At 40.6% G+C, this 72,089-nt stretch overlaps 3 protein-coding genes, 1 non-coding gene and 1 pseudogene across 4 annotated transcripts; 3 read left to right on the plus strand and 2 right to left on the minus strand.

Moving 5' to 3' along the window:
• The first annotated feature begins 5,373 nt into the window (after nucleotides 1–5,373).
• Nucleotides 5,374–7,235, plus strand: LOC115692166 (berberine bridge enzyme-like 13). The gene has a single exon (XM_030618930.2). The coding sequence runs from the start codon at nucleotides 5,427–5,429 to the stop codon at nucleotides 7,041–7,043; it is 1,617 nt and encodes a 538-aa protein (XP_030474790.1). The 5' UTR covers nucleotides 5,374–5,426; the 3' UTR covers nucleotides 7,044–7,235.
• A 9,395-nt stretch (nucleotides 7,236–16,630) lies between these two features.
• On the minus strand, nucleotides 16,631–21,115 carry LOC115692150 (dihydroceramide fatty acyl 2-hydroxylase FAH1-like). Its single transcript, XM_030618912.2, has 7 exons — nucleotides 20,978–21,115; nucleotides 19,473–19,544; nucleotides 19,027–19,119; nucleotides 18,737–18,933; nucleotides 18,483–18,588; nucleotides 17,322–17,468; nucleotides 16,631–17,024 (listed from the first exon to the last, which is right to left on the minus strand). The coding sequence occupies exons 2-7, from the start codon at nucleotides 19,521–19,523 to the stop codon at nucleotides 16,905–16,907; spliced, it is 714 nt and encodes a 237-aa protein (XP_030474772.2). The 5' UTR covers nucleotides 19,524–19,544; nucleotides 20,978–21,115; the 3' UTR covers nucleotides 16,631–16,904.
• A 25,830-nt stretch (nucleotides 21,116–46,945) lies between these two features.
• Nucleotides 46,946–49,759, plus strand: LOC115692148 (tubulin beta chain). Its single transcript, XM_030618911.2, has 3 exons — nucleotides 46,946–47,399; nucleotides 48,353–48,622; nucleotides 48,876–49,759. Exons 1-3 carry the CDS (start codon nucleotides 47,006–47,008, stop codon nucleotides 49,550–49,552), a joined length of 1,341 nt encoding a protein of 446 aa, XP_030474771.1. The 5' UTR covers nucleotides 46,946–47,005; the 3' UTR covers nucleotides 49,553–49,759.
• An 8,328-nt stretch (nucleotides 49,760–58,087) lies between these two features.
• Nucleotides 58,088–60,292, plus strand: LOC115692149 (proton pump-interactor BIP131-like; annotated as a pseudogene).
• A 327-nt stretch (nucleotides 60,293–60,619) lies between these two features.
• On the minus strand, nucleotides 60,620–60,714 carry LOC115692169 (small nucleolar RNA R32/R81/Z41). The gene has a single exon (XR_004007094.1). It is a non-coding gene; the product is annotated as a small nucleolar RNA R32/R81/Z41 (small nucleolar RNA).
• Nucleotides 60,715–72,089: the final 11,375 nt, after the last annotated feature.

Genomic DNA, 72,089 nt, shown 5'->3' on the forward strand with positions numbered 1-72,089 from the left:
AGTCACGAATTATGGATCCGCTAATAACTGTTTAGCACTATCTAGAGTTATTGATTAGCAGTTAAAGCTTTCCGAGATTGTGAACACGATCCTCTATTATCTAATAGTGATTATTCACAAAAATTTACAGATTATGGGATTATAGGCATATTTGCTGGCAATTTTTGTATTCATGTCTGACCAAATTTTCTTTGTCTTCGATTGATATGTTGATAAATCTCTATTTTTTTCATAAATGACACTGCTCAACACGTAGCGAAATCTGCAATAATTTACCGTCAATGACTTTATCAGTGACTTGTGGATTTCATGCAAGTTGTCAACAGGTGAATAATTTCATCAATATTTTCTGCACCAATCTTTTTTTTTTTTTGGTCAGAACTTCTGCACTAATCTCACCATCTTGTTGTGTCGACATCTTGCATTATCGATGAGCTTATAGGTCATGTATTGGCTTATTTATTAATGACTTCTGCTCTGACCATACTTTGCTCTAGTCGACTGAATTTAGTACTCAATGATATAAATTAAGAGTTGGTCATTTTTTTTTAGTCATCATATGTCCCCTTTCAAAAGAATCAATGGTGCATGATCTTGTTTTTTAATATCCATAAATCATCATTCGCTTTGGAATTTGAAGGGATATGCATTTAATGTTTGCACCGATTTATCCTTGATCTTAGCAACCATTATCCAATTTTTATTTTTTTTTGCCCTTTCCTCTAACAAACCAACCCGTCTCATCAGTAGCACGTTTCGCAGATAGAACAGTATGTAAGCAAGGATAACTCCGCGTTATCTTCACTTTTTGCTAATTCTCTAGTTTTCAACCCTCACTCCCGAGCTTTTCTTCTTCGCTTCATTTATTTCGCGAAAAATAAATAATTTACTAAATATATTTTTTTAAAATGATCGCTTGTACTAAATATTTATTTCCGGACTCTACAACCGATAACCCAGTTCACCTTGTACATAACTTAGAAACATGCACTTTCTTGCCCTTCTATCGAGCTTACCATCACTAATTCTAACATAACATGGGCAACCAAATATTCTAAGAACAGAATAATCAGCAACGTTACCTGACCATAGTTCTTCGAGAGTCCAATATCTAATCGCAGTTGATGGGGATCTATTCATCAGCTAGCTCGCTATAATAAGCACATCCGCCGAGAATATCCTAGACAAACCAACACTAGAAAGCATTTTATGGGTCTTCTCTAGTAATGTTCTACTAATCAACTCTGTAACATGATGTAGTTCATTGGCACTAGCACGTGTTTCACTATGCCTTTCTTCATGCAGAATTCGTTTAACAGCTTCAAGCAAAACTCAATTCTACTATCAGTCCGCGCATGCTTGATCGTTTTACTAATCTCCTTTTTTATCAAAGGTCTCAACTACTTGATCCTAACAATAGTATCAAAAACACTCAAGTCTTTCTCGAGTAGTAGTTCATAGCTATTAGCATAAATCCGGCACTCTTCCAAGGAAATCGTGACAACCTACGAACATTCAAGTGAACTAACTCTGCAATCTCCATGATTATCTTTAACAGTCATACTGAACTTCACTTTTCGCCATTTACCTAAGTCACAACACATGCATACATTCAGTTCACCACCAACATAACCACATAGCAAATTCCTTTCACTTGAAAACTTTGGGCTTTTCTCACTAATGTACCCCAAACGCATATATCACAATTCAAACTCTCGAACATATGCATTTGACGTCTTCACGGCGAAAGTCGTCACTGTCATCTTGAAGCTCATACAGGCCACTGTGCATTATTTCTCTTATTATCACAAAGACACCTTGAACAACCTTATGAATTCCACTTCTGAAATATACCGACACCCAGTCGAATCCATAACACTTAAGAAAATCAAGTTCTTTTTCAATTCTTGAACATGTCTCCCTCTAGTCAATGTTATCACAATACCATCATGCATTTTGATTCTAAGATTGTTAACACCTATAACATCGCACTCAGCGTTGTTCCTCGACTACACTTTACTACTATCCATATACTGATAAATAGTAAACTAGTTCCTATTTGGTGTAACATGAAACGAACAATCCTAATCCATAATCCATCCATCAAACGATGAAACATCAATGACAAATATGTAATCAGCACTATCCGAATTACAGTAAGTTACAATTGAATCAATTCTAATACCCTTACCCTTGTTATATTTTAGCTTAAAGCTATCACTTTTAAGATGACCCCTCTTGCCACAACTCCAACAGACATCACCATCAGTCATAGACTGATTACGTTTATTTGGGTTTCTACTACTTTTGCTAACACAATTACCAATTCTTTCTCAACTTTCACCTACTAAAGCAACAAATTCAGGTTCACCAAATTCATTCTTATGGATATCCTCACTCATAATCACATCATGAACTCCATCAAATGTCAAGCTTGTTGACCCAAAGGATTACTTACAGTAATAACAGTAGTATTCCAATTATTAGGCAATGGGGATAATAGAATCAAAGCACGTACCTTATATTCAAAGGCAATCTCCACTAAACTCTATTTACTAATGATCACATTGAATTCATTGATATCATCAGCAATTAATGCACATTTGCTCATCTTTAAGTTAGACAAATGTTTCATTAAATATACCTTGTTAATCGTAGAGGGCTCCATCAATCCCATAGTGGTTTTCTTTTTCACAATGCTAAACGCGACATTACAAGCCAACGCCAGCCGAATAACACCCAACGCTTGTCTAATTAGCAATTCCTATTCGGCTTGCTTCATCGACTTTGGTTTCTACCTAGATAGGGCTGAGTGCAAATTCCTCCGATATAAATAATCCCCAATTTGCATCTTTCGGAAACCAAAATCATTCGCATGAAATTTGTCGATTTTCACCTTTCCCTCTTCCATTCCCATTGATTCGCTTCAACTTAGCCAAGTATGGCTCTAATACCAATTGTTTCGAAAATAAGCAATTGAACAATAAAAGAAACAGAACAAGAAAACAAATGAATATCGGATTTACATGGTTCGGTCGTAATGACTTATGTCCACCGGGAGAGCAGTGATGAATTCCACTATAGATCAAGCTATACAACGGACATTACAATCACATTCGAGTCACTTAAACAAGTTCAGTGCTTTCCAACTCCCGATTACACCCAATAACTCATAAGCGTTTAGCCCTTACAATTCCTCATGAAATAATCTCTCATCTCACAAAGAAATTAAAAAATCTTACCACAAGATGTAATTGATTTCAACACTAGAAGCTCTTAGTTTTTTGGATGCAATTCACAAACAAAGCTTCACTGCACAAAGACCCACTGCCAAGCACCCAGCACCTACAGATGGCGCTCACAAATTAAGCACCCACAACACTCACTTATAAAATGGCGCTTCAACAATTCCAAAGAGACATAAAAATACATCCCAGAATATATATATATATATATATATATATATATATATATGTATGTATGTATGTATGTATATATGTATGTATATATGTATGTATGTATATGCCGAGACATGAAACCAAGTCTAACTCCAATGAGGCAATATCAAACTGGCTCTACCAAGGAAAGATATCCGTATCTTTTATTTCTTTCTTGCACCGATGTTGACCGAGTCAAAGAAGAAAGCTTACATGGACATTCCTTTTTTTTTTTGTTATCTTGACCGAAGTCAATATGGAAACAATTTCCGTAAGATCCACATTGAACTTCGGCTTTGGACTTTTACGTACTGGATAATTTAATTCAAGTCGGGTTCATTCAACGAGTTTAAATTTGAGATATATTTTAACAAGGAACTCATAAGGTGTGATCTGATATTGGGACGAGAAATCTCCATGAAAAGTTTCAATTTGGGAAGAAACTTTTGTTCCGGTCTAACCCCAAAGCCCAAGTCGGACCATTGTGAGATGCTTTTCCATTTAGTTTTGCTGACAAAAGGAATAGTTTAAGAAGCTTCGTATTAACTGCTGAAAACTAAACTTGTAAACGCTGACTGTATTGATATATAACCCCGAGACTACATGGGACTTAATTAGTCGATCAACTTTAAGCCAAAACTCAGTTATTGAAGTAAACTATGACCTACTTTCATATGCCCAATTAAAAAAATTAAAACTAGTAATGGTAGGACGAATGATTGAGAGGGACTCTCAGCGGTTGAGTAGAAGCTAGGGAGATATAATGCTGGATGGGTGGCGGTGAAGGCGCTAGCAGTGTCACCGGCGGTTGTGTTCGCGGCAACAACCATGTTGGGAGCATTGTTATTGCAGAAGAACGGAGATGGTAATGAACAAGATGTAAAACCTCTTATGAGAAAATGTCAAATAAATGACACAGAAATTTAGACAATTAGTAATTAAAAAGAAAGTTAAAGATTGTTTAAGGAAAAGCACAAGTCGCAAAAGGCTAAAGCATAAGTCGTCAATTTTATGGAAAAGCACGAGTCGTAAAGCATGTTAACACAAACTAGTAACTAATTTAAAGAAAAAGCACAAGTCCTAGAGGCTTTTTATGCACACATTTTGTTCATGGTCATTAAAGCGAGTACCAGTAACTAAAGATTTCTTCGGAAGAGACTTTTATTCATGACCATCTTGAAGAATATAATAAATATTCATGTATAAATGGTTTTTTAATTCAATTTTTCTCCTATAAAGACATTACTTGATCTAGATGCTACCATTCCGACAAGGCAAACATATTCACGTGATTCAAATAGAGCTGGGAAACGACCGATTCCGGGCCGGTTTTTCACTATAACAAGTTTACTTCCTGCTTCCAATATTCCAGAACCATCAATTCAGATACCTATACGCGTGCTTGCTAGCTGCGGCATAAGATTATAGGAAAATGAGATTACTACCGTTTTATTAGGTTTACGCGGCATAACCTTTGCCCTCTCAATTTCAGCTTCACCAACATTTCTTCCTGTCGTTTTCTCTTAGCATTGATTTCGCAACATGCTCAGACCGATGTGGGGCAGAGCGGGGATCGAACCCGCGTCTTCTCCTGGGCAAAGAGAGATTTTACCATTCTACTATATCCGCATTTTTTTTTTGTTCTTGATACATTGATACGGGGTGTCTGGATAATATGTATCCCTAGCTAGGCCAGATACTCTGTTCAGGTATGGAAAACGTGTTTCTTCATCTCGACGTGGAGGTAATACGCGGAACTTGGGAGGCCCGTTATCTTGTACTGGTTCATTTTCACCAGAAGTTATTGCAATAATTACATTAAAAAACCCCACGCTAAAATAATGGAAGACCTTGCATACCCAAAGTGACGTTCGCATTAGATCATCCACACGTTGCATGGGCCATGAAAATCCACTATATATACACGATCCACCAAGCGGTTGGTCAATTGAACTGATTGAAGAGAGCAAAACAAAATCGACCCAAAAGATGGCGTTTCCTAGCTCTCTGCTACTTTCACAGATTCTCTTGCTTTTCTTGGTCTCGTCGTTTTCATGGACATCTGCGACTTACCCCATTCAGCAGACCTTCTTTCGTTGCCTTTCGACCAATTCCATGGACCCTGTTCCTCTTTCCTCGTATTACACCCCGAATAATGTCTCTTCCTTCACATCCGTCCTCAATTCAACGGCGAACAACCTCCGGTACTTGCTCCCAACGGTACCGAAGCCCTTGATCATCTTCACCGCACTTTCTGAGGTCCATGTCCAAGCTGCTGTCGTCTGCTCGAAGCGGCTCGGGCTCGCCCTCCGCATCCGGAGCGGGGGCCACGACTATGAGGCGGTGTCCTACGTGTCCCAGATTGAGTCCCCCTTCGTTGTGCTCGACCTGGCCCCACTCCGTGCCATCGAGGTGGACATCCCCCAGGGCATGGCGTGGGCCCAGGCAGGGGCCACGGTCGGGGAGGTCTATTACCGGATCGCCGAGAAGAGCAAGGTTCACGGGTTCCCGATGGGCCTGTGCACGAGCCTGGGCGTCGGGGGCCACATCACCGGCGGGGCCTACGGGTCAATGATGAGGAAGTTTGGGCTTGGGGCTGACAACGTGCTCGACGTCCGGATGGTCGACGCCAAGGGGAAGATTCTTGACAGGAAGGCGATGGGGGAGGACCTGTTCTGGGCTCTCAGGGGAGGAGGCGGAGGCAGTTTTGGCATAATCCTGGCCTGGAAGCTGAAATTGGTCAATGTGCCTGAGACTGTGACTGTGTTCACAGTCACCAAGACCCTCGAACAAGGCGCAACGAAGCTCCTGTACAAATGGCAAAAAGTAGCACCAAAGCTCGACGACAGGCTCTTCATCAGAGTCATCATCCAGGCCTCGAGCGCCAATCTAACGGCGAACCGGACGGTGATGACCTCCTACAACGCCCTCTTCCTAGGAGACCCGGACACCCTCCTCGGAATCATGGGCAAGGGCTTCCCGGAGCTGGGCCTGACGCGGGCCAACTGTGTCGAGACAAGCTGGATTCAGTCAGTCCTGTACATCCAAGGGTACCCGAACACGACCGCCCCAGAGGTCCTCCTACAGGGGAAGCCACTGTTCCGGAACTATTTCAAGGCCAAGTCCGACTTCGTGAGGACCCCGATCTCCGAGGAGGGACTCTTGGGCCTGTGGAAGATATACTTCGAGGAGGAGGTCCCATTCATGATATGGAACCCGTACGGTGGGGCGATGGCCCGGGTCCCTGAGTCGGCGACACCGTTCCCGCACCGGTGGGGAACACTGTTCAAGATTCAGTATGTGGCGACCTGGCAGGATGGGACCGAGAGCATGGCCAGGCACATGAGCTGGATCGGGAAGTTGTATGACTACATGGGAGCTTATGTGTCCAAGAATCCCAGAGAGGCCTATGTGAATTACAGGGATCTCGATTTGGGCATGAACAAGAAAGGTTACAACAGCTTGATGGAGGCGAGCTCTTGGGGTCTGAGGTATTTCAAGGGCAATTTCAACAGGTTGGTTCAGGTCAAGAGCAGGGTCGACCCTGATAACTTCTTTAGGCATGAGCAGAGCATTCCTCCTCTTCCTGTGAATAAAGGGAAATAGAGAGTATTGATTGATTAGTGTAAGATTTGCTTGGACCACTACAGAGTTTGATGGCTAGTGGCTTTTCTTCTTTTTCTTTTTCTTTTCCTTTCTTTTTACTCTTTTGGTTTTGGCCTTTTTCCCCCCTCTTTGGAGTAACTGCATGGCAGTGTGCACTGTGAGCTTAATCATAGACAAACATCAGTTTCCATCTCTCTCTCTCTCTCTCTCTCTCTCTCTCTCTCTCTCTCTCTCTCAATACTTTTATTTTCTTATGTTGATCTCATATCTTCCTGCCTAAGCTGTAAAAGACAAACTCTATACTTTTTTAGAAAAAGCTAAGCATCGAATGAGCTGCGCTTCCAAATGCCTTAGGGATGTGATGGCCAAAGAGGGTGGCTGTCATTGTCGAACATGAACCAGCATTACGTATGTTTCCCAAGATTGATTACACAATCTGTTTATAAAGCGACGTCAGCATCCTGTTTAATGTTTCCACTTGTCCCACTAATCCACTAATTTTTGCCGCTCCCTTTATTGTTGATGGGTTAATTATCGAGCTTTGCTTTTATTGGACCTGAAGTTGGTCAAGGTGCCGTTACGGGCCAAGCTATAGAAAGTATTGCAAGACAGCATGAGGTGGAGCAAAAAAACGAGGCACTTTGTTACTTAGCCTGCTTTCATGGAAGCGTTAACAATTTATGGATTGGTTGTAGCCTTAGCGCATTTATTTGCGAATCCTTTTGCGTAATTTGATAAATATAAAAAGTACATATTTTTTTTCCTTTTTTTTTATGGCCGGGGCTTGCTCCTTGTTATTTCGAAGGGTTCGACGCATGGGGAAATTTCGTGAATCAACTTTTGCGGGTTAGATTACGCCATCAATCAACTTCTATGGATTGACCAAGACGTATGGCAATCTTTTGCTAAGGACGTATGTGGGGGAAGTAAATTTGTCCATCATGTCATGGGAAATAATTTAGTCGAATCACATCAAGGGCACTATTCTATTGACCCACGTCATAATGAGGGGAGTTTTGTAATTTACTCTCACAAGCATTATCTTTCATTTGGATTTCTTACCGTTTTTATATCCCATGAAATCACGGGAACGTGGGAGGTGGTCAGTCCATTTCAGTTCACTATTACCACGTGAGTGTCAGGAGTGAGGAAACCTTGTGACCTTCTTTTTGTTAAAATCATTCGATGCTTCCATGAGTGCATATATCATGCCCATTTTTTCTACCAGTCTAATGTTGGTTCTCCTACTCCTAGGGATCACCAACTTTTTGATGAGTCATATCAGTACTTTTTGTTTTCATTTCAAGAAAATAAGGATCGATTATCCGAATCTTTGACAATTCTAGTCTCTGAATGCACGCAAACTGCGTCATGTACTTCATTCACAAGCCCTAGCATGATATAAATTGAGGGTTTGTCAGATTCGAATAAAATGTTTGACCACTCAATTTACTCCTGGGATTTGACCAAAAAAGATTTACTCCTTGGAGATTACATTAGTACTCCGGCACTCATATTATGAATTTCCGGATGATGGCTTCTAAGACAGTCATTTTTAATTCTTTCCTAGGTCAAGTACACTTGTTTTATTTTTGCATTTCTGGGTACACTTTCGGTCCCCAACTATTTTTTTGTGTAGTCCTCTATCTTCTTTTCATTCATCCAATAGAGTATTTTAACTATTACCAAATACAAAATCCAATACCTTAAATCAGCAATTCGGATAATTATGTTAGGGAAAAGTATCAAAAAAGTCATAAACCTATTGTATTGATATCAATTCAGTCCTAAACATTTCAATTGGTCCAATTTAGTTCTAAACCTTTTGCATTTGTGTCAATTTGTTCCATCCTACCAATTTAGGTCGGAAATCATTGATGTGAATGCCAATAGTCCTACATAATACGGCTAACACTGACATGCACATTTTTTATAATTTTTTGATAAATTTTTATTTTTTAATAATTTTTTTTATTTCCCTTTCTGGCCACTACCAAAAAGAAAAGGGAAAGAAAAGAAGAGAGCAAAAAAAAATTATAAAAAAATCAAAAATTTTATAAAAGAATTATTACAAAAAAAGTCTACGTCAATGTTGTCCGTGCCAAGTAGGACCGTTCACATCCACATCAGTGATTTCTTGCCTAAATTTGGTCAAATGAATTGAATTGGCACAAATGCAAAAGGATTAGGAATAAATTAGTCCAATTGAAAGGTTTAGGATTGAATTGGTACAAATACAATAGATTTAGGACTTTTTTGGTGCTTTTTCCCAATTATGTTACCATGACAGTACCAATGCTAGGAGAATTGTAATGTGGAACTGATGTGGCACACCGCATCTGTATTATAAAAAAGCTTTAAGATGGTGGAGAGAAAGAGGGAGGGAGGCTGGCACTTGCGAGGGTTGATGACCCTCACTAGAGACCAGGCGAGGTTGCTCGACCATTGCTTGTTTGTGGCTACTAACCAGACATAGTTGTGCTTACCTAGTTATGATAGCGAAGGCCTTGCCCAGGTCTAACGAAGTCCCATTCACTCTCACCTTGCCATGGCGAGTGCTAGCGGTCGGGCCCTCTTCAGCAGTAGGCGAGACCCAGCCTCCCCCCTCTCATGGAAACTTTGTCACATCAGCCAGTTGAGGGACATGAACGCATTAGATGTCCCTTGATTTGCCCATAAGATGTCTCTTGCCACATCAAGGAATGAAGGAATGAAGGGCATCTAACACTTGGTTTCTGTATCCCTTCATATCCTTCCAACCTTATCTTAGTATCATATGACGCATTCGAAATGCCAAATTGAGGGCAACGCATCACTAAGTTTAGTGTTACTAGATGAAGAGAGGCATGATGTCTTGCATGAAGTCACTTTACGAATCAATTAGGAGCGTACGCATGACGACCGGAGCAGTTGTGAAACAACAATTAGAGACAATTAAAGCATGGGAAGGAATATTTTATTGACTAAAGTATGCCTGGCAATTGATAGGGATTGCATAACCTGAGGCCCCTCTCTCTGACCAATCCATGCCTATCATTAGCGTTCCAAAAATGAAAGTGATTTTGTTAACATATATCTAAACAACGAAAGTTTGCCATTTTCAAAACACTACCTTTCTCGTGTTATGCGCAATCACCACATCGACAATGAAAAAACTTTGTTTATTAAGGCTCCGTTCGTTTCGCAAAAAATGACGTTTTTGAAAAATGTTTTCCAGAAAGTAATAACAATATTTTCCGATATTCGGCTGAGACCTGAAAATGAACCGAAAATTATTTTCATCGTTCGATACAGAAAATCTTATTTGATTTTCCTCCTTCCACTCATTTCAATAATTTTTTTATTTTATTTTACTATTTAAAAAAATTCAAATGTTTAATTATTTTTTTATTTTTGAGTTTTTGAATAAATTTTTATATTTCTTTTCTTTTCTTTTCTTTCTCTTCTATTTTTTCTTTTCTTTCTTCCTCTGCTAGTTGCTAGCCACAGCGACGGCCGGCAACCGACCATAGGTGAGGCTTGGCCTCGCCCGAGGCCTCGCCTCGTCGGCCATGGGCAAGCTCGTCCCTCGCCTTGCCCATGGCCAATCGCTGGCCGTCGCCGTGGCCAGCAACCAACAAAGAAAAAAGAAAAGAAAAGAAAATTAAAATTATAAAATAAAAAATAAATTGATAAAAGAAAAGAAAAAAATAATTAAAAAGAAAATGAATGTGAAGGAGTGTAGAGAGGAAAGAGAAAAGAGGAAATCATTTTCCCCAGTTTTGAAGTTATTTTTTCATTGAAGGAAAACTGTTTTTCTTAACTAATTTATTTTTCATGAATAGAACACCCGAAAATCCAAAAAATCCAGAAATTGTTTTGTGCAAAACAAACGAAACCTAAGAATATCTAACACGTGTCCTGTATGCACCCGTTACCAAGACTTCAATTACAAAATGGCGAAAGCAAGATTAGTACAAAATTGGGTAGGTGGGAACAATCACCAAAAAGTATCCCGACAGGGATCATTAATAAACCCTAAGCTCCACTGTGCCAGGCTAATCTCCATGAGGGGGTGGCAGTTAAAGTCCTTTGATTGAGCAATAATTCGGGAAGTAGGAGCGGATTCAGTGTAATTATAGCAAAAGGGCAAGAGGAACCCCTCGGTGAGGATTCCACGACAGGTCAGGTCAGGCATAGCAGGACAAACTCATGGCTGGTTGGTGGTTGAGGCAACGACAAAGTCCCAAGTAATTGTCTGGTTTCACGTGTATGGTGAACGTGAATAATGTCTATTGGCATTTGCTGCTGCAGTTGGACTTTGGGAATGGAATATGTCGTTCGCACAAAGGGCACATCTCAGAGAGTTGGTGAAAAGGGTCGAGCCAAAAGGGAGAGGACAAGGAGCGTTTGGCTGAACCGGCAAGGAGATGTTGATGATGCATTTCATAATCTTCTCACCGGATTAAAGAATAGACGTCGACTTTTGACCCTCGAACCTTAGCTGCGATACTCTACTAACTAACCTTTAAGATTTTTGTGTTTTTTTCTAACTAGCCTTTATCCTTCAGAGGCAAGCCTATTAAAGTAAATTTTTTATCTAAAAGATGGTGGTTGGGTACCATTTCGGGAAAAGTACCGAAAAAGTCTTAAACATAGTGTATGGGTACCAATTCAGTTATAAACATTTCAATTTGATCAATTTAGTTATAAACCTTTTCATATTGATATCAATTCAGTCCATCTGGCCAATTTAGGCCGGAAATCGCTGACATAGACGCCGGCCGTCCTATGTGGCACGGCCGGCGGACAGTTGGCACTGACGTGGAATTTTTAAATATTTTTTTTCCAAATTTTTAATGGTTTTTTTCCTTTTTTTTTCCATTCTTTTTTTCTTTTTTTTCCTTCCCTCTCCTTCCTTGGGCCTATGGCCGGCGGACAGTTGGCACTGACGTGGAATTTTTAAATAATTTTTTCCAAATTTTTAATGTTTTTTTTTCTATTCTTTTTTTCTTTTTTTTCCTTCCCTCTCCTTCCTTGGGCCTGTGGCAGGTACTCGGCCATGGCCGGTGACCAACCACAAACAACGACCGACGAGGGCATCACAACCCTTGCAAGCCATAGATGAGGGTGGCCCTCGCCAGCAAGTGCAACCCTCCCCTATGGCCGACGAGGGCTGCGACGCCCTCACCGGTCCTCGTCGGTAGCTGGTCACCAGCCATGGCCAAGTACCAGCCACAAGCAAAGGAGAAGGAAGGAAAAACAAAGGAAAAAAAGAGAGGAAAAAATATTAAAAAATGTCAACGTCAATGCCAGCCATCCACATCAGTGAGTTTCGGCCTAAATTGACCGGATGGATTGAATTGATACCAATGTGAAAAGGTTTAGGACTAAATTGATCAAATTGAAAGGTTTAGGACTGAATTGGTACCAATGCAATAGATTTAAAACTTTTTTTGTACTTTTCCCATACCATTTCCCACTTCGCCTAACGATCCCTGCCCTCCCGATCTGGCCAAAGCATTGTGCACACTCCGACCCCTCTCCCTCACTAGTCACTATTTCCTTTTGTCTTTGTTATAGCACGAGCATAAACGTGCGCGATGTTGCTCCTATGGTTATGAATTATATGATGTTTCACTACCAACCAAATAAATGCAATTCTAACATGTCTAAAATATATATTTGAAAAATTTTATGAAATCACTTACAAATTTTTAAAACCGTTTATAACCTCTTCGAAATCTGATTCTCTTTGCCATGTCAATGCAATCTTTACAACTTAAAATGATTTATTCGATTTCAAGTTCTGAAAAAATTAATTATTGCTCAAATAAGCAACAACAATCGAGTCAAGATGAATGCATGGTTCAATACTTAAACATTTTAATATTCCGCCCACACATGGGCTTGAATTTGGCCTAAAGCTTAAACGTGAAAATCTATAATTAAGGTGGTAAATAAGGATTCTAGAAGATTTAAATACGAAGCTCATGCTCTCCTATTATGATGAACTTTGTAAAATCATGGTCAATTGTTTTGAAAAAAGTTAACTGCTATGTGCAGGCACGATTTTACATTTAGATGCTCTAACTCTATATGTGGATGTATATCATATGTCTTGACTTGCAGAAAAGAAAAAAATAAAATCTCTCTAATTTCGTATTAGATTAAGAGCGACTCTATTGCCACTCTCAATATGGTTAAAACGCTTTCTTTATTATTATTATTTTGGGTCGAAACTTTCTTTATTAATTGAAAAGTCTAAAATACCATCAATTTAAGTTGGCAACAAAGTTGGCAAGAAAATGCAAGTAAATTGGGATCGAAACACCACCTTTCTTGAAGCCAAAAAAAAATAGAAAAATGCAGACACAACCCAACTAAAAATCCCATGAAGAGAAGCTGCAATACTCGAAAATAAGCAGTCCACTGAAGATAACCTGCAAAGCAAAAAATGAAGATATTGCCAGCCGACAAACGGATTCAAACTTCCATAGCAAGAAGATGGAGTTGGGCTGTGTGTTTAGATCCCAGTTTACGTACCTGATAATTTAATTCGGGTTCTTATGATGTCATTGAACTTCGGCATTGGGCTTTTATGTACCTGATAATTTAATTCGGATCAATTCGTTCAACGGGTTTAAACTTGAAATATATTTTAACAAGGATAAAAGGCCATGATAATTAAGCGTGTCGGCGTGTTGACTATTGTCATAACACTGTTACACTCGAGCTACTTGCAGCTTCACTTGAACTTGGTTGAGGCGAGTTCGAATTGGCCGGTCGAACTCAATGAGCTCACGAGTAGCTCGCCTTGCTTGTGCCTCCGAGCGAGTGGCTTCCCCGGTCATGAAATTCTCTGAAACAGAAGCCCTAGTACATTACTGACGCAAATATATTCATGTTGTTTCATTTTCTCAAGGTGTACAAACGATTCTAATTTCACAGGGAGGTGGTGGCGAAGCAACGGGATGCTACGACATGACTTGTCCAGGTTTCGTGCAGATCAGTCCCAGCCTTCCCGTTGGATTTGTGCTGCGAAATGTTAGTGTTTATGGTCAAGGTCCATACGATATAATTGTTCGAAAATTTCGGCGGCGAGGCGTCAAGGATAAGTTTCAGAGGACAAGCGGACCACGCCCCTGGCTGCCCAAGCCCTCCGATGGCGAGCGGTCACTTCCCGGACCACAATTTCATCCTCTCCGGCTATGTCCGACTAATCCGCTACATGAGCAAGGACAAACGATTGGTGGATCTGAGCCCGGGCGGTGTGGCAACTCACGTGGACGTCCCGCTCTGCTACAACGCGACCGATGAAGGGAACTTGGGAGGCATTACGGGATACGCCACGACATTCAGTGGACCGGGCAGAAATCGCGATTGAATAATGTTTTTAACGTGGTGGACAAGAAAAAATAAAATAACCATCTTTTCATCTGTGGACAATTTTCCAGTGTACGTGCTAAATGAGCCGTGTTTACGATTGGTTATGATGCATGTAATAATGTGGAAAATGATAATGTTAGGAACAAGAACTTTAGACGCATGCACAAAACAATCACCTGCAGCAAAACCGCAAAGAGTTGGGCAAGCATGAGCCTACACATCTTTGCACGGACCCCTTACCACTTACTCCATAGTCTTTTTAACTCATCCACTCTCTCGCTCTCTCTCTCTCTCTCCTTGACCGGCCACCAGGAGAGCTGCCGCGGCTGCTGCCGCCTCCCTCACCACCGCGACAGGAGCGTTGAACTCTGTAGCCGCCAGAGTCAAAACTCCGTAGCCGCCGGCACCGGTGGCTGTCGACCACCAAAGGCCATCGTGTCTAGTCTTTCCCTCGCTCTGTCCCTCTCTTCAATCAAAACCAGATCGTGCCCCTAGTCATGGCCACGGTTCAGGAACCGTCGGTTCCGGTTCGTGGCCATGTATGAACCACGGGCCGGTTCGGGCGTCCGGGTTCCACGGTTCGAACCTAGAGTGTCCATTGCTCGGGAGCCGATTGTACGGGTGCATCGAATCCGGCGCGGGACGGCACGTCGGATCTTCTTCTTCTTCTTCTTCTTTGCTCCTCCCTCCTCGCGCTCTCTTTCCCGCTCGCCGGATCGTCACATCGCCGGCGGAGTTGCCGTGGATTCTCTCGCTCGCGCGCTCCCGGGATTTCGATGCTTCGTTCGGTTCGTTGTGGTTTGGACTGCGGAGAGAGAGAGAGAGGGAGGGAGGGAAGGACTTCCGGACAGGCGTCGTCTCGATCTCGAAGGCTCCTCGCATCCGCGCATCGCGACGGTGATCGACTGGCCGGCGCTCGCAGCTCCTCCGTCGCCGCCGCCGCCGGGGATTAGCTCCATCGGCGCCGCATCCGCGCCACATCAATCACAGTAGAGAGAGGGAGAGAGCGGGAGAAGTTCCGGTGGGTTATCTTTTTATTTTATTTTTTTATTTTATTTTTGCCCGTTTCCAAGGCAGCCTTTGCAGTGCTGCCTTGGAAACGGGCAATAGAGGGCTCCGCACCGCCTGCAGGTTTTTTTTTTTTTTTTAAATTTTTAAATTTTTTTTTGGAACCGGGCCCGGAACCGCCGGTTCCAAAATTGCTGGAACCGGAACCGGAACCGGGCCCGTAGGCCACGGGCCGGTTCCGAACCGCGGGCCCGATCAACGGGCCGGGTCCAGGTTTGACCGGGCCGGTTCCGGGCCGAAACCGGCCCGTGGCCATGACTACGTGCCCCCTTCTGTCGCGGAGGGTTGATCTTGTGTCAGAGTTTAGGGAGCCCAAAGGCCCAACAGGAAAAGCCTGCCCAATCTCTCTCTCTAAAGTTGAGCGCTATAGAAATTCTGAGACTTACATCAGAAATGCATGTAATTCCGTCACTTCTATTTATTAAGGTGACTGGATGATTCTACATGATACGTTTTTTCCCTTTTTCTCCCTACGTGGCTATATTAGATTGTAATTGGCTTCAAACGCGTCAAAATAGGGCATGCACGAACGAAGCATGCACATCGTCTAAACAAATGACTCGAGAGTCGGGCGAGGCAAAGCGGGAGGAATTACTGCAGAGGACATGGCAGCTCTATTCTCGTCCTTCACCGCCGGCACGAGCAAAGGCATCATCTCCTCTCACAAAAACCTAGTCAGGTGAGGACTTTGCAAGGCCTTGGAATGACCGAGATGAAGGACATTTGGGTTTCTAAGGTAACGATGAATTGACATTAGGAAAAGATAAAGGTCCTGCGATGCCAACTTGTACATGATTGGTTCGGTTATATCACATATAGATGCATGATGTATGTGTGCCCTCTGGCCGGGAGCAGCAACGTTGTTGCCCTACTACAAGAAAAACATTCCCAAAACACGTGCTTATGGGCTATATCTAACACAAGGGTCAAAGACCAGGGCGAGGTGAACTATTTTTACCCAAACAAGTTTAAGGGATGGCATTGAACATCAGATGAAAATTAAAAGACTGGCGTAGCCTAAAGTTAAACATATTAGGTCGGGGCACATCAGTAAACAGAGTTTACTTAAATAAAAATCCATTCTTGAATAATTGCAATGACAAGGTTACACCAAACATGCAAAACCAAGCCAATGTTGTGCAGAAGCTCTGTGATAAACAAGACTGCATCTGGATAAATACTGGAAACTTCCTCGTTCGAAAATGATAGAGCAGAGACATATACACAGAACTCTTCACCACAACACTGAAAGGACAAACTTGACACGCCCATGATGATTGAAAGCACGACGAGATAAGTTAGGGCAATATCTTACCAAATGAATGGATAGAAGAAGAAAGAATGTTTTTTTGGCTAAAATATATCTTGCAGCCACCCTAAACTTGCTAGATATTAATTAACAAATAACGAATGGCGTTAGTGGCTTTATCTTTTTTTCTCTGCCAATTTTGGTTCAGGAAGCGTTCCAAAGATTCTGTCCCACAGTGCTGAAGTGATCCCGAAGCCTTTGTCTTGTACGCGGAAATGATGGTTCAAGTGATATTTCTGCATTAGAAATGCCACTTACATAGCTTTGGTTAGCTGTGAGAAGAATTGCCCAAAACATAAAGATTTACCAGTAGAGAATCAGCGCATGCTACGTGGGTTTTCGAATTCAATCACATCCGAAGGAATCAGATCCTGAATAACCCACAACCCAAAACCCAGATTCCCTCCACCAACTCTCGAAAAAAAAAAACGAAAAGAAATGAAAGCCAAGCCATGGAAATAGAGGGAAGAAAATAAGGACGATCAATGCATTAAGGATTGAGGCAAAAAGAGCAGCATATCCACAAGTATTACCTTGAGATTTCGCGGCACTTCAACGGATGGCTGTCCATGATGCAAGTAGTAATGGGTGCAGTCATATATCACATAACCCAGCAAACCACCCCCAAACAATGCTGGAGTGGTAGAAGGCGTAGACATGAGCTTGACCAGGTTCCAGAACTGGCAAGAACATATCGCAAGAGTCACAACTTCAGCAGATTTAGTGCAAACAAATACATGATATAAGTTTGACGCAGCAACTTAGATGTGTGTACTCTTAAAAAAAAAAGACAAAGCTGAAGCAGTGCCTCTGTTAACTGAAGCAGCAGCAACGTCGCTCTAAAACACCCAATAAAATTTCTTGAAACTACCATTGAAGCTGGATAATCCACTACATCTTCCAATTTAAAGATAATAATTCTTCCCCAGCTAATTCAAGCCTCTTTCATCCACATTATATTCACTCATTACAATGCGAAACAAGTCCAGAAGGCGCCCCAATGGATTACAGTACTGCAAATTAATACTCGATGGAGCAACACACAATAAAGATAAATTATGTCCAATGGCCGGAAAATGTTAAATCTTCACTATGCCGTCGTTAAGTCCTGATTTTGATTAAGACTTCGTACCTCGTGAGAGCCTTCAACTAATTGCGGTCTCAACTTAAAATCCCCTTACTGTAACTTGCAGCAAAACACCGACCCTAGTTTATGAACTTTTATATCCCACCATCCTCACAATCCAGCTAATGCTAGTTTTCTCATATATTTCATCCTATTTCATGACATCTATGGCATATTCTGTAGTTCTCTACTAACGAATGTCGGAAGATCGGACTTTAAATTCACTAGCTAAATCATTTGCTAAAGATATATCGCTAGCTTCAAGAGTTATTTACTAGCCTCTGTAATCCAATGGGGATGTATTGCAGGTCAAGTAATTGACCAGAACGAAACTCCGATTAATATTTTAACAGACATGCAGAATGTTTTAGTCACACTCCATCCTCGATTATTTTTAGCTATGATCCATGAGTACTCAGTTCAGTAAGAAAGTTTATACGCTGTCTCCTGGGAGTAAGTAGGATATACTTCATTATATGCTAAGAATCCTAGCAGAACTCAATTAGCGGAAAACATAAAGCAAGCTAACAACATTGGATGATGGTAAGGACAAAGGAAATACTCATACAGGAATGCAGAGAACAGCTGTTCCAGCTGGTGGAAAGACGAGCCGCAGGCCATCCATAGGATGTTTGTGATGGCATCCATGGATAAGATAGTGTACAGTGTTCCACCTAAGTCATTCTCAGAGATGTCAAAAACTATGTGTGGTTAAGGAGAAAGAAAAGTCAGAATAGACATCCACAAACATTCAGAAAAACATAACTCCTAGATGAGAGAGAGAGAGAGAGAGAGAGAGAGAGAGAGAGAGAGAGCGCTCACCAATAACTGTTCGTGTTTATATGGAAAATGAAACGGTGCAGAGAGTACTCCAGGAATGTCCAGACAAAGATGCCCATAATCACCAGTAAACCTATCTCAAGAGCTGTGTGGCCCATACGCACAGACATAGAGATGCACCAGCATACTACAGGAAGCCAAATGATAGGAACTGCATACCATCGGGTACGGGTCAAGAACTGTTTCAAAGAAGGCAAAGATTTGTTAGTAGATCTAACAGCACTTAGCAGCTTGTTTTTTAAAGATAGGCCATATGCTATTTCATGGAGTACCTCCCAAAAGTCACTTTCAAAAAATCTAGGCCCTGTCTTGCTCACAATGGGTTGATGGACCCACTCCTGATAAGATTCACCTAAATGACCAACCTGTCAAAGAAACCATATGTACAAAATAAATCAATATTAAGAGAATACAGTGGCAGGGGGAGTGTCACAACAGTAAGAAATAAATTTCTAAATAATGGAAAAAGAGAAGAAATGGAGAGAATCAAAGAGACGAGACAGAAATTTATGATAATTAGAGCTCAATGGTCCGTCAAGCGCTACATCCGAGAACATGACACTACAGTTAATTCTCATTCAGTCATGCTACTGCATACCTACACGACTGACCTAAGTGATTTAAAATGTATGGACAGAGAAATTCAATACCTTTCTGAAATCCAAAAAAAAAAAAAAAAAGAAGAGATCAGAAGAAAGCTGGGTATGAAATTAAATACCTGGAAGACGAGGGGCTTATTCAGATCAACAGTGAACTCCTGAGCAACCATCTTGGAGAACTTGCAAGAAAGCTGCAGATGAATGGAAGGATCAGAACAAACGAAAGCAAACGGCAACCTAAGAATTTCTCTAAGCATCAATACAGTCATGGCATTCTCACTTTCCTTGGTACCAAATGTTTCACAACAAGTGAAGCCATCATAAGGTGAACTACACCATACACCATGAACCAAGGCAAAAGACAACAGGGAAGTAGCACCAAGAAATCCGAAGACAACCCATTAGATTTATTTTGTAAACATTGCGCACCAATTACTTCAGAAAATAGTCTATTTGGCAGGGCATTGTATTATAGATTACTCAGCAAATGTCTTCACGGATCAATCTTTCGATATGGCTTTGCAAATCATTCCCAACTCCCCTTAAGCTTAGCATTATCACAAATATAAGACTTGGACAATTTCCTGATGCTTCAACGTGAAGAAAGCAACACTGCCGATATTACACTGCGATTGGAGAATGTATAAAATCTTGTTACCAAACAAAGGGTGACATTGAGTTATGGATGGATACTCTGAACTCGGCAACGTTATCTGTTATCCGACGGGAAAGGAATCAAACAAGGTAGCGATAAAGGAATACTAGCAAGCTTGTTTCTCATGGATCATCCACTAGCACAACTAGAAAAACATAAACCTTTCAGCAAAAACTTGTTAAAGGCTGAACCACCAAGAACATCTTGTAGGTGAAGGAAGCCACTTCTCATGAAGAAACTTCATGTATTGACATTAGCTTAAGACATTATATCCATCTCTTGAACGTGCATCATCAAGTCCACCCAAAAAAGCAACAGAATAAAACATTGTTTTCTTCCGCAGCTGGACCCACACTGGAAAAAGGTGATCCGCCCGACCGCAATTTAAAATGCGAGAAAAAGAAACGCACCTTTTCCCCAAGATTTCAAATCCAACACTCCCACTTCACCCTCAGAAAAAGTCAGCATCGGACGTAAGAAGCCTTACATGCTACGGAAACGAAATCGGTACCGTTCAAATAAGAAAAGGGAGAACCCCTAGACGAGCTAAGCTACCACCTTCGCATCCGCAAACACTCGGAACACCACACATCGGATCTGAACGCAAACGAAGCACCAAATCAAGAACGACAACACCCGGTCAGACGAAGACCAAGAAACGGACGCGGCCACCCAAATTCGACCCCCACCAACGCAAATGCCCAAGCACCAAATCAAGAACGACAACACCCGGTCAGACTAAAGCCAAGAAACGGACGCGGCCACCCAAATTCGACCTCCACCAACGCAATGCGCCGTCGCCGAACACCACCCCGAAACCAAGAATCCCAGCAACCCAACTCCCCAATCCCCACAAGTTCCAGCCACGAAACACCAATTCAGAGAAAACCCAGATCTACAAAAGCCCACAATGCCGCAGAAAAGCAAGAGAAGAAACAAGCAAGCGAACGAACAAACGCGAACGCTAACCAAGACGAAATGGGGGTCGGATCTAAATCTGCAAACGACAAGAACAGCACCGCCACCGCACGGCGTCGCCCCCCCACGCTTCCTCCTCGTCGCGCTGCGTCGGGTGATGATGGTGAGAACGACGGACGGACGGGACGGGGCGGGGTGGGGCTCTCGTCCTCGGCTTTTTCTCGTTGGGGGGAGCCCGAGAAATGCTTGCGAAACGGATGGACGATGGCGGGCGTGACAGGGTGGAGACGGGAGGGAGGGGAGGGAGGGGCGAGATTTTTGGGGGGATATTTAAGGTGGGGGCGAGCCGGAATGAAATCTGGGCCGTCCGTTTCGAGTGCGGAAGGGGGGAGCATCTGGGGATTTTTTTTTTTTTTTTCGGGCTTGGGCCCCCCCTCGTCGTTTCGGCGCACAGGCTGGCGGAGGAGGAGGAGGCCCCAGCTCGTGCACAGCTCAGCCCACTGGAGAGAAGAAAAACAGGCGAAAGCACTTACCCCCTCCTCCTCCCCAAAAGCGGTGTGCGTTCGGAATTTGATTTGGTTGGATGGACAGAAGGGCGATTTGGCAATATCCTAGGATGTAAAGGAAGATGTCCGAGAGGTGATTTGGTCGGGACGGGCGGGGCCCGCCCCCGGGGGAGATTCTTGCCCGGACCCGAGCCCATCGATCTCGAAACGATAAACCGACCCTTGTTGTTCGTGCGAAGTTCAGGTGTATAGTATATTACGTGATAAGAGGGTTGCGATGAATCCGGTCCATGTGAGTCGTCGGAAAAACTTTTGTTTCGCCCGTGTTTTTGTAGCTTGCGCGATGGCTCGTAACACTTATTAAGGCAATCGACTGAAGAAGATTTTGTTATATTTTGATGCGTTGATTTCTGTGTAAGGAATGCTCTGGAAATCGAAACTTTGTGCTAAATGATATGCTAAATGAGTTGACATAGCTTGGCTAGACAACAATTGACTTGGCATGCTCCAAGAGAATGCTTAGCATCTAAGGAAGCAAGTAACAACTATAATTTGGCAACGGTATACCACAATCACTTGTTTGGAAACCAATATTACAAATCAGATATATTATAATCAGATTAATCATGTTGGCAACGGTATCTAAGGAATGCTCTGGAGATCGAAATTTTGTTTTTTTTTTGTTGTAGTTGAAATGAAATAATGATAGTTGTGGTTCGTTTAAAAAGTATCATGTGTTTGTTTCACGGAAAACGTAACGTTTTTGAAAAATGTTTTTCTGGAAATCATTTTTTAGGAAAACAGTTAGTTTTCCTCTGTTTGGTAAATATGATCGAAAATGTTTTCTAGGGTTTGGATATTATGTGAAAAATAATTTTAATCTCATGACTTTATCTTGGACAAAAAAATTAGAATTTTCATTTTAAAAAAATTCGAGTTTTATATTAATTTTCTTTTTTAAAAAAATTCGAATTTTTAATTATTTTTATTTTTCTTTTCTTTTTTTAAAAAATCGAATTTTTAATTATTTTTCTCTTTTCTCTTTTCTCTTTTCTTTTTTCTTTTCATTCCTTTTTTTTTCCTCTTCCTCTGCCACGATCGGCTGGCGACGGCCACATGTGAGCTTAAGGCTCGGCGATGGCCATAGGTGGTCCAGCTTGCCGGCCTCGGCTAAGCCCAAGCTCGCCTAGATCCCGACGAGCCACAACCTTGTGCCGGCCCTGCCTGTGGCCGGTTACCGGGCGAAGGGAAGAAAAAAGAAAAAGAACAGGAAAGAAAAAAAATAAAAGCAAAAAAATAAAAAAGAAAAGAAATGAATAAAATATTAAAAAAGTTAAAATGGGTAATTCCGGAAAGAGTTTTCACCTCCTTAGATTAAGAAATTCACTTTCTTAATATTATACATAAATATTTTTCTTGATCGGAAAGTATTTTTCGTTAACTTATCATTTTCGGCGAACCAAATGGGTGAAAGTCTGGAAAACGAATTCCCGGAAAACATTTTCCCTCAAATAAACGCACCTAAGGCACTTGTTAAGGAGATGCTAATATATGTGATGCATGAGAGAGCGAAGTTTGATTCGCTGAGATCGATTGTAAAAGATATGCTAAATGAGTTGACATAGCTTGGCTAAAATACAATTGACTTGGCATGCTCCAAGAGAATGCTTAGTATCTAAGTAAGCAAGTAACAACTATAATTTGGTAACGGTTTACCGCATCAATTGTAGGATACCAATGTAATGAAATCATTCACCGTTTACCGTTCGTCACGAAATCATTCACGGTCCTTTCAAAGTAATCCCGAATATATTGATCGTGTACCGGGCTCCACAAATTGATGGCCCGACGATCTTGCCCACTTCACTCAAATTTCTCTCGAATAACACCATATATTCAGTCGAAACTTGTGATTATGAGAAAAAATATCGGTTAATTTGATGTATAGTGCAGATTAAAAAGGAAAAAAGAAATCAGGGTTTGAGATTTGGAAGCAGAACCATGTTCTAGGACCAGTTGTTCTGCATGGGCATTAATATAATAGGACCAGGAACATGGGACTATTCAAATGCAACAGCAAACCTCCGAGTCAGCGCCGCCAGTTACGTCCAAACAGCCTTTCTCCAAGCAAGGGAGACTACCCAACTACTTCTGTTCGGACAACCCTTCGGTTTATGTGTATTAGGGTTCTTTCTTTGTCTGGTTTTATATGCGATGCAGTCCACTGGATCACGTGGAGGATGGTTGTTTATTGCAGTCTGAGGAATGAGCAATTGATCTTGTGCTTGCCTGGCTTTTTTACTAGACTTCTCACACACTTGTACTAAGAAAAGAAGAGAAAATCGCGCTCCCAAACCCACCCGGGTTCGCTAAATCGTGTCCCAGGAGTAGATTGATACGTTTCGCTAACCTTCTTTCAAAAGCGAGCTAAAGTGTCTGGTTAAACATGGTGACTAGTCCTTTTATGTGCGATATTGTTATCGAATAGTTCACGAAACAAAGAGCGACGCATAGGCCAATCGTGGTGTGTGTACAAATATATATAGATGTAGAGCAACAGATAGGCCCGCTATTATAAACCTCGAACAAATACTAAAGTACGTATACGAAGGAGGCGACACATAGGCTTGATACTCAAAACATACATCGACAAGCATATATACCAAGGCGTCACATAGGCCCCATACGGTCTTGAATTCATTGTACAGATTTAAGTTCAATAAAAAATGTTTCAAATTTAATCAATGTAGTCATAACCCTTTACGTGAAAATGCAATCAAGTCCTTCCGGCCAATCACGATGAAGTGTCGCCTGAAATTTCCGACGTTACGGGGGTTAAAGCTGAAAGACAACCACTGGCACCGAAGGGAAAAGGAAAGGTCGAGAAGAAGTTTTTGCCATGTTCTATCCATGATGTATGCTTTTTCCTCTATTACATCTACTCGCTGATGAAAAAAATGGAGAGAAGGTTCGCTGTCAATCAATACAGACATTTGTAACAGATGAAATTGATAGGATTTTTCGGCAGAAGGATCAACATTCACGTCTCTTTACAAGAAAAATCGATCACTATCAGTAAAAAGTACTTAATCTCCTTCGCATTATACGCAAATCATTGCATCTCATGCCAATGCATTAGTTTACTGATACAAAAACAGCTTGTTCTCTTGTAAGTGATGCACGTCAAGAAGTTATTAAGAACGGGATTTTGTTCCAGTAGACGTTCTACGGTTCTACTGAGGCTGTTAGAGTTCATGTAACTCACAGAATGTCGGTCGATCTTGCGTTAGGAGGACAAGCCTCGGTTCTGTCTAAGGTTAGAGGTACCGGAAGAAGATCAACGCATGCAAAAAGGTCAACGATCACAATGGAATTGGAGGGATACCGAGTGGTAGAGAGCGAGCAGATGGAAGCAAAGAGTTCTCGTCACAGGTCTAGAAGAACCAACCGTGAACCAGTAGAAGTTTCACACTCTAACGGCGTTTTACGGCCGCTAAAAAGATGTTGCAATCCATCGGAGTCGGCTATGGAGAAGATCAAAGCAGTTTTGACATTATTTGGTAGAACTGAAGGAGTGTCAGCACGTAATGGTAGAGGTTTGCTCTTTTTCTGGGACCGAACAGGCAGAACCAAACGACTACTCCTCTAGGTAAAGACTCAGATGGTCAAAAGGGACTTAAAAAGTTCTTAAATACAAATCAAAGAGGTGGTTGGGAGGTTGGACGAACAGTAAGAACACTTCTCTCTTGCTGCATGAATCTTTCTCTGCTAAAAGTGTGCAAATATCTGTCGTGCTGTGCTTATGATTCTCATTAGAGGCGTCATCTGATTCTATTGTAGCTTTTTACCTGTAGAAGTAAATAGCTACGAGTAGAAGAAAGCACACTCGAGCAACCAACCTTCTCGAAATTGCATAAATGAATTTCAGTGGAGCAGGTAAGTGGATAGGTTGAACCACTGGACGTCGGATGCTCGATTCTTCTCCTATTCCTTCCTTTCTTACTTTATAGTAGAAGAATCCGCTTGTTTAATCACGCAACTTTTACTACACATAGGCAAAAACGCGTCCAAACGTTTCAATGAACAATCAATTCGCCCCATCTTAGTTATTAGTCCATATCAAATAAATCTTGGATCTCATTATATTGTATCTTTTCCTCTCACAATGGCTCCTATTACTTGCTTTTTAACCTTCAAGTTCTTGCATGTTATCAAACAACCAATTTGCTCCTCATGTCAGCTATTGTTTGCATCAGCATCTGGTTTTATACTATCTATAGTATTGTATAAAGAGAAGAGAGGCCCCCACTTAAGAAATGCCCTTTATTCTTCCTTAAACACATTTAATATCTTACTCTAGTTGTATACAATTTGAGGACAAAAATGTAAAATTCAGACTCTTGGTTGGTTTTGTTACTTTATCTCTCAGTTCATTTTTCTCATTATCGTTTCGTCTTAATATATTCACATTTATTTTACTTGGTTTAGACCTTCACAAACATATTAGGTTGTAAACACGCAATTTAGCGTGTGCAGGAGGAAATCTAGTCAGATGAATTATGTAATGTAATCAATGTACTGCACCACACGAAAGTTGGTCATGAATTCTTATGGTTGAGTGATGTTGCAAGAAAGACATGCACATCAATCATGATGTGACACATCTCCATTAATCTCCGATTATGGGCGGTTTTGGGCGGTTTCAGCGGAACCGGTCTAGTTCTTGATTCCTAAAATTTGGAACCGATGATTGTCAATCTGGTTCCCAGTTCCAGGTGTGGAACCGGACCGATACTTTATTTTATTAGCAAGTTAATGATATAGGATCATATTTTATCACACATGTAAAGTCTTTCCATCAAGATTTTCATTGATTAAAGATCCAAAACACTAAAAAATAAGAGTTTAGACTATGCAACAACACTTGTAATTTTGCAAAAAATAAGAAAAAAGAAGAAATATATCATCGCCGGTTCCTAGACCCACCGTAGAGCCGGACTGAACTAACCGGTTCAGTTCCAGGACCAGGTGAGCCAGTTCTCGGTTCCACAAGATATTACATGTGTTAAATTTGCTTTTTCAAGTGAATTAAATTAAAGTTATATTGGGTGATTGATCATGGTATGAGAATTAGCATATCTAGATTATTTCGTTTTAACTGATTTCAATCAGAATATAATTTTTTAACTAATTTGGATCACGATAAGTTTGGTAACCGAATGTCACATGTGGGCAGCCCAGAGCCCCTTTTTTGTTTTATCAAAGAGGATTAGCTTAATTAATCATTTACCTTCACCTATCGGCATATAGAAATTATGAGTCTCCAAAAATGACATCAAAATTAATTATCATCGTCACCGACAACATAAATGCTACTCTTAAGAAAAATTACCAGTTAGAAACTTTGATTGGTTTTCATTATCTTTTAAGCAAAAAAATACAAAAAAATTGAAGAAAAAATATTTTTGATTGACTAATAGTGTGTGGTTCGTTTCTTATAATTGAAATCCAAGTAATTATGGCAATTAATGAAAAAGTGGGAGTTGGAAATCAATGAAAGTTTCTTACTTTTCTATTCTAACAAAATCTTCTAAACTTCAATAAATCTTATTTATATAAAGTTTACCAAATTCCTCCAAAAGAAATGGTTGATATTGCTATCTTATGAAAATCAAACTTCATTTTTTTCTAAAACTTATGAAAATCAAACTTATGACATTCTACTTGTGTATCTGATTTATTTAATCTCTAACATGAATCCTTGTTTGCATGCTCACTTCAAGAGGATTGGAAGATTAAAGTTTGTTGGAATTCTCGATTATGGGTTGCTCTAAATGCAATACTATTAATGATTTGACAATCCTAATTGTGGTGTTCATTGATGTAAAGGTATTTTATTTGTTTCTATATTTTCTTCCTTTAATTTTAGGTTTTTAAAGTACGTTTTTCTTATATTATTTTTTTGCACATGTATAATCATGCTTCGATTAAGAACAACTAACATTATATATAGTACTTTGTACTTGAAATTTATGTAAAATAAGGATGCGTTTGGTAACATTTCTGTTTCTGGGAATATTTTTTTTCAAAAATATTTTTTTTCTATTTTTATTTCTTAGACGAGTTTCTGAGCAGAAGAACGCGTTTGGTAACTGCACAAAAATTCTATTCCGGGATAGCAAAAGAATAGAAAAGAGTTTAATACGACCCTAAAAAAGTTTTGTGACGTGGAATTTTTTTAGTTTCATTATAATTTTCTGATATTTTTTGAATTATTTTTTCTTTTCTTTTTTTCCTCCCTTCTTCTTCCTCCTCTAATCAGTCACCGGGCTTCGGCGATGGCGAGCAAGGTCGACCTTGCCTAGCCATCGCGACGTTGGCCTCGCAATGTCCGGGCGAAGCCGACCTCGCAATGGCTAGGCAAGGTTGAGCCTCACTGTGGCTGGGCAACACCAGATTTGGGTAAGGTCGAGTCTCGCCGGCAACTGGCTAGAGGAGAAAGAAGAAGGAACAAAAAAAAAAGAAAATGACCTTATTTCAGAAATTATTCCTGGGAACAAAGAAGTAGATTTTTTTTACTTCTTGTTTCTGTTCTAAATCTATTTCCTGACCACTTTTTTATTCTTATTTTGGGAAATATAAAAATTAACTAACATTACCAAGCGGATTTTTGTTCTTTTTCTATTCTAGTGAACAAAAGAATAGACAAATAGAGAAATATGAGTGTTACCAAACAGGCCCTAAACATATCATTCCTCAAGGCGCCTGACCAGGGCTAAAGCTCATGGTTACCAAATGTCCATTTCACTGAGTGGAACCTCATGCACATTTGTTGTGCGGATGACTTTCGATATAGATAAAATTATAATCGAATCGAGCTGAGCCGACACATTGCCAATCTCAAGCTCGAGCTCAATTTGTGTGCCATGCTCAGCATTAGAAACTTGGCTGGAGCTCACCAAGTAATAGTTTTTATGCTCGAACTCAACTTGACATAAAATGAGTCCTCCATCATTACTCTCACCCACATTTTATTTGTTAGGAATCAAACACGAAAGTAAAGTGAAAATATTGAGCAAAAATCTACGTCAGTCCATGCTGATTGAGAGAGGGAGAGAGAGATGTAATTGGGTGAGAGTAATAATGGTAGGGTGTATAGAAAGAAGTTTCTCTTTCTCTTTGTACATCATAAGTCCAACCACTTCCACTTCAAACCTACGGATGAAGTTTCTTTTTCTAGAAGAAGTGCTGGCAGAAATGGTCTAGTGATGTACTTTTACTCGTTATACATAAGACATGATGTTTTGTTGAGCACTGAACTGAAAGTCCATCATGGATGATTATCGTTTGCTTACCATTAGGTCAAATTTGGATCCTTGCAAACAAGCTATGTACGGTATGAGGCTTAATCGAAAATGGGTCGATTGGATTATTATGTCTTGCACCTTTTCTGAGCCATATGGGCTTGTGTTATTACTGGGAAAGAAGCTGGTTTGTTGAACCAACTAAGGGACTAAGGCAAGAGGATCCTACTTTCACTCTTTATATTCACTATTATGCTTCATGTGCTTTCTACATATGACTCTTTTCATCATTCTCAGCTACAGACGAGAATGCTCATGACTTGAAGATAATGATTACAAGATGTTGCGATTCATTTGGGTTCAATTAGGCATTGCATTGCAATGGCAATTACTGATGAGTTGAGTGTCAGAATTCATGGATGGAGATCTTGGTATTTGGGACTTTGATGCAATTTAGAATGATGTGTTGAAACCGTTATATGTTAATGGCTTAAGATTAGTGCACGTGTAACAGTTATTTTCCCTTGTCTATATATAGACGTGTCTTATTAGTTCAAACGAGAGATAGAGAAACAACTCCTCAAAGTACCCCTAGAGCATCTCTTGAGTTTTTTCTTCAATAATATTTCTCCAAGTGTGCCAGTTTTGAGAAGTGTTCGACAGAGTCATGTTCATATAATGCTAATATAAATAGGTTCGAGATGTTATATCTTGGGAGGCATAGTTCGTGAAGCTGCTTAGCACCATTGGCAGGAACTAATCACCTTAAGGAGATTCGGTTATCCGTACCTCATCTCCTGATTTATTTTGTAACTGCTTTCTCGGATTTATTATTTTTCTGGTTACAATAAACAGTGTTACGTATTCTTCTTCCTCCAACATGTAATAATTTTTCCAACAATCTTAAGGCGATTATCTTACTGTTGGCAAAAGTACACCACAAGTGCCATAACTTGTGTACGGCGATCACTTTGGTGCCATAATTTTTTTTCGGATCACTTTGGTGCCAATTTTTTTGAAAATCGATCACTTTAGTGCCAATGCTGACGTGGCTTGCTGGAAATCCGAAGTGGCGCTGACACGGCTCACCGGAGAGGTCCAGTCAGCATTAAAAACCGAAAACGACGCCGTTTAGCCCGCTGACGTGTATTTTTTTAAAATATTATATTATATTATATTAATTAATTAATTAAAAAAAAAAACCCCTGTAGTGGGCGAGGGAGCCCTCGCGTGCTAGCTTGCCGCCACCGCCGGAAGGGCGGCGGTGGTGGGCGCATGGTCGGCGAGGTCGCCGGCCCGGCCGGGAGCCGGCAACCTTCGCCTGACCCTCGGCGACCACTCGCCTCGCCCGGCGAGGCGGATCCGCGAGGCGGGACCTCGCCGTCGCTTGGGTCGCGACGGCGAGGTCTCGCCTCGCCCAAAGGCAAGCCGCGCCTTGCCGTCGCGACCCAGGGCGACGGCAAGGTCTGGGCCTCGCCTTCGGCGGGCAGCGGCACTCGCCGTCGCGACCCGTGCGACGGCGAGGTCCCGCCTCGCCTGGCCCAGCGAGGCCGCGCTCGCCGTCGCGACCCGAGCACGGCGAGGTCTCGCCTCGCCCGGCCGGCGAGGTGGGACCTCGCCGTCGCACGGGTCGCGACGGCGAGGTCTCGCTTCGCCCGGCAAGGCGAGCCGCGCCGCCAGCCGTCGCTGGGTCGCGACGGCGAGGTCTCGCCTCGCCCGGAGAAGGCGAGGCCGCGCCGCCTCGCCTCCGCCGAAGGCGCAGGCCGCGCCTCGCCGTCGCCTGGGATCGCGACGACAGGCGCGGCCTCGCCAAATGAAGGCGAGGCGGGGCCTCTCCGTCGCGACCAGTGACGGCGAGGTCTCGCTCGTCGGATCCGCCTCGCTCGGCCTCGCCAAGGCGGCTAAGGCAGCCACCCTCGCCGACCATCGTGCCCACCACCGCCGGCCCTTCTCGGCGGTGGTGGCTTATGGGCGGCGGCCAAATGCGCGAGGGCTCCTCGCCACTTTGCTACAACACCTTTTTTTTTTGTTTTTTTGTTTTTTTAATTATTTTAATTATTATTATTTTTCTAAAAATTAAAAAATTCGAAAAAAAGCCACGTAATTTTCACCGTGTACAAATCAGACCATTTTTTTAAATATAAATGCCATGTCAGCTTTTTGGCTGGAATTTTGGCCGAAGTCACTAAAGTGATCGATTTTCCTCCGACTTGGCACCAAAGTGATCCGAAAAAAAGTTATGGCACCAAAGTGATCGCCGTACACAAGTTATGGCACTTGTGGTGTACTTTTGCCTCTTACTGTTTGTTGTTCTAGCTAGATTCGGATGGCCAAATTTGCGATGGCCGATAACAATGGAGTACCCAATGATGTCCAAAATGTTTCTAGAGATGTTCCTATGGTCATTTCAACTAGTGAGGTTCAAACCTTATGGAATTGCTGCGAGCCTTCGAGCTGAAACCATCTATGGTGGTACAAACACAAGTCGTTTGACTGATATACCCAAGATTGTTTTTCCAAACAGTACCGGCCAAACGGCTCGTGGTTCAATTTCTGGAGGGATGGTTCAACAGGCTTTGCCTAGTTTGATGGTACCACCTCCAGTGACATCGAATGAGAAACTAAAAAAAAATCGCCGGTGTGAGCTTTAAGTAGTGGTAGCAGGAAGATAATAAGAGACTGACTGCTGTGATGGTGTCTGAGGTATCCTTGGTGTCGAACAACACCGATTGGTGGTTGGACATAAGTGCCACAAATTACATTTGTGTGGATAAACACCTATTCTCATCTTATGAGAAGGCTAAGGAAGATGAGCTGATTTATATGACTAACTCTACATCAGCAAAAGTTGCTGGGAGAGGAAAGGTGATCCTGAAGTTCACCTCCGGCAAGGAGATCATCCTGCAAAATGTATTGCATGTATTGGAGATCCGGAAGAATCTCATTTCTGGCCCCATACTTGTCAAGAAGGGTTTCAAAATTGTATTTGAATATGATAAGTTTGTACTTTCCAAAGGGGGATGTATGTGGGGAAATGGCATTTGTACAATGATCTGTTCAAAGCTAATGTGGCTGTCGTTGATGTAAACTCGAAATTCTTGTATCCAAAGACTATTAATAAAGAGAAGTTTTTGCTTTATACCGTTGTGTCTCCTTATCTATGGCATGAAAGATTAAGACATGTAAATTATGGTACAATGAAAAAATTAGCAAACTTGGGGCTAATTCCAAGGTTTGAGTTGGATGCCCATAACAAGTGTGAGACTTGTGTTGAGGCTAAGTTTGCTAAGAAATCTTTCAAATCGATTGAAAGAATAAGTGAACCTCTACAACTAATCCATAGTGATCTATGTGATTTAAAGTTTGTAAAAAGTAGAGGTGGAAAGAAGTACTTCATCACTTTTATAGATGATTGTACTCGATTTTGCTATGTTTATTTATTAACTAGCAAAGATGAGGCTATGGGCATGTTTATCAAGTATAAAAATGAAGTCGAGAATCAACTTGATAAACGAATCGAAGTGCTTAGGTCTGACAGAGAAGGAGAATACAATTCTTCCAATTTAAAGAAGTTGTACGCTAGTTTGGGGATAATTCTTCAAACAACTGCACCTTATACTCCACAGCAAAATTGAGTTATTAAATGGAAGAATAGAACTCTAAAGGAGATGGCTAACGCCATGCTCTTGAGTTCAGGTTTACCTCAGAACTTGTGGGGGGAGGCAGTTTTAACTGCAAACTATATTTTAAATAAAGTGCCTCACAAGAAGATGGGTAAAACTCCATGAGTTATGGAATGGAATGTTGCTATCCTACAATTTTTTGAAAGTGTGGGTGTACCTAGCCAAAGTGGCGATTCCTCCTCCTAAACAAACTTGGTTGAGGCCTAAAACGGTGGATTATATATTCATCGGTTATGCTCAAAATAGCAGCGCATATAGATTTTTGGTTCACAAATATGAAAATGTGGAAATCCATGCAAATACTATCCTAGAATCAAGGAATGCTGAATTCTTTGAGGATATATATCCTGTGAAAAGAAATTAGGGTGAACCTTATCAAAAGAGAATAAAAAATTTAGAATATGAAAATGAGGAAGTTAAGACCGAAGTAGCCGAACTTCGAAGGAGTAAGAGGTCACGAATTGAAAAATCTTTCGAACCTAATTTTCTGACATACATGTTAGTAGGTGAGCCTCAAACGTTTCAAGAGGCAATGTCAAGTCCAGAAGCTCCTTACTGTAAAGAAGCTGTTGACAATTAGATTGATTATATTCTAAGTAATCACACTTGGGAATCAGTTGATCTTCCATTATGAAATAAACCAATTGGATGTAAATAGATCTTCAAAAAGAAGTGTAAAGCTGATGGTTCCATAGATAAGTATAAAGCAAGACTTGTTGCCAAAGGGTTCAGACAAAGAGAGGGTATAGACTACTTTGATACTTATTCACCTATAACGAAAATAACATCTGTTAGGATATTGATTGCTATAGCTTCGCTATACAATTTACATGTACATCAAATGGATGTGAAAACTACATTCTTAAATGGTGATCTCGATGATGAGATTTATATGGAACAACCTGAGGGATTCAAGGTCAAAGGACAACAACACAGATAGTGTAAACTTGTCAAATCATTGTATGTATTTAAACAAGCTCCTAAACAATGACATGAGAAGTTTGACTGTGTAATGATCCAAAATAGATATAGAATTAATGAGTGTGACAAATGTGTATACACTAAATTCACAACCGTTGGATGTGCACTTATTTGTCTATATGTCGATGACTTGTTGATTTTTGGAGATAACGCTCAGGTTATCAAAATCACCAAAAATGTTCTCAAGAAGGACTTTGAGATGAAAGACTTAAGTATTACGGATGTTATACTCGGCATCAAAATTCTAAGGATTTCTGATGGTCTAGGTTTAACACAATCTCATTACATTGAAAAGGTAATTGAGAGGTTTAAAGGGTTCCACACCTAACTTTAAGAAAGGATACTGGAAACAGTATCAGGCAGCTGCAGTACTCTCAAGTGATCGATAGCATCATGTACATCGTGAACTGCACTAGAGCAAATATTGCGCACTCAGTGGAAAAACTGAGCCGGTATACTTGTAATCCTAGTCATGAGCATTGGAATGCTCTTTTGAGAGTGTTGGGTTATTTGCAAAGAAACATAGTAATATGGCAAATATCTTGCTGTCTTGGAAGGCTACAGTGATGCCAATAAGATTTCGGATTCTGATGAATCGAAATTGACTAGCGGATATGTTTTAACGTTAGGAGGTACCGCAGTATCGTGGAAATCCTCAAAGCAAACTCTAATAGCACGCTCTACGATGAAATAAGAGTTTGTTGCTTTGGATAAAACTGTTAAAGAAGCAGAGTGGCTTCGATAGTTTTTAGAGGATATTCTGTTGTGGCCAAAACCTGTGCAACAGTGATTGCAAGGGCACAAAATGTGATATATAACGGTAAGTCTAGATACATTCGTCGTAGACATAATACTGTAAGGCAGTTGCTCTTGAATGGAATAATTTATTTAGACTTTGTGAAGTCAAAGGAAAATATTGTGGATCCGCTGACAAAATGTTTGTCGAGAGAGCAGGTAAACTGCGCATCGAAAGAAATGGCGTTAAAAACCTTAACTCAATAAAGAGGTTCAGGGTGGAAACCTAACCTAGCAATTGGAGATCCCATGGACTAGGTTCAATAGGACAATGCAAATTTTGGAAACTCTAGTGTGCGCACTCTCTTCCACTCTTATGATACAATAGTGGTTCCTACAGCGTTTAAAGGATACGCTATGCGTTTAATGATTACTATAGCTAGGAATTCAACATCCTAGTAAGGTATGGTAGGATACCTTCAATAAGAATGCACTTATATGCATGGAGCTGGTCGACTCTATGAAAATCTTTAAAGGCGAAATTTTCTAAAGCATGTATGAATCCTAAGAGGTTCAAGGTCGAAAGAATGAACGCAATGAGAGCCAATCTTGATTCAGAGATACTTTATGTGAGGTCTATTGTCCGGGCTTACACGAACAACTAGCGATTCAAGGCCTAGTCCACCGACTGGTTAAGTATGTCCGATAGACTTTCACTAAAGAAGGTTCAAAGTGAAAGCTACCTATCTTGATGCAGTTTATCTCCACATGCACACTTGGAATTCTTCGAGTCAGTCAAAGTTCTGTTGAGCTATTATGTGGGGGATTGTTGTAACTGTTATGTGTTAATGTCTCAACATTAGTGCACGTGTAACCGTTATGTATTAATGGTTAAACATTAGTGCACGTGTAACCGTTATGTGTTAATAGCTCAATATTATTGCATGTGTAACCATTATTTTCCCTCATCTATATATAGATGTGTCTTGTTAGTTCAAACGAGAGAGAGAAAGAACTCCTCAAAATACTCCTAGAGCGTCTTTTGAGTTTTCTCTTCAACAATATTCCTCCAAGTGTGCCGGTTTCGAGAAGTGTTCGACAGAGCCTTATTCATATAAACATGTTCGAGGTGTTGTATCTTGGGAGACATAGTTTGTGAAGCTGCTTAGCACCGTTGGCATGAAATAATCGCCTTAAGGAGATTCGGTTATCTGTACCTCACCTCCTGTTTTATTTTGTTACTGCTTTCTCGGATTTATTATTTTTCTGGTTACAACAAACAGTGTTACGTAATCTTCTTTCTCCAATATGTAATATTTTTTCCAACATGATGTCCCAACTAAACTAAAAAGAAGAAGAGACAAATTTGTGTGGCCCCATGTGAAAAAATTGTGACCTAAGCTAATAGTAAAATCAGCTTATCGTTTCTTGAAAGAGATGAGAGGAAAGGCATACGCCATGAAAATTAATATGTCTAAAAGGGAAATATGAGACAACGAGAAGTGCCTCTTTTCTGATGGGAAAGAGACAATGGATGTTTATGCTATCATTGATAGTATGATAATATGATGCTGGAGCATCGGATTTGATGAAGCAATTCTCAAGCCCAACTCTGAATTCATCAATTGATCTCGTTCAATTATTACTCATGCAAGCAAAACAAATTTTGGCCATAGTGTAATTTAATGGGTCTAAATTTGAAGATGTCGATTCTACATGCTAGTTATCGACTCGCAAAACTGGTTGTTGATTTCATGGTTGTCAATTGGCTACCAAGATGCTGACAATTGAGCTATCAACAACATTACAATTAAGTATAAGTACCCCATACCTAGACTTGACAACATGCTCGATGAGTTGCATGGATCAACAATGTTTTCAAAAATCGATTTAAGGAGTGGTTATCATCAAATCCGAATAAAAGAATGAGATGTGTGGAAAATAGCCTTCAAAACTAAAAGGAAGTCTTTATGAGTGGCTCATTATGCCATTCGGTTTGTCAAATGCTCCCACCACCTTTTTATGAGGCTCATGAACGAGGTCCTTCGTCCCTTTATTAGTCGATTTGTTATTGTTTATTTCAACTACATTTTTATTTATAGTAGGAACGTGGAAGAGCAGGTATCTCATTTAAGGCGGGTCTTTGAAGTCTTAAGAAAGCAGAAGTTCTATGCAAAGAGTTAGAAGTGCCAGTTCTTTTCGACAAGCATCATATTCTTGGGTTATGTAGTGTGCAAGGATGGGATCTCCATCAATTAGTCCAAGGTGGAAACAATGACGACTTGGCCTGTTCTAAGAGAAATTTCCGATGTAAAGGGCTTCCATGGACTTGCTTCTTTATATCGACTGTTTGTTAAGAATTTCAGTATAATCATAGCTCCCATTACGGAATGCATGAAAAAGGGAACTTTTGAATGGACTAAAGTTGTTTACAATACCTTTGAAATCATAAAACAAAAGCTTTATGAGTCTCCTCTTCTTGCCCTTCCAGACTATAATAAATTGTTTGAGGTTGAATGCGATGCAAGTAAAGTCAGTATCGGGGTTATTCTCACCTAAGCCCAAAGGCTTTTAGTGAAAAACTATGCAATAATCAGAAGGGTTTTTGATCACTAGAGTCGCTACATGAGGCTTGAATAATTTGTTCAACATTCGGATCAAGAGACTTTTAAGTTTATTAGTGGCCAGAACAAACTCAACTCTAGACACGCCAAATGGGTGGAGTTTCTTCTATGTTTTTCCTTTGTCTTGAAATATAAACCCGGTAAGATAAATGTTGTAGCAGATGCACTGTCGAGAAGATACTTAACAATCGTTGTTCTTGACACTAAGGTCATTTGCTTCAATTCGATGAAAGAACTTTGTAATGAAGATTGAGAGTTCTCACCCATCATTAACAATTGCAAACATGGAGTTCATGGTGCATGTTCGATCCAAAATGGATTCCTCTTTAGGGGAAGCAAAATCTGTGTGCCGAAGATTTCCTTGAGGGAGCTATTAGTTCGATAAGCATACCATGGAGGATTGGTAGGCAATTTAGGAATCAACAAAGCTCTTGAATTCCTTTAAGAACATTTGTATTGGCCAGAGAAAAATGGAGCATACATGTAATCATTTCCAGATGTTCAACGTGTCAAAGAGTGAAGAGTTATTTCCATCAAGGGCTTTATACTCCACTTTCAGTTCCTACACGACCCTAGGAGGAAGTAAGTACGGACTTTATTGTGTCACTTACAAGAACCCAGAGCAAGGAAGATGCCATCATCGTGGTTGCTGAGTGATTTGCGAAAATAGTACATTTCATTTCGTGTCGTAAAGATGGATGATGATTTTCATGTGACTGAGTTGTTCTTCAAGGATATTATTCGTTAGCTTAGGGTTCTTAAGACCATTGTGTCGGATCGTGATTCCAAGTTTCATAGTTACTTTTGGAAGACCCTATGAAGGAACCTTGGCACTAAACTCCTATTTGGTACAACTTGTCATCGACAAAAAAATTTGTCAAACCGAGGTAACCAACCACACTATCACTACTCTTCTTCGAAATTTGGTGAGTAAGACTTTAAAGGACTAAGATTTAAAGCTTGAGCATGCCAAATTTGCTTATAATCGATCACCCAATTCCACTACTGGTCAGTCACCTTTTGAAGTTGTCTATGGAATCAACTCTCTCATACCCATCAGCTTGATTCCCATTCTATCCAATTTGCAAGTCAATTATGAGACTAAAGAGAGAGCCAAGGCGATGAAGAAGTTTACATATTCAATCCAAGATTGAAAAGGCAAATGAGTCTTACAAAAAGAAATCTAACAAACATAGGAAAAAGGCTCACTTTCAAGCAGGTGATCTTGTGTTAATGCACTTATGGAAGAAGAGGTTTCCATCTCGTCGAAAGAACAAGTTCATGCCTATAGTTATCCTATCTAAAGTACTCGAGAAAATTGACAACAATGTATACAAAGTTGATCTTCCTAAAGAATATGGCATTTCGGCAATTTTCAATATGGGAGACATATTTTGGAGATGAAGGCCTAGTAGATTTGAGCCCAAATCTCAATCAACCTGAGGAGGATGGTGCGGGAGCAATAGATTTGATGGACCACTTTTCAAGCCCAACTCCGAATTCATCAATTAATCTTGCTCAATCATTACTCAAGTAAGCAAAAAAAAATTATGCCCACAGTGTAATTCAATGGGTTCAAGTATGAAGATGTCAATTCTATTCGGTAGTTGTCAACTTGCAAGACTAGTTGTTGATTTGATGAATTCAATCGAACAATTCTCAAGCCCAAGTCCAAATTCATCTATTAATCCCGCTCAATCATTACTCATGCAAGCAAAAACAGATTTCGGCCGCAGCTTAATTCAATGGGTTCAAGTTTGAAGATGTCGATTTTACGTGCCGTTGTTTACTTGCAAGACTAGTTGTCGATTTACAAGTTCTCGAGGTTGTTCTTGTTGATTTCCATTGGTGTTTTTTGATCTTCTAAGGTGGCTATTCGGCTTCCAAGGCTGGGGGCGAATTTGGAGAGTCTGATATTAGTTACTATGGTTAAATGCAATTAGTCCTAGTTAAATGCATTTAGTCCAAGCAAAAGAGACTACAAATGGTTGTCTTGCATAATATTTAAAGGTCCCGACTAATAAAGAAAACGAGAAAAGAGTTACTACGCATAAAGTATTTGTTGGATTAGATGGTAAGGAAGAATTGGGAAAGCTTTTCAAGCCTTGCAAAACCCAATTGTAAATGTGCATCAAAAGGGCTTGCCATGGAAACTCTCTTTATTTATACCGAGACCCCCCTGTCAAAAGGCTATTTCATATTAAATCAATTCAAGAGGAACTTTGGAGACGAACAAAGTAGGTACCCTTAGTACTAAGTCTCGATCTGAGCAACATCTCAAGCAAGTATGGAAAGCATTTCTAAGAAATAGGGTCAAATTGAAAAAAAGGTAATGTCACCACAAGTACATAGATTTTAAATTTTCAACCAAGTTTGTTAACTTTTTTTTTTTTTGGTCAGAAGTAAAGACTGTTCATTGATATCTAGTAAAGACTGAACCCACTTTCGGGGTCTCAAAACAGAGCAGATCTCTAAGGGCCTGTGAAGGACGGGTCAACCAGTGTTCAGTGAGTGCTCTTTTTCTGTGTGTATTAACTACCCAGTCCGCCACACTATTCCTGGACCTATTACAATATTGCAGTTTTATGTTAGAAAACGAAGACAGCAGCTCACGTGCTTCACTGAGGAGAGCACGATGTTCCCACAGCATTCCTTCCGGAGACTTCAAGCTGTTGACCAGATTTAGGCAGTCTGACTCCATAATTAGGTTTTCACCCGCACGAGGAGAAAGGAATTTGAGGGTTTCCACCATGGCTAGGCTCTCGGCTTGCTCGGCGGAGGAGACGAGGACGTCCTTGGCAAAGCCGTCGATCAAGATCCCAGCTGAGTTGCGGCATACACAAGCTATTGAACCTTCAAAGGAACCAGGTTGGTGAGCGCATCCATATTTACCTTTGTTTCGCCTCTCGGGTGACTCCGGACATCCTCCTCTGTGTAGTTTATAGCTTCAATTGGTCGTCGAAGTTGTTCCATCTCATTGAAATTTTTGAGCAATTGTCGTCCTCTTTCAACCCGCAAGCGTAGGTGCGGGAGGAACCTTCTAAAGACGAGGCTATTCCTTGCTTTCTAGATTTCCTAGAGAACAACAGAGACTAACTCAAATTCGGGGAGTTGTTTGCTAGGGTATGTATTTTATCGAGCCATTCATCAATTCGGGAAGTTTGGTATTTAGAGATCTGGATGTTGACAGCAGGAACATCCCAGACTTCCCTCGTCCACTTGCATAGTAGAAGTAGATGTTCTGTGGTTTCAGCATGTACTCGACAGAATGGGCAATTCGGATCAGGTACCAGTTTCCTTCTGTACAAATTTTCTTTCGTTGGTAGTGCGTTTTGGCATATGGTCCATACAAAGTTTCTGATTTTGTGGGGAGTTTTCATTTTCTATATCCTGTTCTAGAGTTTAGTAGGAGTCTGATGAGAGGAGGAGGCAGGCTATGCTTCTGTGTTTACATTTTTGCGAAGGGTGTTGTAGCCGCTCTTAACAGTGTAGTCGCCTTCCTTCGTGCCAACCCAGATCAGTTTGTCTTCATTCATTTGTGGTCTGATATGTATTGTGAGGATCTCTCGTACTACCTGTTCATCGAATAGTCGTCGCAAAAGCGGTTCCTTCCATGTGCTTTCCCCTTGGTCTATCAATTCATCAACCTTTTTTGGGTCCCCTGCATTAGTCGGTCCCCCTATAATTCCCCTTTTGAGCCACTTATCCTCCCTGATGTTAATGTTGTGCCCATTTCCTATTGACCACATGACCGAGTCTTCAATTGATGTGCACCCCATAAGTATGCTCTGCCATCCCCAAGATGGTCTGGATCCCTTCGCTGCCTTCCAGAAGCTCTTAATTGGGTAGTAAATGCCCTTTAAAACCTGACTACACAGAGTTGTATGATTTTGTGCTAATTGCCAAGCTTGTTTGCCAAGCATGGCCTTGTTAAAAGATATTAAATCCATAAACCTAAGGCCTCTCCTGTCTTTTCTCTGTTTGAGTACTTCGGCCTTCCTCCGGTGCACTCCTTTTGTTCTTGGTTGGTTCTTCCACCGGAAAGGCTGTGATTTTTCTCAATAGCTCGACATCTGAAAGTGGAATCTTGAAAATTGACATGGCATATTGTGGTAATGCTTGGACAACAGTTTTGATCAGAATTTCTTTCCCCGCTTTAGACATTGTGTTCTCTTTCCACCCTTCGAGCTTCATATTTACCCTTGCCAGGATCCAAACAAACATTTGCTTTTTAGATGCTCCCCAATCAGAAGGAATGCCCAAGTACTTCCTTGTCTTTTCAATCTCTGGGACTCTTAGTTCTCTGGCCATATTCCTTCTTAATTCACTAGGGCAGTCATTGCTGAAGTATATCCCTGACTTGTTCAAGTTAACTGCTTATCCTGAGGAAAAGCAATACTGGTGAATGATTGCAGCTAGGTTCTGACATTCTTGTAGCTTACCATCGAGGAAAAATATTGAATTATCTGCAAAGAGTAGGTGAGATAGTACAGGGCAATGTCTATTGAGTTGTATTCCTTTTATAGTGCCATCTTGCACAGCTCTTTTCATCAGCATTGACAGGAAGTTTGCAACCAGTATAAATAGGTATGGGGATAAAGGGTCCCCTTGCCTTATCCCTCTTGTAGGTTGGAAGTAAGGCAGGGGTTCCCCATTCAACTTGACACTCAAAGAGGTTGTTGTAACACATTGCATTATCAAATTCACCCATCTTTCATTGAACCTCATTGTAATCATACAAGCCTTTAGAAAATCCCATTCTATTAGATCATATGCCTTTTGCATGTCTAACTTTAGGACAGCCTGAAATTTTTGTTTTCGCTTGTGAACCCATAATTGATGCAGAACTTCCTGGACTACAAGAATGTTATCTTGGATTTGCCGTCCTCCTACAAAGGCACTCTGTTCAACTTCTATCAATTCCGGGAGCCATGGTTTCAGCCTATTTGCTAGCACTTTGGAAATGATCTTGTATGCGAAATTGGACAAACTGATAGGTCTAAACTCTTCTAGCTTCGCTGGGTTTTTAACTTTTGGCACCTAAGAGATAAGTGTTCTATTCAGAAGGGGGTTTAGCACACCAGTTTGAAAGAAGTTTCTGACCTCTGAAAATACTTCCTTCTTTATGACTTCCCAATGATGCTGAAAGAACTGGCCATTCAAGCCATCCGGACCCGAGGCCTTTGAGGTTCCAAGCTGGAACGTTGCTTGCTTGACCTCTTCTAGCGTTATGTCCTCAATCAGCCTGAGATTAGTTTCCCCCTTCACACGGCAAGAGCAATATTGAAGCAGTGGAGTGAACTGTCGATGTTACACTTTTTGTATAGTTCCCTAAAGTAGTCATATGTCATCCTCTTTAGTTGTTCTTGGTCTCGGGTCCAGTTTCCTGTCAAGTCCTTCAGCATAGAAATTCTGTTTCGTTGTCTCCTCTGTACAGTAGAGGCGTGAAAGAACTTAGTGTTTCGATCCCCCCACTTGAGCCAATTAATCCTCGAATGTATTGCCCAATACATCTCCTCCTGACTCCATAGCCTTTGAATGTCATCCCTCAACTTTTGTAGTTGTTCTTTTTCCTTCTCAGCAGCTTGACTGTTTGTTATGCACTGTATTTGCCCCATTAAGAGCTTGATCCTGTCCTGCCCTTTTGTGAATTTCTTCTTACTCCAGCTTTGTAAGGCAGTTGCAGCTTTTCCCATCCTGATCAAGAGGCCCTCATTTGCAATCGTTGAAGAATTCCATGCTATATGTATAACTCCTCTGCATTCATCATCTTCTAGCCAAAAAGCTTCGAAACTGAAATTTTTCTTCTGCCTCTTACGGGCTTGATAGGTAGACAATAGGATCGAGCTATGGTCAGAACCAATAGTCGGTAATGCATATATTTCTGCCTCAGGGAATTGTAGTCTCCAATTCAGATTACTAACTGCTCCATCTAGTCTTTCCTTCACCAGCTCTTCTCCTTCACGATTGTTTGACCAGGTCAAGGCACAACCCTTACTTTCGAGGTCCATTAGTTCGCAGTTATGCAGAAACTCTCTAAAAGCATGGAGTCTATACTGCTCAGCCATTCTTTTGCCTACCTTTTCCCAATGATACATAATATCATTAAAGTCCCCCAAGCACACCCAAGGCAGCTAGTTTACCTGACTAATTCTGTATATTTCTTCCCACATCTTGTTTTTTCCCTGGTAGGTTGTTGGTGCATGGACAAATGTGACTTGCATTCTCATTTTATAGTTGTCCTCTTCACATTCGATGTCTATTAATCCCTCTGAAGCAGATAAGATTGATAAAGCAGCAGGGACATTCCACAAAATCGCTAAGCCGCCTCTTGTTCCCGTTGGGTTGACAACAAAGCACTCATCATATTTCAACATCCTCCTTACCTAGTGTATCTTTTCTTCTCTGTTTTTTGTTTCCATAAGAAATAGTACCTCGGGCCTTTCTTGAGCCACTAGGGCTCTCAAAGCTTGGACTGTCAGAGGTGTGCCCAACCCCTGACAGTTCCAACTCAAAATCTTCATATGGATCCCGGTGGCTTATTAGGGCTAGCCACCACAGCCCATTGTCCTGAGCCTTCCAACACCTGGATTGGTGTTTCAAGCAATTGGTCTTCATCTATGAGTAACGATTTGTCCCCTTGAGAGTTGTATGGGCTGAACCTTCTAATCCTCTTACGTACAGGAGTTTTCTGCCAACTTTGTTTCTTTTTATTGGCGCTAGCTGGTACCAGAATAAGATCTAGTTTCTTGGGAGGTGCTTGATTTCCAGCCAATGTAACAGGGAATTTAACCAAATGTTCACTTTGACCTGCTGGAATACTCATTGCAGTAAGTTTAGTCTTTGTGCTGTCCTGCTTAATTTGCTGAATTTTCTGGATGTGGCTGGAGCTGCTCTCCTTGTAGATCACTATTTGTCCAGAGTGGGTAGGTGTCTCCGGGATACTTTCCTCTTCCATAGGTTCAACTAAGTCTTTCCCATAAAATAACTTCCTGAAAGGGCTGTTGCTACTTACCTCGGCCTTCAGCCAAGGGCCGAAAAGTCTGTCCTTATCAGTGTTCACATCATCGACGCTAAAAGGCAACTCTTCACAGTCAGAAGCATAATGGCCTATTTTCCCACAAGAGAAGCAAAAATATGGGAGCCTCTCATATTTAAAATCCAGCCAGATTTTCTTTCCTTCATTGTCAGCAAGCATTCCTGACTGCAGGGGTAAGTGAAGATCCAATGTCACTTGCACCCTTCCATACGACACTATTCCTCTTGTCTCAATTTTAACTTCTCGCACTTGTCTTATGTTACCAGCTACTTCTCGAACAACTTCCTCTGAAATCCACTCAAAAGGAAGCCCCAGAATATGTACCCAGAAGTCACACGAGTCAAAGTTGTAGCTTAAAGCTGTGGTATTTGGTTCCCATTGTTTCAAGATCAAGAGATTGTTCATGAAAGACCATGGACCTTGGTCCATCACTTTTTTCCTCATAGCTTGAGAGTTGAATGTTATAGCAAAAATACCTTGTTCTAACGGAGTAAAGTCAGCATTATCCACTCGCCATGCTCTCCGCATTGTGTTTTGGAAAGCTTGAAAGTTGATTTTTGGATTTTTGAGGAGTTGCCCTATCAGAGTTAAATTCCCATCCTTGCCTTTCGCTGATGCCAGAATCCCTTCAACATTCTTAGTGACTTTGTCTGACCACATTCTTCCTAATCTTTTGCAGAGCAGGGCCAACCTATGGTTTGCATCTTCATCCGGCTCCATGGAGGTGGAACTTAATCGCAACTACTGTAGTTCCTCGAGCTGAAAGACACAAGATTTACTTGCCTTCGCAGTTGAGTTCCGCTCCAAAGAGCGATTTTAGGGTAACGAGTTGAAGGGTTGTGGGTGGGTGTTGAGTTGACGAGGCATTAGGTTACAGAGGAGCTGTTAATAATTCATGGTGACTGAGCTAGATAGGGGAAGGAAGAAGAGGGACATTTAGGGTTTCCATCGGCTAAGCTACCCCAATGGGTAGAGGGAAGCTCTTCCGAGAGAAGAGAAGCCACGATCGCCTCGCTGTTTCAAACAGTGACAAAAGTGGGTGCACCCTCCAAGTTTGTTAACTTAATTTGTTCAATTGAGCATCTGATAAGCTCTTCAAATTTGCCCAATTGGGTACAAAAATTAAAGAAATTTAATTGCGTTAGCTGACGTGGACAACTTTATCGTTAACTTGCTATGAATTTTACACTTTTGATGCATAAATGTACACGATCAGTGGCGTTCGATCGAGATGGACGGTTAAGATGCATCTACATCAACCGTCACCTTATCATCTAAACCTAATTTTTTCAGAGAAAGAGAACTTCTGCAGCCACCAACTATCATTGACCACCAAGGATTAAGCACTGCCTCCGCCTACCGTTGTAGATTGAGTTGCCCCGCCACCTCCTTCACAAGCGAAAACACCACTGCCATCAAGGTCGGCAATGATTAGAATTGGTCACATCTACTCCGAGTTTCGAGCATGACCACCATTATAACCACACTCGTCCCCTTGATCATGCTACGAGAACGCGAAAGACCACCATGTCTCTGTATTTATCTTTGTGATTTGAGGTCACCCAAACCTCATATCTTACATGTAAAATTGTGGATCCGAGGTTTATGCGACCTTGAATGAACAAGAGAGAGCAAGGAAGCTGATAGCGAGGGAATTGCGCAACAACAGCGAAACCAATGGGGATGGTGGCATGGGGGCAGCAATTTTGGTGACAAAGGGCAGCAATGGCCAATCGTGGATGAAGAAAGAAAGAAAAAACTGATAAAAGGTTATTTTATTCATTGGGGGTTAAAAAAGAACGACGCGACTATTCATGTTTTGTCCCAATCATCGCTAAGGTGGCATTACAGACACTCAGAACTGTCAAACAGGTGGATCGGATTGGATCGAAAATGGTCCGATCCAAATGAACCCATTTAACTCATTTTGACCCATTTCCATGTAATGTAAATCTAATGACCCATACCCGACCCAATCCATACAAAATCCATACTCGACCCGATCCATATTGCTAAAACACTTTTACATTTTAAATAAATCTAGGAAAACTCATATCTAAATTGAGATAAGAGAGCGAAGTGAGTGAGTGCGAGATTGAGCGAGGGCGAGGGAGATGAGTTGAGTTTAAATAAGTTGTAAACCCATTTATGACTTATTTACGACTCATTTAACACTCATATTATGCTTATACCAATTTATGACCAATTTACTAAATATAACTAATATATTTATGACTCATTTATTGATATATGAGTTAAGAAATGAGTTTATGATTCATTTTGATAGGTCTACATGACAGCCAGAAACATTTAACTCGACATTTTATTTAATGGAAGTACATAATTGAGCAAAATCTAAAGGGTTCATGGACTCAATTGAATTAAAAAAAGATCTAGGTACTTTAATGAAAAAAAAACAATAAAAATGTAGATATTTATGATGTCATTACCCCATAAAATTTTTAGAGATTTATAGTTTGGTAGGAAATTAGCGGTCAATGCGAAATGCCCCAGGCGTTGCTCACCGATGCAAATTTTTCCCTTCATTATCTTCTAAGATACAAAGGCTTTGCAATCTGTCGACACCAATACAACAACAGGGACTAAATTGAAAAACTTGCCAACAAGTACAGCGACTCAATGTGCAAAAAATCAAAAAGACCTGCGGATGGGCGTTACGGTAACTTCACACCCGAGAGGACTCCATTATCAATCAAATTGAACAAATTAAAAATTCAGATGTCATAATGCACATCGGATCAAAATTCATAAACCGTTTGGGTCATTTTTCCATATCTCCAATAGTGCAAAGGCCTCGCAATCAATCTGTCGACATCAAACGCAACAGGGACGAAATCGAAAAGCTCGCCAGCAAGCACAGGGACTCAATGTGCCAAAAAAAAGAAAAAATGAAAAAACCCCAAAAAGGACCCGCGGAAGGGCGTTATGGTAACTTCGCACCCGAGAGAGGGGCTCCATCGCCATCCAATCCCCCTCCTCCGCCACTCTTCGCTCTCGCCCCTCCATTCCCAACCCCACTCTCGATCGTCCCTCTCCTTCTCTTTCTCTCCGCCTCCCTCTCTTTCCCCTTCATTTTCCCGCACTTTCCCGCACTTTCCCGAGAAAGAAAAAAACACAGAGAAAGATCCCGAGAAAATCCGACGCCCGCCGCCCACCGCCCACCGCCGAACCGCCGCCCGAGCGACGATGAGGGAGATCCTGCACATCCAGGGTGGCCAGTGCGGCAACCAGATCGGGGCCAAGTTCTGGGAGGTCATCTGCGACGAGCACGGCATCGACGCCACGGGCAAGTACAGCGGCGACGCCGACCTCCAGCTCGAGCGCATCAACGTCTACTACAACGAGGCCAGCGGCGGCCGCTACGTCCCCCGCGCCGTCCTCATGGATCTCGAGCCCGGCACCATGGACTCCGTCCGATCCGGCCCCTTCGGCCAGATCTTCCGCCCCGACAACTTCGTCTTCGGCCAGTCCGGCGCCGGCAACAACTGGGCCAAGGGCCACTACACCGAGGGCGCCGAGCTCATCGACGCCGTCCTCGACGTCGTCCGCAAGGAGGCCGAGAACTGCGATTGCCTCCAGGGTAAACCCATTTCCGGATCTCTCCGTTCTCGTTGATTTGTGCCCGTGGAGCTGCGGTGGTGTCTGTTTTGTCGGTCGGGTTTGTGTTTGTTGGTGTTTGCCTGTTCTGTGTTTAGGAGATGGATTTAGGGCTCCCGTTTGCTGGTTGAAGTCGCTGCGGCGAAAATGCTAGTAGATCTCATCGAGTACGAGATGGAAAAATGGTAGTTACCCGTCGTGAGATGCGCCGCGCTGCGCGCGAACCCGTCCTCTACGCGATCGAGATCGGAGTATCGGGAACCATGCGGGTTCCCGGGGCTATAGAAATGAAACCATGCGGACATGTTTTTTGTATCTTAAATACTGAGGTCGGATGTCGGTCATATGTTGTCGTTGCCGCCGATGCCGCTGCCGTGTCAGGTTGAATTGTGTAATTTCATGGATGGTTGGTTTACCCCCCAAGTTTGATACCTGGAAAAAAATGAGAAGAGGGAGCATCTTTCCCATTTTATGTAGGAGCAGACATGCAAAATCATGAACTGTGAAGGTGAAAATTAGTGCCGTTTCTCTGTTTCTGGTGGCGCGCCATGCATTGTTTGTTTGTTTACATCTGATTCTTCACATTGCTATGTTCTGTCGTGGAGGAGCAGCTTGTGTGATTATAACTTGGACTTTTACATTCTTTAAGGAGAACTTCGTTGATGAAATCTCGTAAACTGTTGAGAAAGCCCTTCCTAGTGGCTGACTTCTCACCGTGTCCTTGATCTATTTGTCTTTCCTGCGATGAATTCTTTGCTTGATTAAGAACTTGTATCGAACTAATGATTGCTTCTATTGGTGTGAAATTGTGATATGTTTGGCAACCTTGTTATTTGTTAGCAACAATATATGAAATACACCGGCAATGTAACGTTTAAGTAATATTACCTCATCAAATTATCTCATTGCATAGTTAAATGTCCTGCCATCTATCAGGATTTCAAGTTTGTCATTCTCTCGGTGGAGGAACTGGCTCTGGCATGGGGACACTCCTTATTTCCAAGATCAGGGAGGAGTATCCAGACCGAATGATGCTTACATTCTCAGTCTTTCCTTCTCCCAAGGTATCCGATACGGTGGTTGAGCCGTACAATGCAACCCTTTCTGTGCATCAGCTTGTTGAGAATGCTGATGAATGTATGGTGCTGGACAATGAAGCTCTCTACGACATCTGCTTCCGTACTCTCAAGCTTGCCACCCCTACCTGTAAGTTCAACATTTAATGGCCTATTATAAACTGCTAAATGAGGTTTGTTTTGGCTAAATTAACGAACAATTCGTCAATGTAATAGTTTTGTGATTTCTCACCGAAGCATGGCTTCTTAAGTCCTTATTCCTTTGTCACCGTGAAATCCATAAATAGGAAAATGAAGTATAAAATGATTGATCTGCTAGCATTTTTCGCTGTATTCCACTGACATGCATTTGACCCTGTTTCTGTCTACTTTGTCGCTTCCAGTTGGTGATCTTAATCATCTCATCTCTGCTACCATGAGTGGTGTGACATGTTGTCTTCGGTTCCCTGGTCAGCTGAACTCTGACCTTCGGAAGCTCGCCGTCAACCTTATCCCGTTCCCACGGCTCCACTTTTTTATGGTTGGATTTGCACCACTCACATCCAGGGGGTCTCAGCAATATCGTGCTTTGACTGTTCCCGAATTGACCCAACAGATGTGGGATGCCAAGAACATGATGTGTGCGGCTGACCCACGTCATGGCCGCTACTTAACTGCCTCCGCCATGTTCCGTGGAAAGATGAGCACCAAGGAAGTTGATGAGCAGATGATAAATGTTCAGAACAAGAATTCTTCATACTTCGTTGAGTGGATTCCTAACAATGTGAAGTCCAGCGTATGCGACATCCCACCCAAGGGTTTGAAGATGGCATCAACCTTCATCGGGAATTCGACCTCAATCCAAGAGATGTTCAGGCGAGTGAGCGAGCAGTTCACCGCTATGTTTAGGCGCAAGGCTTTCTTGCACTGGTACACGGGCGAGGGAATGGACGAGATGGAGTTCACCGAGGCCGAGAGCAACATGAATGATTTGGTGGCCGAGTACCAGCAATACCAGGATGCTACTGCTGATGATGAGGAGGAGGAGTATGAGGAAGAAGAGGAGGAGGTTGCTGCTTGAGGTGTGATTTTTTCTGTTCAAGTATTTGTTGCCTGCTCTTGACAAGAGTTTATGTGATGTTGTGAAATTGTCATTTAGATTGCTTTCCTATCTGTAAGTCTTGTTTTATTATTGTATTTGCAATTTGGTGACTTGCTATTCCACCGTTGTGGAATCATGGTTGTTCCTTCCTATTAAGTAAATGAAGGTATTGTTGGAAGCTAGAAACCTTCTTTTATGCTTTATATATGATTGATGTCGGGCTTTATTACAGAGGCATTTGGCATTTGGAGAGAACAACGGGGCTTCCTATCCATTAGTTCCAACTGTTTAGGTTTAGACTGCACTTTTTGTACACCTATTTTCTGTTCAGACAGGACAAGATGCAGTTATAGAACCCTTCTTTGTTGTACAAGATCCAGTAACATTGTCTCCACCTCTAAAGTTGGTCTGGGAATGGAGTCAATCTTGTCTTTGATCTGATCTACAATCATTTTCTTCCCAGAGTCATTTGACCCCATGGAGGCATTTGTAACAATTGATCTTCATGAGATCGGCTTTCTAAAACCCTTTTAGGCGACGAAAACGTCGGTTAACATTCATTCCAACAAATCGAAATGGTCGCCTAATAAGAAAACTCGAGGGATCTGCACTTGACGGACCACTTTAGAGAACACAGAGACAGATCTCACGTTAACATTATTCTGTGAACTGTCACTGGATTTGTTCATTTGCGTAACGAGCCTAAAAGATAAGTGCGGTGCACACTGTCGCATCACGTGAAACCTGTGGCACACCGCACTGTTTGTTGATGGGTCATGCCGCTGAAAAGCTTCACTTCAACCACCTTTGCCTTCATGTGGTTCTTGACGTCGAAACAACACCTTTTTGGGGGGCCGAGTCAAGCGTTTCCAGGAGGCATTTGTGCTGTCGGATTCAAATGCGAAGTATCATGACCAACCAGATCGAGATCTATTAAATGGCCGAGATCTGTTGTATTTCGATCCAAGGGTCAAAGATTATAACGGCGCGGCGCCTCCTGAGGACCATAGAATCATCCCCTCTTTTTAAAGGCACGACCCTTCTCATACATCGACCTCACAAAGCTAACAGAAAATCCCTAAATTTAATCTAAATCATAAACATGGATGGAGGTAAGGGCATAATACCAAGGGAGGGTCAGCCCTTGATGTGCTCATACAGTAATGTCGGATCTTGAGGATTTGATGCGTTGTATATATCGCTGGTGGTGAGTTGTATGTATCCAGGTTCCCTCATGGACATCCCAATTGAATAATTGAAGCATGTGGGCTTTGGTGTCTGTCCTCAGTACATGTCACGCAACTTGCAAGCAAGCTGGGACTTGCAAGTGGCACGAGATCTGGAATTCCGAAACTCTAGAATTGTCGATTAGATATGTCGCGGAATACGACCGCATCAAAGTGTTCGTTAAGCTAAATCGTTGATTAAATAATCGGCACGTATTTCATGAGTTTGGGGTTTATCTTTACAACAAAAAGTTTGTCGTCACAAGAAATTAAGTCTGAGTTGATGTTAGACTGGGCATTTGGAGCAATTGGTGCTGAAGGAGTTTCTGCTCAAATCTAGGTGGGTTGGGATTCGTTTATTAATGTTTCCATTCATAATCAATAAAATAACTAATTTATTTTCAATTTAGATGTATTTTAAGTAGAAATAGCATTTGAATATGCCAAATAATAAATATTTATTTGACATCACTATCATTTAACAACTCAACTAGTCTAATGCTAGCTCTACTTGTTGACTTTTGTTGCCCCGTGATTTATTATTATCCACTAGTTAGGACTAACAAAGATAGCACAATTTTATTTCTAAGAAAAGTACTTTCTTTCGTAATTTGAACGCGAGCAAATTCTAATTGGTTAAAAACCGAACAAGTATTTCAAAAGTGTTAATATCTCTCATTACTTGATATGAGATGGGTCACTTTTGATAATAATAAGAAGGGAAAATTCCAATTTGGGGTTCAAAATGGGGTCATTTTCTCAAAATAGGGTCCCAAGTGGACTTAGTGCCAAATTGGTACCCAAAGTCCCCAAAAAGTGTCAAATAAAGTGCAGGGTGGCCGAAGCAGCTAAAAATGCACTGCCTTAGCGGACGATCCATGGCTGATTATAAATGACAGAACAAGTGTTTTTATATTTCTTTTTTCCTTTTTTCTGTTTTTTTATTTTCCTTTTCCTCTTTTTTTTTTCTCCTTTCCCTCCGCGCCATTGCCGGCCCGGCGGAGGTCGCCGGGCTCTCGAGTGAGGCGGCCCTGGCGGGAGGGCGACCCAGGGGCGGGCGAGGCCGCCCTCGCGGCTGTCGGGCAAGGGCCGCCTCGGGCCGGGCAGGCGGGAGGGCGACCTCGCTGGGATCCGGTGAGAGGCCTCGCCCGTCCCTCGGGTCGCCCTCGCCAACGTTGGGCGAGGGCGGCCTCGCCCGGGCCGGCGGGCGAGGGCGACCTCGCGAGATCCGGCGAGAGACCCTCGCCCTCGCCTGACGCCGGCGAGGGCGGCCCTTGCCCGGCCCTGGGTCGCCCTCGTCGACCAGGGCCGCCTCCGCCTGAGGCCAGCGACCTCCGCCAGCCCCGGCAATGGCCGGCGGAGTGAAAGGAGAAAAAAAAAAGAGGAAAAGGAAAAGAAAAAAACAGAAAAAAGGAAAAAAAAATATAAAAACACTGTTCCTGTCACGAATACCGCGGATCGCCGGCCGGCGGGTATTTTACGTCATGGCGACCTGCACTTTATTTGATACTTTTGGGGACTTTGGGTACCAATTTGGCACTAAGTCCACTTGGGACCCCATTTTGAGAAAATGGCCCCACTTTGGACCCCAAATTGGAATTTTCCCTAATAAGAACAATTTTGCAGCTACAATTTAATTTTTGCAATTTTTATCCCTCACTACGACAGCTTCTTCTATCTCAAAGTCTCTAAAGACATGGTTAGATGAAGGTTTCATCCTAATGAAGTTGTGGTGAAAAAGAAGAAAAAAAAAATGGGTTTATAAAAGAGATCTATGGTCTTTTGGTGCTACATTTTCCCTCGATTAACACAAATTTGGAGAAATCAATCACCATTTCGACACGAACTCTAGCGTCGTTTTCGACGCTGCCAATAATTTTCTTCTTGGTGTATTTATTAGGACGGGAAACATAACCCAAGAACCAATTGGGAGAAGCTGAAACAAACAAAAGCAAATTCGAACAATTACCTTAAAATTCATTAGTTGGTTCAATGGAGATAAGGCTCTGTTTGTTTTGCGTAAAACAAATGATTTACAAATTTTTCTTTAAAGCGATCGCTTGCATTGCTTAAAATAATTACCTAATGAAAAATGTTTTCACTATCAACAACGATGAAAATATTTTTCGTTCATTCATTTTTGTAAACGATACAAACGATTATTTTTAGGAAAATATCTTATGAATCATTTATATTCGGCGAAATAAACGGAACCTAATTAAGCAATGTCTATTGTCTTGTCAATATTCTGTCACCGTCAATCTCACCTTTCATGATGAACTATCAAAACGAATCGTGCTCTCGCGAAAATGAACAACAAAAATTTGATAAGCAGAAGAAATTGCATCCTCACCATCGTAATCACTTGGGATTACACTCCTTGAGTTTCACCCAATGGCGACGGACACTTCATCGCTAATAATCGATGTGCTGCAACTAACAAGAGCTTTTGGAAGAGGCACATCGACCATTTCCATGGCTAGTTTAATTTCTCCAATTTTTTGTATACGGAGCTTTAACGTATTGAGGGTTTGCCCCATGAGAAGACGGAGGTTCGAGACGACTCGGTGAAAGAAAAAAAAAAGAGGTTAAGAAAGTCCTCTTGCTCTCGAGGAAGGAGCGAATGAAGAATTAAGAGTATCGAAGAACATAAACCGAAAGATGATGAAGGTTATGCCAATGCGGTGGGCAAAAGAATCAAGAAACGCTTCGGTATATTTAGGCTCCGTTCGTTTGGCTGAAAATATTCTCCTTTTGGAAAATATTTTCCCGGAAGTCATTTTCCTGGAAAATGTTTTCCCGGAGCATAATTTTTCAGTGTTCGGCGACCAATATGAAAAAGTTTCGGAAAATATTTTTCACCGGCGATCGGCGGCGGGCGGCGGGCGGCGGCGGCGGCGGCGGAGGGCGGCGGGCGGCAGCCGGCGACCGGCGACCAACGATGGTGACCGGCGATCAACTTCCTCTCCCACGGAAAATATTTTCCCTCCCATGGGCAATTTTGCCTTCAATTTGGGGGAAAATGATTTCTTCTTTGTGAAAAGAGGAAATCATTTTCCTCAAAACAATGAAGGATTTGGGGGTGGGGAAGGAAAATGTTTTCCGTGGGAAAACATTTTCCGCCCCCAAATACCGGAAAACGCGGAAAATATTTTCCGGAAAAATATTTTTCCGCAAATGAACACAGCCTTAAAGGGAAAAAGTCGCACAAAACCCCAAACTATAATTATTCTTACACATTTATTCTAAACTTTTTTTTATGACATCAAAAATTTCAAACTATGCACACTATGACACATTTACCATAAATATTTTCTTGTACTTGTACTTATATTTATGTGACCCATTTACCCTCCTTTAAGACTTTGTTAAATGATTTTTCAGCCAAAACAATGTTGTTTTTATTTCACTTAAACCACGTGAGCATCATGTCAACATTGTTTGCTTTCTAGCGTCCATTAGAGGTGTCAAAATAGGTCTTAAACCCATATATGACCCATTTAAAAATAAATGGGTCATCTATAGGTCACTTAATTTTAAAGAGTCAACCTTAAATGGGTTTTAAATTGTAAAGCTTAAAGATAAATGGGTCTAAATGGGTTGAGTTTGGAACCCATGTCCAACCCACCCACTAGACCCATCCACACACTCTCTTCCTCTTTATAAAGATGTTTAAAAAAAATCGAAATTTAATTATTTTTATTTTTTCTCTTTTTCTTTTATTTTTTATTTTTTCTTTTCTCTTATTCTTTTTTTTTTATTCCAGCCGGTGGTCGGCCACGGCGACCGGCCACCGGGGCGGGACGACCTCGCCGATCTGGCGAGCCTCGAGCTCGCCCGATTCCGGCGACCTCAAGGCTTGCCCGATCCCGGTAAGGCTCCGGCCTCGCCGACTTGTGGCGAGGCTCTAGCCTCGCCGATCTGGCGAGACTCGAGCTCGCCGGCCTCGGGCGAGCTCTACCTCGCCGGATCTGGCGAGGTGGAGCCTCGGCCGAGGCCGGCGAGGCTCGAGCTCGCCGGCCTCGGCCGAGGCTCCACCTCGCCAGATCCGGCGAGGTAGAGCTCACCCGAGGCCGGGGAGCTCGAGTCTCGCCAGAGGCCTCGGCCTCTCCAGATCGGCGAGAACGAGCTTCGCCGGCCTCCGACGAGCTCGTCCTCGCCAGATCGGCGAGAACGAGCTTAGCCGGCCTCCGGCGAGCTCGTCCTCGCCTGTGGTCGGTCGCCGGCCACGGCGGCCGGCGATCGGCCAAAAATAAAGGAAAAAGAAAAAAATAAAAATAATTAAAAATTAGATTTAAAAAATAAAAAAATATTAATTTTTTTATTTTCTTGGTAATGACTTTATGAAAAATATTTTCTAGAAATGTCGCATTTTTCGTAAAACATACAGAACCTCAATTTTAAAAAAAATTATAAAAATTTTTCACTAGCTTTGTATTGCATAAAATGTTTTAGCAGTATAATTTTAAAAAAAAAATCATAAGAAACAAGTATTCCTAGATTATGTTAAATATAAAAGTGTTTTAGCAATATGGGTCGGGTCGGGTATGGGTTGGGTATGGGTCGGGTCGGGTATGGGTCGAGATATTTACACTAAGAATAAATGGGTCATAAACGGGTTAATGGGTCAATTTGGGTCGGACCATTTATGACCCGACCCAAACCCGACCCGACCCACCCGTTTAACAGGTCTAGCGTCCATATAGGCAGATTTATAATGGTTCTCATTAACAAAACTTTAATGTAGGGTAAATGTGTTACACTTGTACAAGTTTGAGACTTTTGTTGTCATAGAAAAAAGTTTAGGGCAAATATGCCAAAGTAGGCATGGTTTAAGGTTTTTGGTGGCTTTTGCTATATACAATTAAGTCCTCCGTCTTTCTCCATTTGTGCAATTTGGCCCTCTTTTTTTTATATTGTGCAATCAAATTCTCTAACTGTTTGAATTTGTGCAAATTTTTGCTTACGCACCACAACTAATGCTGTCACGTTAGGGTTTTCTTTTTCTCTCCATTTTCCTATTTGATTTTTGTTAATTCGGCACTCATTTGGCCCCATATTAGCATCACGTGCCATCTTCAACCACATCAGTAAGGTTGACCGAAGGATTTGATTACAATTCGAGAAAGTGGTTACACAAAACAAACTTAGAAGACCAAATCGCACATATTCAAGATGTTAGCAGTCTTGTAGAAAATAAAAATAACTGGACCAAACTGCACAAGCACTGAAACTTTGAGATCAAAACCATATATATAAGAGGACGCTTCGAACACATTAGATGTTGTTCTAACTTCAATAATTGATGATACCTACATCGTCAATTCCTGAAAATAAAACCTTATGAAATTTGATCATGGCTTGTTATGTGATCCTTTCGAGACCCTTAAAAAAACCCACCATTGACGTCAAAGTGCTGCAGTTAATAAGCAACTGATGTCATTGACTATACACCAACTATGTCCATTGATTTGGGCCAATGTTGATGAGAAAGTGTGGATGAAGACCACCGAAACAAAGAGGAGTCTCTTAAGTCAAGCGGTAGTGATAAAGTAGAGTCATCGACGGAACAAAATCAAGGCCGACTGTGAGTATTGATCATGTAATAAAACATGTTGGGCATCAACAAGGGATGAAGTAAATGCTATGTTGACTATCACATGTGATCTGATATTGATTGTAAATATTGTCAACGATCAAACACTAGCTTATGACTGCAAAGAAACTAATAGAATTAGGTCGACCAAGCAGCACAATTTTCCTTTATTGGTTGATAATCGAGTCGATGTTAGTCAAGTCAGTATTAATCGAGCGAAAAGTAATAACATTGACTCGCGGAGCTTGATTGAAATCAAACTGACTTGAATCGAAAGGAAGGGAACAGTTATTGCACTCAAACTCTTAAGGCGAGAATAGTTTAAAGGTGCTGATTGACTGTTACAGCCCAGCAACTATTGCAATCAATCTCTTGAGGCAAGACGGCCGGTGTCCACGTTCGTAATATCCAGAAAAATTAGCCAGATGGACTAAAATGTGAAAAAATTTAGAAATCAATTGAAAAATATGTAATAAATTTATGACTTTTTGGACAATTTTACCAATAGTTATATCATCAAATATCAAGCCAAAACTTGATTTCTATGGATGGGAACGGTTACTAGGAGAAGCCAATCACCCATGGACTTTTAAAGGAGCGCATGAGGAAAAGACACGCACATACATCCAAATAACAATATATAATTTTGCCGGTACAACTTTACTTCCTTGCAATACATTTCAGGTCTGTTTCTAAGCAATTTATCTTCGGTCATTCCAGTTGTTTATTTCATATTATCAATCAAACGCTTGCTCTTGCTCTTTTGGATGGATTTGTGTGGTTATTAGTGGTTTCATATCATCAAGTTTTGAACCCAATCATCAAGTTCTTCTTGTTCCGTTCTGGTTAGCAATCATCTGTCAATTTAAGGTACAAGGGCCGTGACGTTTGATTAGGATCGTTGATTGTCGAAGCGCGATGCTTCTTATTGTCTAAGTCAATGGTTTGAAGAGAGAGATCTTCAGGCGAACAAATCCACATTACTTCTGGATGGTGTTTGGGGATCCGATTAGCAGAAGAATAAAATAAACAGAGTTACGTGTCGCGTTACCAACAAATGTTTTCGAAATCCACTCATCTAACATGTGAATCGTGTTTTGCTCGGAAAGAAAAAGGTTTGGACAGCATTAGGACCTGCCTCACTCGCTTTTGGAATGTTTGGTTTAAGGCGCCAACGAAGCACCAACTACTCACTGGGCAAATCCCGTTACTGCAGCCTCATCATAATGCAAGTGGGAAGCTCAGAACCAGCGATATACCTAACTCCATGTACGTCCTCCGTAGACTAATCAAGGTTTCTAATATATATGATAGACTGCAGAATCAAACCTTTGAACTTTGACTTGCAAATCAAGTCTTCGAACCACTCTAATTTCACCGCTTCTTGAAGTCGGATCGACTCACACGGACGTCGCTGCTCAATTGCTTCTGACATTGCCAAATGAGCGCTCTGTTGGACATTGACCTGCTCAATCTGTCTCCCCCTCAATCATCACGCATGGCGTTGACTTGGGATGAGTTGACTAATGCCGCCTTTCTTGGGCTCTACGAGTTTTGCTTGGAAGCCAACTAGAATGGCTTGGAACAATAAACAAGTTCTCTCCTTTAAAATGAATAGAGGTGAATGCCTGGTCCCTACTCCCATTCACTCGAGTGTCGTTCTCATTTGGCAAAATGCCGAAACTAAAGAACATGGAATCCCAAGAACGTGACTCCGAGGGTGACCACGACTGCATCGGTGCTGTTGATTATTCACGCGCGCATGATAATCTTGTCGAAAAGGAAAGACAAGACGAAGCAGTTGATGAGCGAGCTGAAAGCGCGGTCAGCAAAAAAGAGAGAATGCGGGTGGAAAGGTCCATCAGTTTTACTTTGTGAAACAACATCCATTCGAGAACCCGCGCTTGGTTGCGACTGACAAGATTGTTCAGCATCGGTTCGTCATCGACCAAAAAAGGAAAGAAAAGCTGGTGAGAACTTCTCATCAACAAATATGAACATAATTGATTTGTGCTGTTTCCACAATATTCATTCGCATACGTGTTCAAGGAAATTCATATATAAGGAAGGCATGTATGATATGTAATCATGAACCAGTGGCTACAACTAGAATATAATTAGTGGATAGCTTAGTGAAATTGATATAATTGCTAATGATGGTCCTATACTAAAAAAAACGAGTATCTCCTCTAGATGGAAAGCTTATTAATCAAGATATCTATTATCTTATCTATCGAGATTCATCCGAATTACTTCGGGAGCAACTGATGGTGTTGGTTCTATCCCCCAATAGTCGATGACTCGCGCATTCATAATGGCAGATATATATCCGGTTTCAATCCTAACGTTTCGTCAAGCTCTGATACATATGTTTTCTTTTCAGATGGATCGAGACCGATTATACTTCTCGTTGTGCAATCTGAGATACCAGGCCCAACGATTGGGAAGGGAGGACTTGAAGTTGCTGAAATTATCTATGGACAAGCTATGCTTCGCAAATAAAGCGAGCCTCTGTAAAGCCATCAAACCGGGCTCCTCAGTCGATGAGATAGATAATCTGGTTAGTAAGAGCAAGATATGGTTACAATTTTTTCCTACAGTACTTTAAAATGATTGCATGTGCAAGGCTCCGATTACAGCTAATATGATACTGTACTTTGGCCGATAAAATGATGTAGAGCTTGCATTTAGGAATGCTTCATGGAGGCAACAACCTGGCCGACGAAAGGCGGATCTTAAGAAAGACAAAGGAAGCCCAGAGGAAGGCAGATCCATACATGTCCATGCAAGAATTGGATCAAAAGGTACGATTCGACACTCGATGTGTATTACGAACTAAATACTCGCATTTAAACAAAGGGCTTTGTTTTGACCTGACTTCTTTTGGTTTCCCGATCTTTGCATTCGCGAAAATACAGATTTGGAGATTGCATTATGCGAAGCAATGGCGGAGACTCAATTCGGATGAGGAGAAGAAGATCAGGGATGAGATCAAAGAGCTTGAATCGGCAAGAGAGGAGGGTATGACTAGTGCGGCTTGCAAGGGGAAGACGTGGGATTCTTTGGGCTCAAAGCAAACCATAAGAAAGCAAGTTCAAGTAAAGACAATCAGAGAATTTACATGTTCAAACTCATGGCCAAATTGATCTTGTTTTCTTCTTGCTAGCTAATGATTTTGTTTATGTATCTTAGCTCATAGAAGAGGGACTAAATAAAACTAGACAAGAGCACTTGGCGTTCAATGCCGAATTCGCTTCCGTCAAGAAAGAATTGGAATCGATTGAAAATGATCTGAGTTCTTTGGAGAAGGAACTGATGTACATAGAACTAATAAAGGGCGACGCCTACAAATTCATCCTCGAATGGAGGAAAGAGCATCGAGAAGCGGTAGGACGATACATATATCCTTTCTCTAGCTAGCGGTGTTTTTTTCTAGTTTTTTGCGGCTTTCTGCTTATGATTGATTTTCAGAATGTCTGCTACAACCAACATGTTTCACTCATGGAAGCTGCAAGAGAACTTGCCGAGAAGAAAGACATTGAAGCACTTCACGATTTGTCTAATGAAGAGGTTCGTTCATCCCTCTCGCTCTCTCTCCGCATCATGTATTGCTGTTATGGATTGCCATTCGATCGTTTTTCAGTCTGTTCTTTTTGTTACTATTAGGTAGAAAAGTTCATGCATCAATGGTACGGCAGCGGACATTCGAGGCAGGACTACGAGAGGAGGATTCTAGCTTCGCTGAACGATCGGGCACTGAGCAGGGACGGAAGGAGAAGGAATCATGGCGAGAGCCCGATAGTAATCGAGGGTTCGACGACGAAGATACCCAAAAGGCTCAAGAAAGCCATACAAGCGCGACGAAAGGAGGATCTTCGAGCAGAAAACCAGCGTTGAAGTAGAAGCAGGGTCGTCATAAAAATCAGTTCAATAATGGTCATCGCCGTCCTCTAGCAGAAACTATGTTTTGGCAACAATTATTACGAAATTTACGAATACGGCAACAGAAGAATATACTGAACTGCGCAAGGGCGTCGGTATTCTCGAGACAGACATGAATTTCACTTTGAAAAACCCGACACGACACGACAAGACTAACTCAAAACTTACGCGAGTTGCCTGTAATGACATGAATAACTAATGCAAACATGGTGAAATGGAAACCGGGTTGACTGAAAACAGGTGAGAATCGGAAGAGCAACACCGCAAGAATACACAGATGGACCATGAATCAGAAAGAACGTAGCGAAGTAATATTTTTCTCATCACCTGATAAGATTTTATCATCACTCGCATTATTACTCTCATCATGTTCACGGATCCATCAAACAGAAACCCGCGAAACTCGCGAGCGCGCCCTGAGGGCAAACCGTCCAAAACCCACGGAAAAACCTCGAGAGCAACTTCTTGTTTTCTTGGGTCAAGCAAGCAAAACGGAACCAAGAGAATACCAGTCTCGCAGGCTCGAGGGTCGAGTCCCGCTCGACTCCAGCGACTCAAGAACTCGATACAGAGCAGAAGATGCAAAAGTTAAAAACGAGAAGACACCGAGTTTCCTGCGGCTGTGGAAGTGGTGCATCGCTTTATAAAGACGATAGGGTTCATCTTCTGTCAGATTCAAGATGGGCCAAAGGCCCAAAAGCAAAAAGCCCGCCCATTCTCTCTCTTCTTCTGAATTATATGTAACGACTACGTCACATGACAGTGACATGTGATGTAACCGATTAATAAAAAACGCGATACACAACCACATGGCACCAAATAGGTTCAGATTCAGAGGACACGAGTATTATGTTAGTGGTGTATCGGTTACATAAAATAATTTGTCAACGCTCCCGCTTTCCTTTCTTTATCTCCTAATTATCCAAGCTAGTCGCTGCATTAGAAGTGAGATTATGAAGCTTGACATTATTGTCCATGCATATCCATTGTCGGTTAAGAAGTGTTACAATCCCCAAAGAAATGAAGAAAATCGAGATATTTTGAGCTGTGATGAGTTCGGATGGACAGAATAGTCCATACTTGAACCAACGAGGCATTGACTAAGATGCCAAGGAAATTTGCTCATTTTCATGTGTTGTTGGGTTCAAACAACAATGAAATATATTGAGGAAAACTACCGAATTAATCATAAACCTATTATATGAATGCCATTTCAGTCATGAATTTTTCAATTTTGTTAATTCAATCCTAAATTTTTGTGCGAAATTCCATTGTAGTCATTCCAATCAATTTTTGTTGGAAATCTCTTATGTGGTGGTTTAGTCTTCGCCGATTGTCTTACGTAGCACACCGCTACATCAGCGGTTTCCGGTGAAAATTGGTTAGAAGGACAACGTTGGAATTTCATGCAAAAGTTTAAGTCTCGATTGGCAAAATTAAAATATTTAAGACGAAATTAACATTCATACAATTAGTTTAGAATTGATTGGATAATTTCTCCAATATATTGTCAATGCAATTTTGGGCCATGACTCAAGTTTGCATCAAATATCGATTTATTATTGTTGCTTGTGACTAAATGAGTTAATCATTCTACGTGTCTCCACCTAGGAGCTCTGTCCTCCTTCAACTGCTTATAAAAAGATCCGTTTTGCAAATATAACAAAGTAAGTAATTTCCTTCCTTCGTGATATAATAAAAAACTGGTTTCTCAGTAGCATGTCATTGGGATAATTTATACACGTGCACAATTTAATTTATACAAGTGTATCTGGTAGAACCAATTTAAGTTAATAATCCAAAAAAATAAATAAAATGATTTAATAGAACATTGGGTTAATACCACAAAAAACCCCAAACCGCTACACTCGTGACAAATTTACCCCAAACTAATTTTTTGACCACCAAAAACCCAAAACTGGTACACATGTGACAAATTTACTCCTAGTATGTTTCCATTAAATTTTATTGTTAAATTGCTTTATTAAATGCAACACGGCAGTTAACTAATATACCAATTTTATGTTTTACTCTCCGTTTATCACAGGTGTACCAGTTTGTAATTTTTTGTGGTATTAATTCAATTTAGCGGAAACTAATGAAGAGTAAATTTATCACAAATATACCAGTTTGGAGTTTCTAGCGGTAAAAAAATTAGTTTGGGGTAAATTTATCAAATATGTACCCGTTTTGGATTTTTGGTAGTCAAAAAATTAGTTTGAGGTAAAATTATCATAGGTATACCAATTTGGGGTTTTTCGTGGTATTAATCCTAAAACATTTAATCCAAATTTGATAGAATGCAGTAAATAACATCTTAGTGGGAGCGAAAATTTAAAATTTAAAATTCTTGTATTCATGTCTCACTTTATTTATATTCATAAACAGATAAAACCAATATTAACATTTAGTTCAATCAAAATGTTTCAAATTATTATAGAAAATGTAAATTTAGTTGGTAAAATCTTTTAAATTTATTTACGAAGTTCCGTTTTTTTTTCTAAATGGACCTAATTAAAATATTATTTATATTATTTACTGTTAGATGGTTGACATGTGAAATGACGTGTATGTTTGGAGTTTTCACATATCAACCATCCAATAGTGAGTGTGATTATTCCTAATACCGACAATGGATCTAATAATAACTCTTAACGAACTTGAACTTATTACCAATATTAATGTTTTGTTCACGCTCATTATTGACAATTAAAACATACATCTACGTACCTTAACTTATAAACTTCATAAAAAAAAACATATACTGATAAGAGGCCACACGAATATACAATTATTATTTCAATAATTTAATGATTTTTAGGAGTATTGAATACTAAAATTAATTATCTTTGCAAGCAAAATTAGTTTTTTTCTCAATTATCTTGTGTGTTACTCAGAGTATTATTTTTAAGGCTTCGCTTGTTTTGCGGAAAATGAATGATTAGGAAAATATTTTCTGAAAATTGATCGCTCGTATTACTTGAAATAATAGGTCGATGAATTGTTTTTCATTACCGACAAAACATCCTCTTACCGAATTTTTTTTCTATCCTCATGCTATTTATTATTATTATGAAAAATGCATAATTCTAGCTCTCCCATTCTTCTTCTACTTCCTGTCTCCTCCTCCTTTCTCCTTAATATGATGGCGTTAACTAGGCCAGAGCTCGAGAACAAAAAATAGCCACCCTAGAGACTACTGTCGATCGAGAATGGCAGAGGTTTGGCCATTTCTTGGCATTATTTTGCTAGTTGCAGTGCTCTTATCCATTAGCTTCGTGAAAATCGTGCTACAGCTCATGTGTTCAAAGGGATGGATTAACTCTCATGGGTAACGACTCCCTCAGTCGGGGTTAGGGAACACCATAATGACTGTTGGAAGTTTCTTTATAAAACAAACAAAAAATACATTGTCCAAAATAGGAAAGTTGGGAGTGTGTGGGTCAATATAGAAGTGTTGAGGTCTTTCAACATAACAATTGAAGACAACGGATTCCGCACGCAGATGTGCACGTAACACTTTTTCTTCTATATTAAGTATTATATTTTCCTCCCAATCCTCCCTTCAGTATTGTTATTATCAAGAAAAATAAAATGTCGGCTAATGAACCGCGGCACGACTGCGGGTAGGTTAGTAGCTATTTTTTTCCCTTGAAAGATATATTTTATATTTATTTTGATATCATAAATTTTACTTCAATATTTTATGTGAGCAATTATTGTGTTATGTAAATATGATTCATATAAATTTAAGACAATATATATAGTTTATTGTAGCATCACATTCATTTACTGTAGTAGCAGCAGCTCATCCAAAAGTCCTATATAAGAATACATATTCTTTTTCTCTGAAGAACACTTGTATCTTCCAAAGTTGGTATCACTTGGATAACTTCACCTTAGAAGTCTCTTATTATTTCAAAGTGATGCAGCTAGCAAGGATCACCTAGAGGGGGATGAATAGGTGATCTTAAACAATTTTTATCAATTTACGCGGAAATGAAAGATTACAGTTGAGTCTGAATAAAATTCAGATTCAAAACAGTTTATATAGACAGTGCTCTTGATGTGCAGTGTGTAAAGTAAGAGATAAGGGATAGAAAAACTGCACACAAGTTTATAGTGGTTCGGCTTATAGCAAGCCTACGTCCACTCTCCCACGCTTGACACCCTCACCGGCTGGATTTCACTATGTAATCAAGAGGAATTACAGCTTCTGAGTGACAGCACTCTTGTGTATGATAGGACTCTCTATCTCACACAACCACTCTTACAAAGTATTCCTCAAGATCTTAATGTTTGGCTAAAAAAGATAATAGAAATGATCGGAGTATGCTCAGACTTTGGACTTGTTGATTCTTGATTCTGTACTTCCTTCTGCTGCTCGTTGATCTCCTTAAATACTCCTCTACTTCCAAACTAGCCGTTGGACAGCTTTCAGAGGATCATCTTCCAATCTTCACCTTGGACAGATTTGTATAGTAAGGATTTGAGTAGCCGTTGGATGACAGATTCTGAATCCCGCTGATTCTGGTCGCCCATACAATCAGAATCTTGATTTCCATAAGTAGAGCTTTATCTGTTGTAATGCACACTTGTCGTAGTATTTGATTGATAATCAATTATAGCCTTAGATTGAAACAATCAAAACTTTCCTTTTGTGAAATCCATACCAGATCGTTAGCTGTTATGTTTCGTTCTGAGTTCTGCGTCTGAAGAAATTCTGCATCTGAATAACTTCTGCGTCTGAAGAAATTCTGCGTCTGAATAACTTCTACGTCTTCATCTCAGAACTAAGATTATGTGGGTCTTCAACTTCTTATTTTGCCAGCTTGTAAAGTCTGAAAACTTCCTTCTGAGCTTCCAGAATATATTTACATACCTGGAATAAAATAGTTCAGAATAAGTATCAGATTTACAATAACATGGAAGGTTTTGTCAACTTCAAAATCAATAGGAGTTTTCCTCAACAATCTCCCCCTTTTTGATGGTGACAAAACTTCCTTGCAGATTGAATCAATTTAAAGTTAATTTAAAATAAATAAGCATATTAAGCGCATGAAGCACAGATTGAAATTGAAAGAGCAAACTCTTTTGAGATCTGTGTCTTTTTCTTCCTTTGTGTAGAACTTGCATATGATCTGCATATTTATGTTAGTATGGCAAATCTGCATAATCTGCATATAATTTCTCCCCCTTTTTGTCATCAGCAAAAATGATAATAGATAGAATAAAGCATTGATATTATTTAACCAAACAGTCTAACATGAAGAATTGTTAAAATATTTACAGACCAAGTGAGAAAAATATGGGTTTTGAGAAAAAAATGTTAAAAAGCAGGCTATTTCTTGGAAGGGGTTCGAATGAGTTGAAAATTTTCCAATATAGAGACAGCTTCCTCAATCTTCAAAGAACATTCACCCATAGCTTTGTCCATGTTGGTTGAGCACAGAGCAATAGCTTCCTCAAGTTCTGCTTTGTCTTTTGCTGCTTGAAGATGTTGAGTCTTGTTGTTTTCCTCAACAATTTGCTGTAGATTCTTCACATCTTGTTCAAGTGCAACTTGCTTGTCTTTAATTTCGAGCAGAAGAGTGAGAATGGTCTGATTTTCCGAGGGCTGTTCCTGGACATTGGCTTGTTCAGTCTGATCGAACTCAGTTTCCGCTTCTGATGGAATCTCCCCCTGAAAAGGTGCATGATCTTCAGAAGCATGTTCTTCAGAATCAAGAGAAGAGTGACTTACATTTGTCTGCGGTGGAGCAATGTATCGAATTATCTGAAGTAGATTAGAGTCTTCAGTTGTTGGTTCTGAAATATGAACATCAGGTTCTGAAAAAACTAGTTGTTTCTGAACATAGTCCTGGCAAGCATTTTGTCCAAGGTCAAGATTGTCTGAGTCATCTTCTTCATCTATAAGGAGAAGTTTTCGACGTTTTCTGTACACTTGAACAGATCTGGTGGGAATGGAGTCTTCCTTGACTTTCTCTTTGCCTCTGCTACTTCCTTCTTTCTTTCTTGCTGGTCTTCCTTGAGGAGATGATGCTTCAGAATGATCACCATGTGATTTTCTTGGTCTTTGTCCTGGTGTCTCTCTATTTTCTTTGGTAGCAAACTGCTGGAAGTTCATTTTGGCCAACATCTTTTCTCCAACAAACATTAGAGGGACAAATGTCTTGCACAAGTCATCAGGGACAGAAATGTGCAAATAAACAAATATCCTGGATATTATTACACTATAGGGAAGCTGACCTTTGTCCTTTAACACAGTTTTGTACATATGAAGAATAATTGTGTGTGGAAGAGAGAATGGGACTGCATTCAGAATTGCCCAAATAAGTTTGACCTCAAATTTGGATAAATCAGTCTTTGACGATGCTTTGGGCCGAAGACAATTGATGATCTTATGTAAGATCACTGTTTTTTTTGTCAAATCTTGATAAGTAATCATCCTTTTTGAACCTCTGGAAAAATTTGGGTTTTCTGAGGCAGCTTTAGAGGCTTCTTCTTCACTGACCTCTAGAGGAAGAAACTGACGATGCGGAACCCCAATGATATCACCCAATTGAGCAGCAGATAGTTTATAGTTCTTATCCCCAACAGAGAATTGGATGCAATCAGGAGACAAAATGGACAAGTTAGAGAAGAAATATGCAGTCACCTCTGCATACATATGCGCAGACCGACGACAGAATTCAGTCAATCCCAACCTGTCAAAATAATGTTTGACAAAAATTCCAGTCTTTTCCAGAAAATCGAAATCAACGCTTCGATGGTTCATTATTCCTCTTGACAGCAACGTTTTATAAAAATCATTATGCTGTCGATTCCTAAAAAGATTGCCTTTCCCTTTCACTCCATAAGCAATCCCCAATTTCTTTTCAAAATGATGAACAATCCTGGCGTCATCGTCTTCCCTTATTCTTGAAAAACTAGAATATCGGCTCGGAGACTTAGAGCTTGAGACAGAAGTGATCTTTTGAGAAGATTCACCAATTTTTGCTTTCCCCTTTTCAGAAGAACTTTTCCTTTGTTCAGAAGTAGATACATTCTGAAGAGAGGAATATTTTTCCACAAGCTGCAATTCTGACCTAAAACCATTATCCTTTAAACAGGCAAATAAAACAGATTCGGAAGCATTACCTCTTTTCAATCTTTGGTAAGTTTTCCAAACGTGTTTCAGATCTTTAAAAAAGAAATCTGTTTTACCAGAAGTTCTTTGAGAGGATGCTGGAGGAGTGTCGATTGAAGAGGCCTGCCTCTCAGATTCTGTCTCTGAATCAGTGATTTCCATGAACTCTGGTGGTCCTGAGTACTGTGAGACTCTGTTCTGAATTCTCGATGACCGTCTTTTGGAAGCCATGGATGATTGAGCGAGAGTGTTTGGAGCAGAAAGTCTTGATCTTTGAGAAGAGGAAGATGAAGAAGGAGACCGCTCCGAGAAGGTGTAAGTCGGAAGAGAAAAGGTTCGTACTGATAGGGTTTTATAAAAAAGAGAGTACGGTTTTTAGAAAGAAAAGACACTTTTAAAAAAAATGAACCAAATATTTAGGAAGGAAATATACTTTTTGAAGCACAATCAATCACGACAATATTATAATAATATATTAAGCATAATTAATCAGATAAATTAGAAAACGTACCTGATTTGCTTCCGAAAGTAACAAATATAAAAATATCCTGCCAGAAATGCCAAAAATATACCCGCCAAAATTTGAATTAAGGACGTACCTTTCTTTGTGAGTCTGAAAAGGACATTCAGACTGAGAACATTTGAGTCTGAAAAATTTTTGTCTAACAGATACTTCAAGAAAATGGATAAGTAATGCACAATTTATTTCTAATGTACTCAAATGAAGACTTATCAAGAGGCTTGGTGAATATATCGGCTAATTGATTCTTAGAATCAATGAATTGAATATTCACATCACCATTTTGAATATGATCTCGAATGAAATGATGCTTGATTTCAGTATGCTTTGCACGAGAATGAAGAATTGGGTTCTTGGTCAGATTAATAGCACTTGTGTTGTCACATTTGATTGCAACACTTGAATCTTTAATAGCAAAGTCTTGCAACTATTGCTTCATCCACATAATTTGTGCACAGCAACTTCCCAAAGCTACATATTCTGCTTCTGCTGTAGAAAGTGCAACTGTGTTTTGCTTCTTTGAGTACCAGGACACCAACATATTCCCAAGTAGTTGACATGTTCCTGAAGTACTTTTCCTGTCCACTTTACATCTAGCTAAATCAGCATCAGAATAACCAGTAAGAGTAAAATCTGAATCTTTGGAATACCAAAGACTTAACATTGGATAAGTTCCAATGTATTTGATTATCCTTTTAATTGCAGAAAGATGTGATTCCTTTGGGTCTGATTGAAATCTTGCACACATACAGACACTAAATAGAATGTCAGGTCTAGATGCAGTAAGATATAATAATGATCCTATCATGCTTCTATATACCTTCTTATCAACCTTTTTACCATTTTCATCTTTGTCCAGTTTGGATGAATGAGACATAGGAATGTCTGTTTTCCTGCAATTTTGTAATCCAAACTTCTTGACAATCTCCTTTGCATACTTCTCTTGGCAAATGAATGTACCATCTTTGGTTTGTTTCACTTGTAGGCCAAGAAAGAATGTTAACTCGCCCATCATACTCATCTCGAACTCATTCTGCATATTTTTTGAAAATTCTTTGCAAAGTAGTTCGTTAGAGGATCCAAAGATAATATCATCAACATAAATTTGAACAAGTAAAAAATCCTTACCTTTTGTTTTAATGAATAAAATTGTATCAACCTTACCTTTTGTGAAGTCATTTTGCAGAAGGAAGTTACTTAACCTTTCATACTAAGCACGGGGTGCTTGTTTCAGACCATAAAGGGCCTTTTTGAGTTTATAGACATGATCAGTCTTCTTTGGTTCTTCAAAGCCATGTGGTTGTTCCACATATACTTCTTCTTTGATATATCCATTCAGGAAGGCACTTTTCACGTCCATCTGAAACAATTTAAAGTTATGAAAACAAGCAGAAGCTAATAGTAGCCTGATGGCTTCTAACCTGGCAACCGGTGCATAGGTTTCATCATAATCTATGCCTTCTTCTTGAGAATAGCCTTTTGCTATCAGTCTTGCTTTGTTTCTTGTGACTTTTCCTTTGTCATTTAGTTTGTTTCTGAATACCCATTTTGTTCCAATTACTGGATGATTTTTGGGTCTCGGCACAAGTCCCCATACTTTATTGATTCTGAACTGCTGAAGTTCCTCCTGCATAGCTTCGATCCAGCTTTCATCTAATAATGTTTCATCAACTTCCTTTGGTTCAATTTCTGATATCAACGCCAAGTTGCTGATGTTCTCTTTGTGTTTAGATATGGTCTTGATGCCATCTTCTATTTCTCCAATGATAAGGTTCTTCGGATGACTGGATTTATGTTTCCAGTTTCTGTCAAATCTTTCCTTCTGAATATCATCAGACTCTGAAGGTTCTTGTTGAGTCTGTATTGTATCTTCTTTTCCTTCTTCTACAGATTCTACGATCTTTGGAGATTCTTATTGAGCTTCTGATAACTCTTGAATGTTGGGAGATGGTTCAGATTTATCCTTGTGAGTCTGAATATTTTCATCAAACCTTACTTTCATTGTTTCTTCCACAGTTTGAGAATTCTTGTTGAAGACCCTGAATGCTTTACTTGTAGTAGAATATCCAAGAAAAAATCCTTCATCTGCTTTCTCATCAAACTTATCAGGGCGATCATTTGGATTTTTGAGAATAAAGCATTTACAACCAAACACACGAAAATATGAGATATTGGGCTTTCTACCTTTGTAAAGCTCATAGGGGGTTTTCTCAAGAATGGGTCCGAGAAAAGCTCATTAATGATATAACATCTTTGTAAAAGCGCATACGCCCGTAAAATGAAAAGGAATCTTGCTTTCAATTAACAAAGTTCTTGCCATTTCTTGCAAAGAACGATTTTTCCTTTCCACAACACCATTTTGTTCTGGTGTATAGGGAGTAGAAAAATTGTGTTGAAAACCATTTTCCTCACAGAATTCTGAAAAATTTTGATTTTCAAATTCTCCCCCATGATCAGTTTTAATGCAGGAAATGGTATAGCCCTTTTCATTCTGAATTCTTTTTGTAAATTTTGAAAAATATGAGAATGCTTCATTTTTATGAGCAAGGAAGAACACCCAAGTAAATCTTGTAAAGTCATCAACAATGACTAAACAATATTTCTTATCACCAATACTTTGTGTTCTGGTTGGTCCAAATAAATCCATATGAAGAAGCTGCAAAGCACGATTAGTGGAAACATGATGTATAGACTTAAAAGAGCTTCTTACTTGTTTTCCTAGAGTGCAGGCATTGCATAACTCTGTTTTCTTGTATTTCAAATCTGGCAGACCTCGAACCAGTTTCTTGGTTGAGATTTTTGAGATTTGTTTCATACTAATATGCCCCAATCTTCTGTGCCATAGATCTTCATCTTCTTTGACTGAGATCAAACAATGAGTGGAGTATGGATTAACATCTAGAAGATAAATATTGCCATGTCTTCTTCCTGTGAACGTTTGAGAAGAATCTTTGCTTGTTCCTGAGTATGTGTTTTCTTGAAAGTTAATTCTGAAACCTGTGTCGCATAGTTGGCTAATGCTTATTAAGTTGTAGTTGAGTCCCTTTACCAATGACACATCATTGATTGTGAGTCCTCCAATTTCAACCGTTCCTTTGCCAACTATTTTTCCTTTGTTATTTCCTCCAAAGGAAACTTTTCCACCATTCAAGCTTTGTAGTTCAACGAATATGCTTGGATCTCCTGTCATGTGTCTAGAGCAAGGTACCACTTTCTTTTTCTCTTTGTGGTAACCTGCAAAAGTCACAACATCTCAAGTTTTCTTTGGTACCCAAATTTGTTTGGGTCCTTGAGTATTAGTATAGGCTGTCTTAACAAAGTCTCTTCGAATAGGTCTCCAGACCTTAGGACATTCAGTCTCAAAATGTTGTGGATCTCCACATTTTGAGCACTTAAGAGCACTTCGGCCAACAGGTTTGACAAAGTTCCTTTTGAAATGATTTTTATAAGCTTGTCGAGGAGGTCTTTGTCTTAATCTCTCCTTGACCTTTGGAAAATCAATTAAGTTATCACTTTCCTTCACAAATCCGAGACCAGATTTGTTATAGTAAGGAATTTGGATAGAAAGGATATGCTTCAAGATTTCTGAACCTTTTGAAAACTTGGAAGTAATTTCTGAAACTTCCTTTTTCAAAATAGCATTTTCTTTGGAAAGAAAATCTCGACTTTCCTTGACTTGATGAAATTCTTTTTGAAGGAAATTGATTTTTTCTTTTTGTGAAACATCATGTTGCCTTAGTGATGAATTTTCCTTTTTCAACGAAGAGATTCTTTTAACAGCAGTCTTAAATTCAAAGCATAATTCATCAATGTAATTTGACACTTCAATTGGCATATCAGGATACTTTACCTCAATCTCAACTTTAGCATCTGAATCTGAATCTGAATCTGACTTAGCCATTAGACAGAAATTTGAGATATCTTCATCACTGTCTTCGCACTTTGTATCACTCCAGGTTTCTGCTTTTAAGGCTTTCTTTGCTTTCTCAAATTTGGTCTTCTTTTTCAGAAGTGGACAATTTGGCTTAATATGTCCACGTTTCCTGCAATTAAAGCAAATCACCTCCTTTGACTTTTCTGTTTCATCAATAGTCTTCTTCTCA

The sequence above is a fragment of the Syzygium oleosum genome, unplaced genomic scaffold, assembly GCF_021117445.2.
Source record: "Syzygium oleosum isolate NSW1041296 unplaced genomic scaffold, Sole_v2.1 Sole_v2.40, whole genome shotgun sequence".
Classification (NCBI taxonomy): Eukaryota; Viridiplantae; Streptophyta; class Magnoliopsida; order Myrtales; family Myrtaceae; genus Syzygium; species Syzygium oleosum.

Coding starts and splice junctions, on each gene's coding strand:
- LOC115692166 (XM_030618930.2), top strand. CDS start 5,427: ATGGCGTTTCCTAGCTCTCTGCTACTTTCACAGATTCTCTTGCTTTTC.
- LOC115692150 (XM_030618912.2), bottom strand. CDS start 19,523: ATGGTTGCTCAGGAGTTCACTGTTGATCTGAATAAGCCCCTCGTCTTC. Junction 19,120..19,472: donor ATAAGCCCCTCGTCTTCCAG/GTATTTAATTTC, acceptor TTTCTTTGACAG/GTTGGTCATTTAGGTGAATC. Junction 18,934..19,026: donor TTGAAAGTGACTTTTGGGAG/GTACTCCATGAA, acceptor TCTTTGAAACAG/TTCTTGACCCGTACCCGATG.
- LOC115692148 (XM_030618911.2), top strand. CDS start 47,006: ATGAGGGAGATCCTGCACATCCAGGGTGGCCAGTGCGGCAACCAGATC. Junction 47,400..48,352: donor GAACTGCGATTGCCTCCAGG/GTAAACCCATTT, acceptor GCCATCTATCAG/GATTTCAAGTTTGTCATTCT. Junction 48,623..48,875: donor CAAGCTTGCCACCCCTACCT/GTAAGTTCAACA, acceptor TGTCGCTTCCAG/TTGGTGATCTTAATCATCTC.